Below are 72089 nucleotides of genomic sequence, written 5' to 3'. Positions count from 1 at the left end.
GTGCTATCCATTATGCACCAAGTGATGACATATCACGTAGTAATTTTATATCTATGCAAATCTCCTTCTATCTTTAGCCAATAATGCATATGTCATCTGCAAATAATATTGCATTAGAAGTACGTCCTCAAATATATTATTAAAATAAAATCGCAATAAAATTTTCAGACCAATTAACAGCAACTCATTATAATTCAATAAATATTAATATATTTAAATATTGATCATAACTAACAGCAAAAAATCTTAATAAAATAAAGTAATATATTAAAACATTTATTTGAAAACTCATGGTATATACATATATTTCAATATGATATAATAAAAACTAGTAAATCCACAACATAATCATACATAATTCACATATATATGAAAAAATTTTCAAAGTTACTTGCTACTCTTTAGCTTACAAATAATCACACAATGATTACTCTAAAATTCTCAAGAGTCTACAAAATATATTTATTAATATACATAACTCAAACTATTCCAAAACTACTCTAAAATTCTAAGACTACCATCTAAACTAAAATTACAACAATATATTAACTCTCACAAATCTAGCTATTTATAATAGATATAATATTATTTGGGAATAAAAAATTTTCATATAAGACTATTTAAATTTAATAACTTAAATAAATATATTTGTTACCTAAAATATAAATATTTTCTATTAAAATTTTAATTATTTATTATAGTCTCGTTTAAAATTTTTCCTCAGCCAAACAACTCCTTTGATTAAAATTCTCAATTTACAATTCTTCAAGCTTTCAAAAATTATTTCCAAAATACATCTTTAACCTATTCAATATTCAAACCGATTAAAATCTTAATAATACATTAAATAACCCAAACAAATTATTTAACTTAAATTTAATCTTGAAAAACATTCTATATGTCTTGAAAAATAAATTTTTTAACTAAAATCTTAATTTAAAATTCTTAAAACAATCATTGAACAAATATAAACTGATTTAAATTCCTTAATAATATATCTTTAAATTTCTAAGGTTATATATTATCAAAAATCAATACTTACTTCATATCCAAACCATAAAATTCTCTTTAAACATTATAATGATACTAACAATATAAAACTTTAAATATATAAAAAATATTCATGAAGAAAATTTGATAAAAAAAATATTTTTGTGTACTTAAATAATCTCCAAATATTATATTATCCTTCAAACACCACGCACCCTGTAACTCCAAGTCTCTTGCTCGCTCTCTCTTGCTCTGCTCATTCTCTTTCTCTCTCTCTTTCTATGCCTGTTCAGGGTATTTAACATAGCCGTATTTATTTCTCCCCTTTATTTTTCTTCAACCTACATCGCCCCCTATTTTTTTTTCCCCATCTACGTCCTCCTTCTTCAATTAATGCTCCTCCCATTTTTTCCACCCTCCTTAATTACACCACCCCCACCTTTCCACTATGGTAGAGGTCGGTGGTTTTTTTTTTTTTTTTTTAAACTTTTCAAAATAATAAAAAAATATTATTTTATTTATTTTTTTACTTTAATTTTTTTAGAATTACAGATTTTTTTTTAAGTAGTATGTTACAAAACTAAGCTTGTATTTCATAAGAATTGGAAGATTGCACCCATACATGCTCACATATACGAGGGCCAACTTTTACATCCGAGATTAACCACCTTCCACACTGGTGAGGGAGGTTGATAGAGCAAACTAGGTTAATTTTTTTTTTTTGAGTTTTTGTTGCTATAGATTTCAGTATTACTGAAAAAAGAACTGAAATTAATTGAGATTAAAGTATGGCAGTTTTTTTTTTTCAATTAAGGAATCAGTTAGTGAAATTAGAGTCCTTAAAAATGACAAGTTAATAATGTGACATTACTATTTGGTAACAATATAATTTTTCCGTGTGTGAAAAAAATAGCGATTTAACCAAAATTGACGGCAACTAAATAGACTAATTTCTTACTAAAATACTACATCCAGTCCTAATTATAAAATTTTATTTGTAATCTATAAACGAGATCTTATAATTAGAATCGGAGGCAGAAACTACAAAAACTTTAACCTAAGTTGACCATAAATCTAGAAATAAAAATGATTTTCCCTAAAAGAAAGTAGCATCTCACTAATTTTAAAAAATATTCTTAAATGTTTCATTTATTCAATTTAGGTTTTCATCTAAAAGAAAACCAAATTATATAAATTAAAATTTCATAAATATTCTCATAAAAAATAAAATATATTAATTGAACTGAACTTAAAAAAAAACCAAATAAAATGACAAATAATGAGGTCCCTTTACATTGTATAGCCATGGAGTCGATTAAAGAATTTGTTGGCACAAAGAAAAAAAGGATTAAAGAATTTACATAACTTGGGTTTTGAGATGCCATATTTCGAGGTGAATTATCAAACATCTTTCTTGTTTCGTCAGTCATTAAAGCAATTTCGTATATTAAGATGTAATCCTATAACAAAATTAACTTGTTTAGGCATCGTCGCCACCCTCCATATTAAAAATTAAGCCTCCAAAACTCTGGTTTCCATGAAAACATGTTTTCGTACCCTTGTGCATTTTATTAGGGAAGAACTTAGCATCATGACCTCTCTATTCTAGTGTCCATGCTTGTAAAATCTTCTCTAATCCTCCCTCCGTTATACTAAATAACTAATTTACAGAGATTAAAAAATTAATTAAATTATTTGTTTATAATAAATATGTTTATTTATTAAAATATCCCTTCCAATCATTATCATCAATATATATATTTATATCTTTCACCAAGCCATGCTCTTAAATGGCTTATTCATGACTATTCTCACAATTCTCTCTTCACAGGCCATCTAATGAATAAATGAAATAAAAAATTGATCTCTTTGGCTGCTCGTTAGCTGACTTGAATGCATTTGGTTCAAAACAGAACATTTTTTTTTTCTCTCCATATCAATCTCATTTCAAATTTTGTTCTATTCATGAGTTTGCTTCTTTTTTTTTTTTTTACACCAAAACCTTATAGAACAGACCCCTTTAATTTCATTTAAAACTTTTAAATGTTTGGACAAAAAGGGAAAGAGAAAAAAAATATATCACCTCTATAAAAAATAAAAATAAAAAAGTGATTGTTAAAAAATAATGAACATAATCTTTTTTTTCCTGCCAACAAAGATAATCTTCATTATATCAATAGCTATTTTTAAAAGTTTGTTTTAAAAATAAAATCTCATATAATCATTTTTTTTCCTAAAATCATATAAAATTTTAATTTTGAAAGGCTTATTAACAGAGGTGCATCACCCAAAAATACCCCAAGTTCCTAAACGCTCTCTTGATAACTTTCAAACGGCAAAAGAAAAAAGTTACTGAGATGAAGCAAGAAGCAAGATGGGAAAAAGGGAGCAGAGTGCAGCAACAAGAGGAACCGAGCATTCAACATGACAATGATGCAGAAGGCTAAATCATGAAGCACAAAAACATGAAAATGATTTAAGTTATGTAAAGCACATGTAGACTTTAGTAGCCTATTCAAAGCACAAAAGTATGAGTTATTTTATTTTCATTGAGAGGTTATTGTAGCTAGGTTTTTTTTTTCAAATACTTCATGTCATTGTATTCTATTTACTTATTTTTATAGTTCTCTTTTTTTTTTTCCTTTAAAATTTAAGTTGTATTTTTTAAGATTTTTTTTAATTATTTATCATAATAAAAAGTAAATCATGATCATTATCAACAATAAATTGTATTAATTTTTAATCTCCACGGGGGAAGTAAACTCTAGTTTGCATTAAAAATTAACTGATAAAAATCCTTCTCTAATATGTGTGGCTAATAAAGATAGTTTCAAAAAATTATAAATTTGAATGACGAAGCTAGTTGAAATCTTCTATTTATAACCAAAACAAACCATTTGACCAACTCATATATTTAAGGAGCAAAGGGAGTAATGAATTCATTTGAATTTTACAAAAAAAAAAAAAATCCTCCGTAATATGTTCTATATTTCATTCCTCAAGCTTATTCCTATTATAAATTAACTGATAAAGTTTGCAGATTATGCATATGATGTGGTTCTGCAAACATCAGTAACAATCTGAACACAAAGGAGAAAAAGCATCTACAGAAAAATCAAGTTTGAGATCCATCAATTCTTTGATCAGGAAGCGTATGTCAGTTCACCAAGGCCTGCATCTCTGGTAGCATCCTTTTTACAGTTCCAACTTTAGTGTTTGAAGTATTGGAACCAGAGATGAACTTGAAGACTTCCCATGGCCAACATATACGTCTCCATTTACGGCTACTTCGCTCCTTTTTCTCTGCTTCTTCTATGTGCCTGGTCAGTTCCTCAATGCGATGCCGGAGTTCGATGGCTCTGTTGTCCGCTAGCTGCAAGGATCTCTCCGCTGCTGCCTGTGCAGCAATTGCAGTGCTTGCAAGTTCTTCTTTTAGCCTTAATTTTCCATTTGATATGTCCAAGGCTGCCTTGGTTCTCTGTAGTTCTTGTTTCAGCGCATCCACCTTGTCGATTGACAAATGCAAGGAGTAATATGATATGGAATTAATTTGGCAGACAATACACCCTAATTATTCTTTTGGGAGTGGAACACACACTGATTACTGAGGAAAGAACATCACATTGAGAATGATCTTCCCAAATTTTACACTCTACTAGTTTAGAGATAAATAGTAGTAGTAGTAGTCGTCATCATCGTAATCATCCAATCATATTGTCCAGCTTAAGCTCTTGCTTCTTGAAATGAACTGACTTTGATTCTTGACATGTTCTTGATGGAACAATCAGAAGTTTGATTATTGTCAGCTTTCATTACCTCAAGTGAAAACAAATTTCTGCATATCTTGCATTGGACCAGTATGTTTTGTAGATGACTTAAAGCCTTTTGGAAAAGATCATAAATGATTTTCATAAACAGACCAATATTATGAAAAATTTATGATAAATCAACAGAACTAAAAACATGCCACTCCACTGGACGGACTCCATCAATAGGGAAGAGTAGAGAAACTCAATATCAACCGAAGTTCAGAATTCATATAGAAAGGGAAAGAAAAAACCTTTACCACTCTGTCACGCTCTTCAATCTCATTTTTTCCAGCTTCAACTTCCAACTCACATGCGTTCTTCCATCTGCCAACTTCTTCCTCAGTTTCCTTAATTTCCGTTAAAAGCTCCTCTACCTTTCAGACAAAAGTATAAAGCTAGTGAGAATGAGAGCTTTAATGGGGAATGATTATCCCATTTCTTGATCAAATATGTCATTACATTTTGAGCCAAAACCCCCTCTCTATCTTCTAACTCCTTAATGTAGAGTTTGTTTTCTGCAATTTCTTTGGCTTGTTTCTCTGTGAGACACTGGAGTCGCTCTGTGTCTGACCTGACGTAAGATTGATAATAAATAGTCCAAAACCCAAGAAATATGACATACCAACCAGCTGGAGCAGCATGGTATTTCTGAGACTAACGACAGACTAAGCTCATATATAAACACCAAATGTGTAGAATTTTTACTTCATGACGTCTATTATGATTCATATTGTTTTGAAATGGAAGCAGTTAAATATGTAATTTAAATAACATGATATATGAAAATAAAAAGGAAAAACAAATTTCATGTGGTAAACAAGGAACAATCAGAAAATGAATGAACCCTATGATCACAAGATTCCAACACTCCCTCTTAAGGCAGGCACAGCTTCTTGGAGCTAACATTGCCAAACTTCTTTATTGTTAAAATAGAGAGAAAAAATTGCTTGAATTTTGTTTAGTCCTATCAGAGTCAAGGAAGCTTTGGCTTGTTTTCATAACTCTCTTCGGTGCAATATACGGCATCATCAGCAAAAAACCATATCACTATGATGATTTAAAATGGTTAGGGTGGTAAAATACCTAGATTCCTCCAAAGATTTCCTCAATTGAGTGATTTCAAGACGTAGATTCTTCATTATCCTTTCAACTGTTGAAGCCTTGAAAAATAATCATAAATGTCAGAACAGGCAAAGCCTTTTGCAAGAACATAGTAAGCCATGAGTTACTACTATCATCTATTGCAAGTGGCAACCCCTGTTCTTGTAAACAAACAGAAATGCGCTGTATGAGAAAAGCAAGCTATATCCCTGCTCATAGGGAGGAACAATGATCTACAGAAAATTATGAGCTGCATGTCAAAGATAAAGGGGACAGAAATTTTGGTTCTTTTAAATGTCACAAGCTACAAATTGTGGTAAAGAATGTGACATCTTCATGTTCTTAAATAGCATTGATTCTAGTTCAATCTAGCAACAATACTTCTAATATTAAATACACTTTTAGTTCTGAAAATATTAAAATAATCTCAATTTATTCTTCCAAAGTGCCTGTCTATCAATTTCATTCTTCTATAATCTCCCCCTGTCAATTTACACCCTCTGCTTAGTATTAAATTGACTTGAACTGGCCTAACAGCATACTATACTACCACAAAATTGATAAGTGGCCATGTTTAGTGTCCAAGAAATCTAAAGTTGGAGAACTGTGCTCAACAAATTAATGGACTTATTGCTGAGTTTCTGAAAACTTAGCATGGCCATTTCATCATATAAGGACCGCATAAGTATTTTATTAAGCCAAGCCAACAACTCAGTTATATTCACGTCAGTTTGACACAACGGGGGATTAAACTAACAGGGAAAAAATTAATGGATGACTAAATTCAGATACTTACACTGTAGATGACCAAATTTAGAATTGCGAAATCATTCTCTATGCTATACATAAACTGAAGCCATAATTTAAGTATTGGTGTAACTAGTTCAATTGTTGGTTCTATTTTTGTTCCTTTTGTCCAAAGCTATAAGGAAAAGATCATACAATTAACTGTAGTGAAAGTGAAAAAAAGATGAAGGCTATATAAATAAGTCAATCACAGGGAAATAAAGATATCAGTAACTTACCAGACTAACGATCTCCTCTTCACACTCACTACTGTCAGACTTAGTCCCAGTGTTCATCCCAGTACTCTTAGTCCCCGTGTTAACCCCAGTATTCTCTGTAGTTGGCTCATTAGTATTAGCCCCCATCATGAATCCAAAACCAACTTTCTGCAATCCAAATGGTAATAGGGGTACCCTTCCCTTCAACTTCTTTTCAACTGATTCTTTTTCCAATATGGCGATCCTTAGCAACTTATTGACATCCCTATTCTCCTCTGTCAAACTGATCAGACTATTCTCCAGTTCTCTTTTCTCCTTCTTTTTTGAGTCTTTATACCTGTCAATCCTTGTTTCCACCCCAGTTGCAAGCCTTGACACCATCCTCACCTCTTCCAATAATGCCCTTGCCTCCTCTCCTGGTCCAGATTTCACACAAATACCCTCGTCTTCTTTAACAGAAATTTCGTCATTTTCTTCCTCTAAACCCTCTAATACTCTAGATAAACAATCCCTTGTTGAACTGAGAGATTCTAAACTCTCTACCATCAACGAATTTATGCCTTCCCTCTCACTCTCCAATTTCTGGACTCGCTCTTTGAAATCTTCCAATTCTTTCTTGAGCCCTTCTTTCTCTCCCATTTCCACATCAAGCTTCTTCGATAACTCCTCCTCCTTTTCTCTCAAATTTGTTTCAAGACAACTAACCTGATCCCGAAACGAGTCTCTTTCCCTGATAGTTTGCGCCATTTCTCGGCTTAAACGTGCGTTATGATCCGCGCACTCATCCATCCGCTGCTGGAGGAGAGCAAGATTTTCTTCGGCTTCTGCATGCTTTAATTGAAGGCTTCCATAAACATGACGAAGAGTCTCGAGGTCGGAACGAAGACCATTGCGGGAAATTTCAGCACTGTCTGCTGAAGAGCGAATGTTGATTGGGGAGGATCCTGGTGAAGAAGTGGTAGCAGAAGAGGGTTCTACCATGTTCCGTGGAACAACGGATGAATCAGGGTGTTCATAAACAGAGGGGGAGAGAGAAGTAGAGGATTTGAAAAGGAGGTGAGTTAATTTCAAACCTACCAGTCAAAGGGGAGGGAGCAACTAACGTACTCATAATGTGCAAAACAGGATCGCGTGTTAGTTTTTCGAAGTTTGGGGGGCTAAGAGCCTAGGACACGTAATTATTGGGGGCTTAGCCATATTGCATCTTGAGACTTTAAAATTTAAAATATGAATGTCACTGGAATCTTATTTTATTTTTTTTAATTAAGCTTTTGTAATTTTTTATTTATTCCTTATAATTCTTCCAATTTCAAGTATTCATCAATATAACCATAATGTGTTAATTTGCAAGAAATATAATGTTAGTTGGTTAGTGGCTGATAATGCGACTCCTACTTCGCATGTACATGAATTTGTCACATAAATCTAAATAAAACCAAAATCAAATTGATTATAAATTATATATAAATTTAAAGAGACTGTTATGAGCATAATAATTTTAGGATAAATTGTTATAAAATCTCAAGAAAAAAAATAATTATTAAAAGTTTTAATAACAATAGAGTAGTATGTATGACAAGTTTTAAATAAAAAATTAAACCTCAACTTCTTACTTGCTACTGAAATTTTTTGGTTGTTATTTTTTTCTTGGGATGTTATAATAATTCTCCCTAATTTTTTATGTTGACAATAAATAAACTTTATTATATCATGTTATTCTTAAAACCCTTTTTTCATTTTGCAATTTCTTAAAACTTAAATATCACCCATTACTTTTTTTTTTCTCCCAACAAAGCATAATCTTTATTAATAAAGGAAAGACTGTACATCAGTTTGAAAGGGAATGCATATCACCCATTACCTAATTAGCATCTACATCAGCCATAATCAATTGATTATGAGCATAGAAACTGATATCTCTAATTGAACAAATTATAAGGACTCAATTAAAAAGAATTTTCCAATAATAAATATTAACAGCATAAAATCTCATTTTTTTTATTTATCATATTTATTATTTTTCTCAAAATTCTTATAATCAGATGTATAAATTATGTTAACATTGAGCAATACTTCAATGTAAATTATTAAGAAAATATTTTAGAAACCCCCCATATAATTGTTTTTACAGACAACTATATTACCTACGTATCTTAATCGGAATAAATTAATGGCTAAATTATATAAAATTTTCTTAAATGTTAGGTATGTTATATATAACACTCAACATTTTAAAGTTCAAATTTAACCTCCCTATTATTATATTTTTTTACCATGAGTCCTTTACCATTAACTTATCATTGTCTTTTTAACAAAATTTGCCCCGATCATATTGATATAAGACACATGGCACCTATGTACACTACAAGAAAACATGATATTAGTGACATAATTTAGTAATAGAATCTAGTAACAGAAAATTTTTGTCACTAAATTAGTGAAAGATTAGTGACGAAATCTTATTCTGTTACCAAATTCTGTCACAAGTCTGTCACTAATTTTGTTTTAAATTATTAGTGACGGAAAAATTCCGTCACTAATTTCCGTCACCAATCCGTCACTAACTATCATTCTATGAAGGAAATTAGTGACGAAATTTTTCTGTCACTAATTTCTGTCATAATTCTGCCACTAATCCATCACACAAAAATATAATATAAATATATAGCAATTATTTTTTAAACTTGTTATTAAAATAAAAATATAATATATCATAATTTTTAAATAATATATTATATAAAAATTAAAAATAAAAATATTATAAAAGAAAATAAAAATAAAAATATATAATATACTTATTATTTTGTTAATATTTGAATAAAAATATAAATTATTAGAAATTTTTCACTAAAATATAAAAATTAAATTCAAAAAAATAATAATATATTAAATTATATAATATATATTAAATTATGTACATAATATTTATTATATATATTTGTATTTGTTATTAGAAATATTACATATATATTTATTTTTATAAAAGAATTTCACAGGTGCTTCTCAACTCAACTGGCAAAGGCTTTAGTAAACACGTAGGAGGTCTCAAGTTCGAACCAACACTTCTTCACAAATTGGTCAATTTGTGACGTGGCGATAATGTGGACAAGGTGATGACATGGCCGCTCATAATGATGGACATGTGGCAATGACATGGACAAGGCGATGATGTGGTAGCTCCTAATGATGGACACGTGGTGATGACGTGCACGCTATGATGATGTGGCTATATGGGAGAGAGGAAGAGTTGAGGTGGCATCCAATTATGGACACGTGGCGATGACATGAATGAAGAGATGATGTGGGAACATGGGAGAGAGAGGAGTTGGTCAGGTGGTAGCCATTGATAACGTGGTGGCTCATAGTGATAGACACATGGCGATGATGTGGTGTTTTAAATTTATAAAATAAAAAATTTAGTGATGAATTAGTGACGGAAATTTCCGTCACCAATTTGTGACAGAATTTTTGGTCACAAATCTATCATTATTTTGTGACAGAATTTTTATAGCATATCCGTCACTAATTAGCGACGGATTAGTGATGAAAATTTTCTGTCACTAATTTCCGTTGCTAATCTGTCAGTTAGTGATAGAATTTTTATCTCCCACTAAGCCGGGAAATTAAAAAATGATAATCAATCTGAAAATCTAGGAAGAGGGATAGGGATCAACAAGTTATTGAAAATTGAATTCTGTCACTAATTATTTAGTAACGGTGGAATTAGTGACGGAAAAAATTTCGTCTCTAATTTTGTCGCTAACTGAATTCTATCACTAATACGTTGCTAATCCGTTGCTAATTTTGATTAGTGACGGAAATTCCGTCACTAATTTGATTTTTTTTGTAATGGTAATGCAAGTCTAATGATTTTATAAAACCCCCTAAATCTTAGGCCAATCACATATAACCTCCTAACATTTCAATATCTAAATTTAACATCTTCATGGTTTTACTTTTTAACAAGAAACCTCCTACCATTACTCTTTTTTTTATCCAATGCCTATCAAAACAAGTTCATCACTTTCATATAATCAGACTTTTTGCAATCTTAGTGTTTAAAAACCGTAGTAAATTTATTAAGCCTTGACTATCACTTATCAATTAAAATAGCTTTTTTGTATGACCAAAAAATATATATATAAGAATGATCTTTAAAAATTTGCATTATTAAGAAACATAAAACTACCTTCAATCCTTAATATAATAGCTAGATGACTAAGTTGAGGATATTAAAAAAATTAGTTAAGTTGATTATTTGTCACAATTATATGTTACTTTTCCTAAAATATCATATTTAATTATGTGTATTAGATGACTAGAATTATCTCTTGATGAAAATTTCTTGCAATCAATAAGAATATTTTGGGATAAAATGGAAGACAGTGGATTGGAGTCTTATATTAAAGACTAAATTAAAACTAGTTTTTAGATTAAGTAGGAGAGGTAGTAATAAAAATTTTCAATTTTTGATTCAAGAAACATATGCATTGATATTAAAAGATAAATATGGACAAAAATTATTCTCTAATATTTAAACGTTCACATTGATTTTGATAAAAGGAAAAAAGGTTTACGTCGATAACAACATTTTTATGCTATCAATACTCAATTATTCCAAGAAAAACAATAAACACTTCACTATAAATAGTTTAAAAAAACATTGAATGACGCTAGATGGGGCACTTCATTCTTTTTTATGGTGAGGATAGTATTAGGAGGCTGGTTATCATGCATAAATAACAAAAGAAAGAGTTATTATACTATTTAGTATAAGTGTACATCAAATTATATTAAAATTTATAATTAAAGAAAAAACAAGTCTTTGTTCTTTTTGACTTGATGCAACACTTCTTTTTCTTCTTCTTCAATTCTATAATTAAAGAAAATACAAGTGTCTATACTATTTGATTTGATACAATTCTTCTTTCTTCCTCCTCCTCCTCTTCTATTATGAGGAGCCCTACAATCCTGGGCATTGTGACCCATTTTTTCGCAATTACCGCACTTCATGATCGCCCTCTTTTGAACTTATCTTTGTCTCTTTGATGTGTTTTCTTGCCTATCTAGAATTTCTTCCTTGCTTGGGTGCCGAACGCACTGTCTAACTGTTGGAGTATGCTGCTTGAAGATAAGTAAGGACTAGATTGCTAGGTGATAGGCTCTTTTGTTTCCTTTATCAAGTCACTGCTTATCGTTTGTAATCTAAAAAAAAAAAAAAAAGAATTTCTTCCTTGCTTTTTGGGCCTACCAAGTGGCCTATTATATTCTAGTAGTTGCAAGGGAACTACTGTAGACTATGGCCAGTGTTATTCACTTAGCATTAAATCATAAACTCTCTAGAAAGAATCTCTAGTATAATACATAGAAACATAATCTTCAAGCAGCCTTCTTATTTGATAAATTGCCGCAACAACATGTCCGCAAGGGATGGCAATTAAATCCCAAACCTTACATATAGATGTTATTGTCTTAAGATCTACCACCTCCCTTTTCCATGAACTCTCTGGATCAAATCTCCCATCACCTACTGTCATACCTTAAGTTTATACCAATTAACTTGCCTTGCGGAAGTATTTGGTATCACTTTTGAAGACTACAAGTTATGAAAAATCAAGTTTAAAAATTTTCTTTTTTGGATTACTATTCATTGTAACCCTAAAATGTAGCAAATTTTGAAAATTCATAACTAATTGTAAAAAAATTGTAATCGAGTGATTCCAAATTTATCGAAAGCTCTTTGGATAAAATTTTGAGAAAAAAATAGTTTTCTGGAATGATTGCTTTGAAATTCGAGCCCAATTTTCTTTGAAAAATTTACTGTTCATTTGGTCATTTTTGGATTTTGACCTTATCTTTGCCTAACTTTGAAAAGGCACAACTTTCTGCTCGGTTATCGGAATTGGGCAAACTACCTTGTATTTTAAAGAGAAAAATCAAATCTCTTTGCTTGCCAAATTTCATAACCTAACTCACTCGTTTACTCAAATGGTCATTGGTCAAACTTTAGTCCATTTTAGTTGACTTTTTACTATCATAACATACTCTCATTAGCTATACTAACTATTTCTAACATGCTTTGGACTATTCTAATCATGCTTGTATACTTCTAACCTTAATCATACTATTGGAAATTTAAAGCATGCTTATTATTATATTTTTCTAAAATAGAAAGGTTCAAGGTCATATAAAGTCATTATGACTTACCATCTCTTCAAGTAAGAGCCAACTCTCTTCCTTTGCCCTTGGATGTTGAAAGCCCTAGGGTTTGTTTAAATATTGGGGTAAGATTCTTGGTGAATTTTACTAACAATTGTATACATTATCAAGATCACACAATATATTGTAAATCAAGCCACGTGCATGCAGACTTTAACTTTATGTTCATGCTATGATCAGGACACATCATCATAAACATTCATGGCACTCAACATAGCATAAGCCAAGGCCTAAATTACATGGAGGCAACATCATATAATATAACATTCTCATTCACCTCATAGCATAACAAGTTAGTAAAACAGGTGGCCATAATCATACAAAGTAAAGTGATACTCTAATATAATGGATTGCAAAGCTACCTTGAATACTTTCCTTCCTCTTGAACTCTTTCCTCTTAACTAGATCTTTACCTTTTTGTTGTGTATAGCCTATTAGGTAACTAATGACACAATATTAAGTATTATTACAACTCCATAACTTAACATAACCTCATAAACCCCTTTTTCTTGATTTTTAGGGTTTATTTTTCTAGCTTTAATTCTTGAAATTTCTTGGGCCTTTCCTACATAATTTTTCATGTAGAATCCATTTATCATATTAGTTTTATGAAAATCCAATCCCTTCCCATTGAACTTGACTTGGTCGAACACTATGCATTTACGGTTTCAAAATTCTCATTTCAATTTTAATGCTTCCAACCTTACTTTCTTAGTACATACCTACACTAAATCATCATTTAAACTCATTGGCAGCATCGAATTGAATTGAAACAACTTCCCTCATGCATTTCTCAATTTGGCCGAACACTATATATAATCATAGGGAAAAGGATTTTCAACAAAACTAACATGTAATCACTTAATCCCTAACCTTTAACCATGCCTAATCTTAATCATACATAACCTAAACCCTTCCTATCCATTTTGATGAAATTTGGGCAGCACTTCCTCTCAGGAAAATGACTTTCCATCATCATCAAAATAGCATAAAACCAACATATAACTATTATAACTTGAAATAGAAGAGTTGTAGAAGCTTACCTTGCTTCCAAATGACTTCCTCTTACTAAAACTCTTCTCTTTCTCTCTCTAAATGAAATTTTGCAAGAGTTTCCCTACTTGAATGGCCTTGCATGAAATGAATATGTGGGGGGTATTTATAGGCTTCATATTTAATTCCACACATGCCCTTCTTGCATAAGACTTGATCTTGACCTTCCAATTTTTACCTCTTTCCAAATGTACAAATCCTAAGCTATGTGGTCTAATATGTTGACACTTGGATGGTGAGTCATTAGGACTTATGTCATCTCTTCTTATCCATTAAGATTAATTAGGCTTTAATCAAGGTTAACTCTCTTGATTCCTTGATTAACTTGGCTAATTACCCTTCTAGAAGCTTTTGATTTTTCAAAGATAGATAGTTGAATCCTAACCATCCAATGAACCATGTTTGCCATGTGTCAAGATCTTATGGAAGATGACTTAACCATAATCATCTTACTTAACCCTAATTAGATTTTAATCTAACTTGATTATTATTTTCTTTTTCTTTTCTTTTTCCTTTTCTTAGCCAATTTGGACATAACATGTGTCCTTAATATTCTATCAGAAATTTTACCACCCCGGTTATCCTGACAGTTCACTGAGTCTTAATATAATATTGGTTTATTTTATCTGATAGCTAAAAAATTCTAGTATCTTAGAATTCTTATATCAGATTACCATTAATTATATCTCGGTAAAGAAAACTTTTGTAATTAATTTCATAATTTTTATCCCCCTATAACTCTTTAAATTGTCGTTTCTGTAAAAAAAACAATCTACTGATATTAATTTATCTTTAAATTCAATTAAAGCAAACATCCTCATCATTTAGGGTTTGAAATAATTTTAAAAATCTCCATAATTCCTAAATAAATTTCCTTCAATTTTTCATAATTTTTTGAGATCTCTAGGTATTTTTAATAATTGATATTGACCAATTTTTTCTAATTTAACCAAAATATTAATAATTAAAAATAATTTTTTAATAAATTATTTTTAACTTGTATTTACTTCCTAGACCTCAAATACCATTCTACAGCATTAATTCTATTTTTCATGATTTATTAGAAATTTTTAGGATTTTTAGATACTAATTACGATAATGCCTTTTATAGACCAATCATTTCAAAAATGACAATTTGGTCCTTTTCCAGTTTTTACTTCAATTATTATGCTGTTTATCTATCTTTTCTCTCACCTGGCTTTGGTCAATCCTAATTCCTTCATTCACCATGTTAAAGATATCAGGGTGTGACATATTTCCTATTCTTGGATTAGAAATTTTTAGGATGTTACACCTACAATATAGCATATATAATTCCTAGAGTTATTCTTTGCTCTTTGAAGCTTATTAATGATTCTAGGACATATTTTATCCTCGGATTTCTCTATGTCCTCTCCCTTTGCAACCATCATTTCCATTAGCATCATTCTAATTATTTCACACATTGTGAATATTGACGTGTCCCTTGCAACCAATATAAAAGAGTGGAATGTCTCTGTAATGTTGTTTTTCACAATATCACACTTTGGTATTTGTTGAGAATGCATGCTTACTCCAAAGCTTAGGTCACACTTATCTAACCAATTAGTAGCATTAGGGTCGAGCTCCTTTAGATGTTTCATATAGTAGTTGAATTCTCACTTAGCTGTTTCCCTACATGCATTCCAGAGCCTATATTTCAGATTCTTTCCCATATATTTGAGCTTGAAATTGGTGTATAGATGTCTAACACATAACCATGCTTACATTCCATTACTTTGAGCACCTCTTGCAACCCCTGCAATTTAATCAAATACTAATTCAGTTCTTAATGTAAGGCCTAATTTGAAAGTAAGTATTAGTCATATATATATAAGACTTATTTCACATATTTATTAATTTTTTCCAAATTAACCCTATTGACATTCCCTCACAAAGTAACTAGGAGAGGGAGGGAGAGAATTAAGTAAGATGATTAGGGTGTTTTAGAAAATTTTTTATCATATTAACTAATTTAACTAACATTCTTAATCTATTCAAATTACTTAATTAGATCTTACATCAAAGACTAAAAGAGTATATAAATATTTAACAATAAATTATTATTATTATTTAAAATACAAAAAGACTATCTAACATCACGACTCACAGTTTTTCAATATTATTATTACTAAAAATATATTATTATGTTAAAATTAATCTAGAGTATTGAGTGTTACTAAAAAAGTATTTTAAATGCCGGATGCTACTTAACCAATTTTTAATATAAAATATATTTTATAATGTTTAATGCATGAAAAATTAATTGAGGATAGTGACTACTACTGAGAAAATACTTTAAAATAGAGAGGATGCTACTTAACCCATTTTTTAAATTGATAATTATTTTAGTTTTAATTTTTGCATATATTATACCATACTTAAAATGTTAATATGTGACGTTGTAGACATATGCGAGTGGGGTAGGCTTAGAGAATAGGGAAGAGCGGATTTGTAGCCTATGAAATAGGTGATAAGTAAAGTTGTCAAACTCACGAGTTTAAGTAAAGTCGTGGGGAGAATGTAAACTCAGATCGTAAACTCAAAAGAACTTATTTTTTTATTAAAAAATGACTATTCAAAATATATAATTAAATATTTCAAATTCAAAAAATATATAGCAATTTAGTTTAACTATATTTTAAATTTAAATCATCCAAATTAAATCCATTAGCATTCATAGTTCATCATACCCAACATAGAAATATGCATGAAATTATATTAATACGAGGTTACCAAATAAAATCAAATTCAAAAATGATAATTATAAATTTAATAAAGATCATTAAATGTTGGATTGCCATCATCTTCATTGTCTTCAAATTCTTTGCCTTCACCATTGTAATCTCCATTTGCCTCACCCATAACATCATTATCATTATAATTTTTCTTAATGTTATTAACATTCAAATCAGCATTTAGGTCAACATCAAATATTGGATTAGCAATATTCTCATTAATCTTATGATGTTGAGTAAACTTATCATCTTCTTCCTCCACACCCTTTTTGTCTATTCTTCCTTCAATAATCTATTCATTATGAGAATAAATATCATCAAAGTCATAATAAGAAGCTCTATTATCTTGCTTCCTTGTTAGCTTCAAATTGCACATGACAAATGCTAAGTTATTCATCTTCTTTTGATGCAATCGATTTCTACTTTTGGTATGAATCTAACAAAATAGAAAAAAATACTCATTATTATGCAAAACTTCAAGCAAAATTATATTGAAAATTTTACAAAAAAACTATATGTGCCTTACCATCTCAAAAGCACTCCAATTACATTCACATTCAGAAGAACTGCAACAAAAGCTAAGAATGCGAATTACAATTCTTTTAAGTTCTGGGCATTCATCTCCATAAGAATCTCACTATTCTGCCGGAGGTAGTTTTTTTTTCTCAATGCTTATGCAATTTCATGCCCAAACATACTTTTTTTATGATTATCGGGAAATTGATACTCAATTTTGTTGAGCTCATCTTTATCCTCTATCATTCTTGAGAAGCAATCATATAATCATTGTTTGATCATATAATTTGGTTTAAAATTAGTGTCATAATGAAAATGATGATTAAGATAGTATGCTGCTGCATGCAAAGGTCTGTGCAGCCATGCTTCCCACCTCTCATCAATTATATTCCATACACTACTACAAAAAAAAAACATTTAACGGCAGTTAAAATGAGCTTTTTCCGGCGGTTTTGAGAGCAACGTCTATGCCATCGACTTAAAATGTAGAGGATTTCACGGTAGTTTAAGAACTGCCGTAGTAAATGAATTTTCACGGCGGTTATTTATATAACAGCTGTGATTTTTTTTTTTTAGTCTACCTTTCACCTTATTGATCAGGGAACGGGAGAACAAAGCCTCAAAGGAAAGGGTCTGAAAATCAATTAACCAATACTCTCTCACTAGTTAAAAGCATCCTGATGGAGCAAACATAGATTCTTTCTCGCTGTAATAGCACCATTTAGGTTCACCTTCAGCCACAGATCGAAGCCACTGAGATTTAATAAAGATAAAATCAAAGACTCAAATCTGATAAAATCAAATACTCAAATATGATAAAATCAAATGCTCAGATCTAATAAAAATCAGATCTCTTCAAACCCAGATTAAACATCATATTTTTAACCAAAGAAAATAATCATATCAAACTACAAAAACTATGAAATCCACAAAAAGAATGAAGGTGAAAAACTCATAAATAAGAATGAAGAGGATGAGGCGATGGTGACGACAACAGCGATAGTGACAGTGATGGAAGAACATGATGGAGATGATAGAAGCAAAGGATAAATGTCGACAAAGGTAGGAGGAGGGAGAAAATTGAGTGAAAACGGTAATAGAGGACTATGAGCTCTAACTCTGAAAAGTGAAAACTATCATGCGATGGATTTTAAGATTCTGATAGACTTTTTACGGAGGTTATTTAAAAAATCATCGTTAAAAGTATTTTTTTACAGTGGTTATTTAAAAAACCATCGTAAAAAATACTTTTAACAGCGGTTATTTAAATAATCTAAATAATCACCTTTAAAAGTATGCTTATAATTACATAAATGCCATCTTCATATTTTTTATAGTGTTTTTTCTAATAATCGCTGTAAATTAGCATCGTAAAAGCTCTTTTTTGTAGTAGTGATATAAGCTCATAACTATGACAATCAATAAATAAAAAGGGTCATTCAACAAAACTGAAAAAGTAATCAAGATATAAAAAGCATAAAAATTACATTAATAAAATTAAACATAATTTAATTTAATACTTACTTCTTTTTAACATTATTAAAATTTTGTTTGATCCTTTCCTTTGCACTTTCCATTGCCTCATATATGAATCTCATAGCTGGCTTCTCTTCTGAATCCACTAAGCAAAGAATTTTAATAAGAGGAGCAGCAGCTTTTAGACATGTTACAATATTTTTCTACAAATTATTGTTAATAGCACTTTCTGCCACTTCCTTTCCATCTCGAGTGGATGGATATTTGATATTCTTCCACTCTTGAGAATTAAACAAATTTATCCGTGGTACTCTATGTGCATGAAGACGTGACAAAGTCAGATATGCAGTGGCAAATCGAGTTGCAGCAGGCCTAACTAAATCCTTTTCTTTTGTGTATTTTCTCAAAAGGTTAATGAGTATTGATCTTGTATAAATATATGTAGTGATTCTTCTACCCTTGCTAATGGTTTGTTTGTGCAACACAATTTTTTTTTCAAAGTCCTCGCACATTAAGTCAATACAATGGGCTACACACGGAGTCCAATACAAATGTTTCGTTTTTTCAATCAACTTTTGCCCAGTTGCTTTACAATTTGCAGGATTGTTAGTTACTATTTGAACCACATTTTGCTCTCCTACTTTATCCACAACTTCATCAAGCATCTCAAATACTTTGTCAGTAGTTTTAAAAATTTCAAAGTATCTAGCGAATACAAAAATATTGTCCTTTTCGGATTATTCACTAAAAAATTGCAAATTGAGCACCTTTTTTTGTCAATCCACCTATCAGACATCATGGAACAACCTGTTGTAGTCTATTCACTCTCAAAGAGATCAAGCATGATTTGTGTATTTTTTACTTCTAGGTTTAAGTATTTTTCGCTAATCTCATGATAAGAAGGAGGCTTAAATCCTTGATCAAATCTTCCTATGACTTCGCACATCTTTATAAACTCAAGATTTTTTAGACAATTAAAAGGAATGGCACCTGTATAAAAAAATCAAGCTACTTGTTGACAAGCTTCTTCCCTCATGTCTTTCTTAAACATTTGATAAATAGTTGATTGGGAGGTGCTTGCCCTTTTGCTATTATTTTTTGAATTTCTCAAGAAATTCATGAGCACTTTCTCTGACTCTTGAGATTCAACTTGTGCTTGAGTCTCTTGATCTTTTTCTTTACTAACATCAACCCATTGTTTTTTTCTTTTAGATGAAGCACATTTAGCTTCACAAATATGTTGTAGTATTGTAGTTTTCACTTCTTTAGGAACATTAACACAAGCCTCGACATCTATTTTAGTGTATGCTAGATGATGTTTGAACTGTAAATATCTCCATTGACAATTTTTTCACAATGGTTACACTTTACTTTTTTTTCTATTCTCATCAACATCCATCTTATGTTTCCATCCTATATTAGATCTATTACCCGAATAGTTTTTTCTTGCGGCAGTAAGTTTTTTCCCAGTATTTTCTCTTACAATTGAAGACATCTTCAATTTAATATATTACCTACTTAATAGTTAGTCAAAATAAATTATAAGATTAAAAAATAAACTATACATCAGATAATCATCAAAGTAACAATTAAGCAAAAAATTTTATGTAAAGTAAATAGCGAGTAAAGTGAAACCAAATTTATTTGTTTAATATGAGCTTATTTTTATTAAATATTAAATGAAACAATTAGAAAGAATTATTAAAATATAATAGTCCCAGAAATCCTATGCCTAGATGTTTGAGAGCAATAGAAGGATAGTACTATGAAAACATATAATATACTGAAAGTTGTTGAAAAGCAATAAAAAGTTGGAAAAAAAAAAAGATTCTTAACCTTACATCTTTTCACGCTACAGTAGTTAATAGGGAAAGAGAGAAGTTGGGTTCAACTTCACATGCTTTCAAAGTTTTACTTAGACAACTAGACCAAAAGATAAATAAATTGCTTGTCAAACATTCAAACACTCAACATTCTCTTGTTCTTTCTTTAGCCTTTAACTAACATAAAATATAATATTTTATTAAAAAAAATACATCACTTGAATAATTTTTACTCTCTCCTCAATCTCTTTTTCTCTTCTTCAAACTCTTTTTCCTCTCTTCTATCTCCTTCTTCTTCTTTCTTCTTTTGTCTCAGGTTTGGAGAAAAACAAGCAAGAGAGACGCAAAGCGAGTTGAGACAAAAAAATAAGAACTATTACAACTTACAGGTGCTATTTTTCTTGTTCTCCTCTTCTCCTTTCTTTCTCTTCTTCGAATGGTTACAACTAAAGAAGGAAAGCTTTGAACTTGAAAAAGATGTGGCGACACAAAGTCTATGGGCTCAAAATAGGGCATCCGAAAGTAATATTTATTTTCTCTTTTGACTTTATATTAGTTTTTCTTTTCAATCTTTTTTTTTTGAACGAGTTTTAGTATTTTACCACTCAAATCTTTGACTCACTTAACTCGGTTTTGAAATGGCAATTTTACCGAGTTTGACTGAGTTAGATCCCAGTTTAACCGAGTTTACACTCAATTTCAATGGCTAAAAACGTGAACTCAGTAAACTTAATGAGTGGACTTGTGAGTTTGACAACATTGGTGACAAGAGCAATTCGCCACCTTTTTTATTTAAAAATAGAAAATTTTGCTCCATATATATTTGATAGATTTAAAATAATAATATAATGCATTATTATATTTTAGGTAGCTCAAGAATTACTTAAAATAGATTGTATAATCATAATAGATAATAAATCAAATCCAATTTTGATGTGATCCACCCTTATTAAGAGTTTAATCCCAAATTTTGCCTCCGTGTGACTAATGGACTCCTTTTTCTTTGATTAGTGCACTAATTTCTCGTTTTGGAGATATCTGCTACAAAAACATATGCGTATTCTCCTGAGAAGTATTATTTTTCAAGCTTGTTGATTGAGCCAGCCCATTTAATCCCGATCACCTTCTGAAGTCTTTTTGCTAGCTCTCAAGTATAAATTTTCTATCACAAAGAGCCATTCTTTCATTACATGAAGCTGTGCCTCTTCGAATATGAAAATAAAAAGAGAAGTCAAATGGGTTGAATTCGAATATGAAAATAAAAAGAGAATTCAAATGGGTTGAATAAAAAGAAAATTAAAAGAGAAGTCGCATGGAACATAATCTTTCAATAGTGGTTACAAGTTTTGTAATTGTCATGGTCATTAACCACAACTTTGAAGTTTTTGAACTGGTAAACCTCAGCTTCTACTAAATTGTTGACATATCTATGTATCTATCTTTTTAAACGAAGCTTTAATCCTATCAACTTGGTTGCATGGAATAAGATGAAATGGGTATACTAAAAATATTACTTTTTCAATGAATAAAGCTTCTTTATTATTTACTAACATGTTTATTGGACAAAATCATACTAACTTTCCAAATATCAAAGGGTGAGGACTTAGATATTGTCCACTTCCTTAGTAGTCTAACCAACATCCTTGATCAATTCATGAGAGAAGTTCAACGTTTGTTTTGATGTTGCTAGCATGGTGTTAGAAAGCATTTGCAGTTAGTTAATATCATAAAAAGGCAATGACAATAAAAAAAAAAAACAAAAAATCAGTAGACAAAGATAAATACCTCGGGTTCGTAATATGCTGGATGAGAAAAAATTAATTGAGCGAAAAGTGAAATGTTAGCATCAAGGAAAAGGTTATTTATAAGATTATGATTTTTTTTATTCCTTCAAATGAGATTTGAATTAAAAATGCAAAATTTGAAGAGACAAATAAAACTTCAAAATTATTTATTTATTTCTCAATTTCAGCCTCCAATTAAAATTCTATTCAATTATGATACTCTCTACTTAATTCAATGTATTCAAATACCGATTAAGATATTATTCAAATTCAAAATCAATTATTAATTTTTTCATTTGAGTCTCCAACTGAGATCCCATTTAATAATGACGCTCTCCATTTAATTCAATATATTCAAATCCCAATTAAGATATTATTCAAATCTAAAAGTAATTAATAAACTTTTCATTTGAGCTTCCAATTGGAATCCATTTAATTATAATGCTCTTTATTTTATTCAATATATTCAAATTCCAATCAAGATACTATGCATATCTTATTAATTGAATATATTTAGATCCTATAATATCACACCCGATCTATCTTTAAACGAATCAGGTATTACAAGATTTTAAAAGTAGTAGTTAATAGTTGATCAATAGTTGACTAAAAGGAAAACGATACTGCAGGACTTGCTCTTCCAAAGAATGAGTTTCATGTTTGTTTAACATAACATCGCACTTACCAAGAATGATTTTGCCTGTAGTATTTTGGTAATGATTTTCTCTATATGTTGATAATATATTTTTTTTAATTGTGTATAACATTTTGCCCAAAAAGTCGCAAAGGGAGAAAGTGGGAAATGGACTTGCATTTTTCATAACAGAAGAATATTTTGTATTCAAGAATAATCCAAGCCATTTAATGACTCTTAAATGTACGGAAGACAGTGTTCTACAGGTAATACATATTGAACTACAAAACTAGATAGAATGCATGTCATTCAACAACAGAGGAATAAAAACCAAATATCTGAGAGAGATTGAAATATGAATACTGCTAATTAAGAGACGCTACTTAGATTGCCCTAGCTTTGACAATATCCAAGCTCATTTCACTAGGATCTGTAGCTTGCAGTTCAACCTGAATGCCATCGAGTTCCCTCTTGAATCTGTCCTTTGAACTTGCATACACCATTTTTTGCCTTACTTTGGATGTATCAGGAGACCTGTAGGCACATAACATGAAAATAAATTAAACCCTTATACTTTAATCAGTCCTAAATATAGGGCAATCTCAACCATATCACACGCATCTTAAAGATAAAAGTTGGTTATATCCTTAATTGACTCAACAAAATGCTAGTTACTTCTAAGTATGCCCTTGTTTATCAGAAGTAATTATTAGCAGAATTCCAACTTTCAAGAGCACTAATATTCTATAATTCTAGAAGAAACATAGGCTTTAATAATTAGCATCATTTTTTCCTGGTCTAAGACAAATTATATATGGAGGAAGTTATTTAAACATACCATGCAATGAAGAAAATCTTGCTTTTCTGGCAATTCTCTTCGGTGGTGAAATCAAAATCAAAGACAGCATATCGACACTCTGAAGGTGGAAGAGATGCTGTGAAGTCCTCATAGGTTTCTGTTGGGCCTCCAACTTTGTCTACCACCACTTCTTGGTTCTCAATCTTAAACACAATGAAACGGTGGTTTCTCTTGGCCTTTAGTTCTAAGAACTTGAGTTTGCATTCATCATCCACATTCATTCCAGATGCTGCGTTAGCCTAACAGTTTCATAAAAGAAACAAATATATACCAGGTTGATGAATGTGATGAGTACATGGATATTGAAGAACAAGATAATCATGTGAGCACACGATAAAATATTTTTTTTTTTTGGCGGAAAATTAACCTGCAAGTTGCTTAGTTTCACCTGATTTTTATTCAAATTTATAAAAAATTTCCTCTTTTTTTTTAATCATGTCCATGTAGCTTCACTTAATTTTTATTAAGATTACTGTAGTTTTTATTTATCAAGCTCTTATAATTTCACTTGATTTCTCAATAAGTCCTCGTAGTTTCACTTTCAGGTGACTATTGATTAAAGAAAACTAAAAAGAGCAGATTAAAAATCAATTGAAATTAAATAGATACTCGTAGATTAATGTTTTTATTATTAATCAAAATGAGGAAACAAATTGGGAAAATTGCCAAAAAAAAATCTTAAAAATTGAAAACTTGCATACAGAAACCCGTTTATAAAAATTGTTGTCATTTGCTTATCAATTTTTTTTTAAAATTTTGAAAGTCTTTTTTGGGGACTTTTCCCAAAATATTATTCTATTCACAAAGCTTCGAGTGTTGAGACATTGGTTAAAGTATATCAAAATTCCTTCTACAAGATTCAATCTTCATTATAATGGTATAACAAAGTATGTTTAAATACTCAATTTTGATGATAATGGCAATGTATGAATTATTATTGGAAATTAAACTGTAAAATAAACCTTCCTTACTCTATGTACAGTAATGAATTTAGATCAAATATGATCACAAACAGATCCTCCTAAAACTAGGCTAAAGAAAAAAATCATACGAACGTGTTTTCTTATAATAGAAAGAAATATACAGTAAATAACCTGGAAGTTACATTTTGTTCTAATTAATTAATGTATCTGCCATTTCCTTGAGTGCTTGGATTTTTTTTTTAAGAATTTCTTCTTACCCCACCTGATTGGAACAACAATAAGCCTTATTAGTTTTAGTCGGCTACATGAATCATACAATGCTAAGACCATTAATCAAAATTAATGAAAACTAGAGATGAAGCAGTAAGAACATACCATGATGTCGCCAATGATAGAGCCAAACGAGAAATGACGAGGAATCAATGAAATTCACAGAGAGAGAGGGAAGGAGGTGAGAGAAGGGAGACAGAAGGGTAGATCCTTATTTTGAGGGAGGTAATGGACGAGAACTGTGAGGAAGAGAGTTTTAGGGTTGAGAAAGTTTTCTAAACTTGGATGTCCCTAATGTTCTTAGGTCGCAAACGTATATAAAAGAAAAGTTTTATTAGTGGAAAAAAAAACATTAGGGGTGGATTAAATAAAATAGATCAAGCGAAAAACAAAAAGATTAGATAAAAAGACAATTATGACAAATACAAAGGTTTTTATTTAACTAATATTGAAAACCATATTTTTTTCATGCTTCTAAAGTTTAAAAAATAATTAAATTGGTGATTTTAGCATTTCCTAGTAGTTTAGAAGGAAAGCGTCGTCTCTCTTGTCAGTGCCATTAGTGATGCTTTTCCGGCGTCATTTGGACAATCTGCAATCACTTCTGCTCTGTTGTTGATCGTTCTTGGCCTTTTTTTCTTCACCTTCCTCCATCTCTCTACCTCCTCTTAGCAGGAGTTTGGCAACTACTCAAAAGCACTAAAGAAAGGTACTTTTACATAAGTTGAAATAAAACTCCTATCACATATCTATTTCAAAATCCATAAAATCACTTTCACAAAGCTAATCTGCTACTACTAGGAAAATGCCCTTTACACTGCCTAGTCTATATGGGTTATTGCGCCAATGGTGTAATAAATGAGGCGGTGGCATTTTTATAAATAATGATACAATATGTACACCGATTATTATCATGCCTCGTGTCACTATTACTTTTTACATCAAATGTTAACCCAACTGGTGTAAGGGTACTTAAATGACATCGGTATTTGTAAATAACTGGTGTTACAAATCTTCGCATCAGCCTATCTCTAGCCTTTTTGTTTCCTTGAAGTAATCTGAACTCAAATGGTCATCATGTCCTAATGTCATCTATTTAAAGGTAGAAGCCAACTGTCCTCCTTCTTCTCCTTCTCCAACATCTTTCTCTGCTACCTCCGACAGCCCCACAATGGTGAAATAGTAGAAAACCGTCCCAGCATGTCCTTTTCTTTTCCTCCTCCCCCTCCCCATCACCCTCCCCTGCCTTCTTACCTCCGCCTCCTTTTGACTGGTTACTTGCAAGAGTAGCGATGATTGAATGCGACCCCCACTGCATGGTGTCTCACTTCTATGCCCTCAACAAAAAGGTCAACCTCCTACTTGATGACACGCACATCGAGTATGATGACATGGACAATCCCTCGGATGCCTTCTCCTTGTTGTTTGATGAAAAAGCCTTATCCTCTTTCAACCACTAGTTTTTTTATTGTAAAAATGTAGTTTTTTTTTAAAAAATATTTTGTAAAGACAACCTTCATGCCCCTACCAATAAATATATATAAATGAATTTTGTGATGATCTACTCTTGTGATTGTTCTTTTTAACACGTTTTTCTCTTCTCGATCTTTAACAATAAACCCTAAAACTCATAAACATGTAACCTTTTTTTCTTTTTGCTGGTTTAAAGAAAGAGAAAAACAACTAGTTATTTTCTAGGACATTTACGCCTGGTGTTGTCAAATTCAATGTAACATTTCAAATTTACACCAGTTATCTTGTGTTCGACGTAAAATAATTTTCAACACCAGTTTTTATGTTAATTGGTGTCAACTTTTTGCTATAGCTATATAAATCAGGCCATCCTCCCTTCATGTTCACGGTCTTAGAATACGAAGAGGCGCGCTCTCAGAAAGTAATATGGAGATGGTATGGAGTGCTCAAGTCGTCTTCAGTCGCTTGCCATTACTATCACTGTCTGTTGCCTCTACCATTATATTATCATCGTAGGTAACATCATCACTATTTCATTTCTTCCCCAAGATATTTGCCTAAACCCTAATGGGTCCATTTGGATTGGCAGTAGAAAAAATAACTAATTTTCAATCCGGCTTTTAGAAAAGTAAGATTGAGTAAAAGTTAGATTGGGTTATTCAAACTCATCACCAAGGTAGTGGTGAACAGGATGAAGCTAATACTCCCTCAAGTCATAAGCCCAAACCAGTGTAGCTTTGTTCCTGGAAGACATAGCTCAGATAATATTATTGTAGCGCAGGAAGTAGTTCACTCTATGAGAAATATGCAAGGGAAGAAGGGATTTATGGCCATTAAAATTGATCTCGAAAAGGCATATGGCCGACTAAATTGGAACTTTGTGGAACAATGCCTCTGTGACCTACGCCTACCTACGCACCTGATAAGGGTAATTATGGCTTGTGTGACTACTACCAGCATGAACTTGCTATGGAATGGGGAGAGAACGGAAACGTTCATGCCAACAAGAGGAGTGTGTCAAGGGGACCCACTATCCCCATATATCTTTGTAATTTGCATGGAAAGATTGGCCCATATGATGCAGGAAAGGATACAGTTTGGCAAGTGGCGACCCATCAAGCTAAGTAAGAATGGCCCTCCAATATCCCATTTATTCTTTACTGACGATGTCATTATCTTTGCCGAGGCCGCGGGAGACCAGGTTGATGAGATTAAGAGATGCCTAGAGGGATTCTGCAGCAGCTCGGGCCTTAAGGTGAATGCAGCCAAAACAAGAGTTTATTTCTCTCGAAATGTGAACCATAACAGACGTGCATAGTTAAGTGACAGATTGGGATTCCAATTGGCTGCTGATATGGGCAAATACTTAGGAGTGCCCCTTCACAACAAAAGGGTGACGAAGGAGAGTTTCAGCCACGTGGTTGACCGAGTCCGAGGACGACTATCTCAATGGAAGGCGAACTCACTGTCCTTGGCGGGTAGAGCCATGTTAATAGCATCTGTCACGTCCACCATCCCTGGTTACTCTATGCAGACTTCCCATCTCCCGATTGGGACTTGCGATGATATTGATCGAAGCAATAAGAACTTTCTGTGGGGATCCTCCACGGAGCATCGTAAGATACACCTCGTGGCATGGGACAAAATTTGTAGACCAAAAGATCGAGGAGGGCTCAGCATTCGGCATCTTAAGAGCCACAACAAAGCCTACATGGCCAAGCTGGGTTGGAGCTTGATTCATAAGAGAGATGATCTTTGGGTCAAAGTGGTCTGTAGTAAATATCAATGTGGCAACGACCTCATCCCAGATATTGCTGGAAATCGAGCAGGGTCCAACACCTGGACAGGCATCAAAAGAAGTTGGGATGTGGTCAAAAATGGGACTGAGATAGATCAAAACAGCCAGACGGTAAAATGGAAGCACGACCGCAGTGGTATATTTACAACAAGGTCGGCATACAATGTAGTTACCCATGCGAATGAGCGCTAGGATCCCTGTTGGCAGAAGATTTGGAAGATTAAATCAGTCCAAAGATGCAAGGTGTTCATGTGGCTAGCTTACCAGGACAAACTCCTGACGAATGAAGTTAGAAAGCATCGAGGAATAGGAGAGGACGACACATGCACGGAATGTAATAGAGCCACAGAAAGCTTACTGCACATCCTACGAGACTGTGACCGCACGAAGGAGCTATGGATAGCTCTTCTTCAAGGCCAAGCGCAAGGGTCTAGGTTCTTCCATGGTAACTTGAGGGAATGGATCGCCGCCAACATACAAAAAGGAGACAGGGAGGTGGAAGAAGGATGGACTCAACTCTTCGCCACCATATGTTGGCTCCTATGGCGCCGACGAAATGAAAGGGTATTTGAGCAAAAGGAGGTGACGAATGAAACTGTGTACATGCAGGCGAGAACAATAGTAGCAACCCTACAGCGAACATAGAAGAGGCTGTCGGGGATTAACCTGAACGGAAATGGCACTATGAATGCTAAAGAAAGATGGGACCCCCCTAATATAGGGTGGACCAAACTTAACACTGACGGAGCCTTTAGTGGACAGGCCGGTATAGGGTGTGGAGGATTACTAAGGGACACAAAGGGAGAGTTCATATCAGGATTCATGCACCATGATCATCATGGAGATAGCGTCATAGCAGAGCTGTGGGCGCTACTGCTTGGGTTGAAAATGGCTTGGGACCAAGGCATGCGCAGACTTGTAGTAGAATCCGATGCAACCGAAGTGGTTACGCTAGTCTCATCTGAGATTGATCAACGTCACAGAGACTACAGTCTCGTTACAAAAATCAAGGGTGTGCTTTCTCGCGACTGGAGCGTGAGGATAGAGCACGTAGCCAGAACTGGCAAAACAAGCCTTGAACGTACCTCATGGGTTCCACTTCATTATGTCACCCTCGCGAGACTTGCAGGAAGTCATGGCAAAGGATAGGCAATATATGTAGTTGGACACTGGATAATTTTGTACCAGCGTTGGGTAGTTCGACTTCTATAAAAAAAAAAAGTTAGATTGGGTAGTCTCATTTGTGTTTGGATTGATTTTTTTTAAAAATTAGTTTGTAAAGTAAAGAAGTTATTTAGATTATGATTGAATAAGTAAGTTTAATTTTTAGAATGACCAAAATTGGTATAAATTTTAAATAATAAAAAATCATTAAAAGTATGAATTTACAAAATATAATAATTTTAAATTATTATAATAGGAAAAAGTTATATTGAATGAATAAAATATATTTAAATTAGAAATCATAATAATGTGAAATTTTTTAATCAAATAATATTATATAATTAATTGGATGATATATTCTTCATAATTTATGTAAATATAAAATAAAAATAATATTAAAAATTATAAAAATTATAAAAACTGTTAAAAATTATTTTTACTTAAGATAATATTAAAAATAAATAACTAAAAACTGATTTGGAAACATAAAAAATATATAAAGAAAAGAATAAAAACAATATAGACATAAAGGCAAAAATGTTTTTAATTCAAAAAAGTTGTTTTTACATGAGTCATAAGTAAATTTAGTTGCTTTTGCAATCGTGCTTAAAAAAGTAGTTTTTAACCTATAAGTTAGATTAGGCAAAAGCTGTAATAAAAAGTTTTCAAATTTACAAACTGAATTATCATATCTATAAGCTATTCCCCCCCCCAAATGCCTTACCAAATGGGATGAATTACCAATTTCTTTCTGTTTGAGATCAGCTTTGAATCTGTCCATTAAAAGTTGCAAGCTGTTTGAGGCTTAAGGCATGGTCATTGTATTTGGTTCATTAAACAAGATGAGAAACTCTACCAAGTATTTGGTCGTTCAAGTATGATCAAATTCGAGTTGCAGTATCTTGAATGACCAATTACTTATAAAAAATTCAGCTCATCCTCGTAAAAGGAACTGGCCTTCATTTTTTCCCCCATTAACCATTGATAACTTATCTTCCTTCGTCTTCTTTCTTCCTAGTGAGCTATTTTCTTAAACTCTAATACTAGTTAGTTGTTAACTACTAGACTTTGTGTTTTTACAATTTCTTTTGTTTGGTAAAAAAAATATTCAATTATTGAAAGAACTAACTTGCATAAGAAAATTAAACAGAAAAGTCCATTGCCTACACCATTGTACGAACCAATGTAACCCTTGAAAATATAACCAATGTAACCATTGAAAATATAAATAGACCTTTTTTATTTATATTTTCAATGGTTACATTAGTTTGTACAATAATTACCATTAAAATCATAATTTTCTAAACCAGTTTCCTAACCGGTGTAAAAAAAAGTATGGACTTTTAACACTACCTATTTTTTGTTATGAAATTAACCAACAATGAAAGTAAATTGGAGAAGAGAAGTAGACAAGAAAATAGGAGAATGATATTGTATTCCTTCACTTGCTTCACTTTCATCACAATACAATAGCATGGCTTATTTATAGGGATAGTCTTACATATAAGTTATATTTGTACTTAAATGATAGATAGTGGACAATAAACCACATGAATATGAGTGGGAGGAGTTACAAGATTAAAGGCATAGTGGAAAGGTAATGGAGTAGTGGAAGATTAATGCCTAGTGGAAGTAGTGGGAGTTGATGATGAAGTTGAGAGGAAGAGGAAGAAAAGGAGATGGACATCCACATGTTATAATATTCATAACACTCCCCTTGGATGTCCATTATATAAGATATGTGCCTCATTAAAAAATTTCAACTAGGAAAAACCCTGTGGGACAAAAACCTAGTAGAAGAAAAAGAGTACACATTTACTTATACACTATTTGATGCTGCCTCATTAAAAACCTTTCTAGGAAAACCCGGTGGGGAAAAAAACCATAGGCAAGGGAAAAAGAGTACAGCGTGTATTAACTTCCCCTCTTGATAACGTCAATTGATATCCCTGAGTCTGTGACATCCGATATCATGAACAAACTTTTCAAATATTGTAATAGGAAGTGACTTGATGAACAAATCTGCTAGATTTTTATTTGAACGAATTTGTTAGATATATATTTCACCATCTTTTGGATATTGTGAGATAAATACTCTATTTGAAATTACCAGTATGTGAATCAGAAAAGAATCTAGAATTCTATTCCAATGTCATTGGTGAAGAACTATATCTTACCAGTAAGTTAACAGCAAATGATATGTGGCGTCATGCATGATTGATAAGATATAATATGGTACTTCTGGACCAAGTAGTTTTTCATCACCTTCTCAAAATATATAAGGTTCTTTATTCACCTCTACAAATCTTACAACCATCAAAGTATATAATGGATGTGATTTATCCATATAAAAACACTTTAAGGCCTTTCTTGTATCAATTATTTGATACCAAAAAATCTTCATTTCTCAAGTATTCAATTTGCAATCCGAAACAAAACTTTGTTCTTCCCAAGTCCTTTATGTCAAATTCTTTCTTTAAGTAATCCATAGCTTTTGTAAGCTCTTCAGGAGTTCCAATAATATTTATATCATCAACATAAACAATTATAGCAAACTCATTCTCAGATCTTTTCATAAAAATGCATGGGTAAATTGGATCATTTTTATATCATTTCTTCAACTAATATTTACTTAGTCGGTTATACCACATATGCCCTGATCGCTTCAATTCTTATAGAACTTATTTAGCTTAATTAAGTATTGTTCTCAAGAACTTGACTTGTATGCTTCTGGCAAGTGAAATCCTTCAGGGAATTTCATATATTTTGATCCAGAACTATAAAATGATGATACATAGTGAAATTATTTTAATCTTCATAATATTTCATATACTGAAAGATTTTTTTTTTTCATATTTGCTCTTGGCATATTTTGGATCCTTCAAGGATTATCATGTAAAGTTTACTATTTAATGATCCTCATCAATGGGTCATCCAACAGGCACATTTCATACTACCAAACTATTCAAATATGTAAAATTATATCCACCACAAAGTAATATGTCTTATCATAATCATTTGTGAAAATCTATATTTTCACATAAACGTCCATATAATCTATAGAAACTTTATATCTCATGTGTTGGGACTACAGGCCCATTTTCATATATTGAAATGATATTTTCATCACGTCTTTTCCCTTTTCTTTTTCTTCTTGACCAAATTTATATGTACTTTGCATGATAGATCTATGTGTAAGATCCTCTTTTTATCACGTGATATTCTTATGAAAACCATTGTCGACAACTTTACCTTTTCGGTTCCATTTTTTCTTTTGTGACATAACTTGTTGAGATCTCTTTCTTCTTTTTCAGGTACCTGAACCTCTTCTAGGGTTTTCCAATTAATTATGTCCTGACACTCTTCTAGAGTACATGCCTCCTCAATACAATTTCTGAGTTGTATGTTCCTCTTTATTCAATATCTTTATATTGGAACCGATTAACCTCTCATGCTTCTAGCATGTCTTATTTTTATTTATACTAATTGGAGCATTTTCAGCTGAAATAAGAGATTTAAAAATTTTCATTCAGGTCAGTAAAATATTTTGTAGCATTTCATGAATGTAATTTTGATGAACTTCTGATCCATATTGATATATTTGAGGATCTATATTTGATAATAATAATGCATTCCATGCTTTCTCTTTTCCAACTACTCAATTTCTCCTCCTTCTGTTAAGAAAACTTTATCGAATAACAATCAACTAATAATGCAGTATAAGTCTCCTAAATCCATTTGTTTCTTTTAAGAACATTGTTTTGTTCCATTTAGAGACAAACAAGAAGGAGGTTCTTACCCAACATATGTCCCAACTTTCTTTTAATATCCATCTATGTGCATTGTGGTGGATTAGTAGGAATAAATATTGCACATTTTAATTTTTTTACATGAAAAATATCTGGCTCCTGAACAAAAGCCAATTTTATTGGGAGAATTTTGTTGCCTTGATGTCTATAAGTGCTGCAATATATTAAATCAAATATGCGAACACTAAAATGAAAAAATTTGTTCTATTCATAAATGATTGATAAGCAGGCTTTTCAACATTAAAAGCTTGATATATAAATTCACTAGCAACTTTAAAGTCAAGTTTTGGGAATCACATAGTCCGAAAATATTTATCTAAATAATCTTGCAAACTTCAGGTTGCAAATTAATATCAATCACACATCTTACCATTTTATATAGATGCATCTATCAAATATTGAATACTTGTATGGTTTATGTGCTTCTAAATGGGCCCATGTATATTTCCAGAAATGTAGTGATCCATTTGAACACAAAACATAACTAGTGATATTTTATAATCAATTTTCTTTAAGAACAAGCAGCACATATGAATTCTTAAAAATGTTGGCTATTTGGAAGAATCTTTTGGTTCTTCAATGGATATCAATACATAATCTTCAATAATTTGTTGCATCATATAGTTTAAGACAATCAAACAAGTCATGCCAACAATAAATCTAATTATATCAGTAAACTTTTGGTTTATTGTACCATGTTTCGTTACCAATAATAAACTTTTCAATATAATATATGATTGATGATATCCATTTATGAAAAATATATCCAATATCAACTCATACTTGTATTCTAACAGTTTTCTCTCTCAAGATTGAGTCATTCAAACATGATTCCTTTATTCATATATTTCATAAACAGTTATAAGCATATGATGGATGAAGGTCAATAACCTATCTTTTGCTTGGAAGCTCAAGTACTTCATAAAACAGCATTAGTTCTTCTAGAACTATATTAATACTATTGCATCTAGTTCTTCAAGAACTATATAATTTAAGAAGAATATGAAGAAAACTCTATTTCAATATATCATTAACATAATAACAAATAATTATGAGTATCACAAATTTAACTTGCAATACACATAAAGAACACACAAAAATGATGAAGAACATTTAAAAAAGAACTTTTAAAAATAAAGTACAAATAATACTTAACGTTCAAAACTTCTCAATATTGATCAATGTACTATAGATATTTAAAATGTTCAAAACTAATATTAAATCAGATCATATAAATAAGATATAAATAAACAAAATATAACTAGTAACTTTTGGGTCTATTTGATCTATTTAGTTTCATATCACACACTTATCAATATCACAATATCAAATTCTTATAACAATTTGTTTCTCACAAATCACAATAAATTTAAAGACCCATAAAAATGAAACATTATACATATAGCCTTCTAGGCATATACTTATATGTTTTCTATTTTTATATATACTTTGGGCATCTATCTTTCTTCACAACTTATTGTCTTCAGGCATTAAAATTAGCTTCGATATTTTCATAATATCACATGGTCTTTTTGATTCCACAACCATTTTTTCTTAACATTTTCTTTTCAATGAATTGATACATATTTGTCTATATGACTTCTGGTCATATTATAACAGTTGTTCATAATTTTATTATATTGATCATAGGGCTATTACTAATTTTGCTGTTATGATTCAATAGTCAAGCCCCAAGATTATTGTCCTTTTATTTATCAGTTCCACTGATACAATATGATCATACTCTTTATCACTCTTATAGATATATTCTTTGCTTTCAATGGCACACCATCAATTTTCTCAAATATTAGTCTTCCGGACTGTAACAAAATTTTTAGAACTACGAAGTTTTTTTATATTGTTTCATTTTTAAACCATCAATCTTCAAGACTTTGATATAGATTATCAAATTTTGATAATCTTGTCATGCTATCTGTTACTACCACAAGATGGTCTTTTATCAAATAATCATCAAAACGTGAGGTGGCTTCTGGCCATCTAATCACAAAATCAAGAGTACAATGGTTGTTAGCCATTCATTTATATGTTTAATATTTTACTTTCTAAGACAACAATTAACTAATATCGGAGATGATAATCATATATAGTAATATTATTGATGAAAATAAACCTCATAGCAAATCAAGAAGTATAAGAATAGTAGGATCATAACAATATAAGAAAAGTAAGAAATAAAAATAAAAATTTTCATATCTCAAGATGATAAATAAAATATTCGATTACCAATGAATCAATAAGATTAATATACAAAACTACCATTTCCTCTAAATAAATTAGAGAAATCTTACCAAATTGTTTGGATCAAACTATCTTCATTCAATGAACAAATCTTCAACGTGTATCAACTAGGAGCCATGAATTCTGATGGTAGAGTCTCGTGCTGATAACGTGTTATGAAATTAACCAACAATGAAAGTAAATTGGAGAAGAGAAGTAGACAAAAAATAAGATAATGATATTGTATTCCTTCACTTGCTTCACTTTTATCACAATACAATAGCATGGCTTATTTATAGGGATAGTTTTATATATAAGTTACATTTGCACTTAAATGATAGATAGTGGACAATAAACCACATGAATATGAGTGGGGGGAGTTACAAGATTAAAGGCATAGTGGAAAGGTAATGGAGTAGTGGAAGATTAATGGCTAGTGGAAGTAGTGGGAGTTAATGATGAAGTTGAGAGGAAGAGGAAGAGGAAGAAGAAGAGATGGACATCCACATGTTATAATATTCATAACATTTTTATGTTAGTTATTTTTCTGATGTCAAATGCCCATTCTAATCAGTATAAAAGATTTTTTTTCTAGTAATGCTCCGAAAATCCCCTTAGTCTCCCTTTTCCTCCCCCGGGGGGGTGACCTTTCTTCTTTTTCCTCTTTTTTCGCGGCCGTATTTCAACTCCACCACCTTTCCTTCTCCAGTTCACCTCTATTTTTCTGATTTCCACCTTCTCAATCATATTTTGCTGCCTCTGCTTCGTTTTCTAGCTTTATCTTTTTTCTGTGGTTTGTCTTGTCTCTGTTCGTTGTACCTTCCATTTTCTTTTTCCACCGACTTACTTCATCTTTCTTTCTTCTCCTCTGTCAATCACTTTCTTCTTTCTTCACTGCCTTCAGTTTCTTTATTTTTTTCTGCATGCTTCCTCAGTCAACTTCTTTATCTTCTTTCACTAACTTATTTTCTCTTTTCCCTAGTCCTTATGGCTGCGTCCTCTTCCTCTTTCCATTAGCAGGGTTGGACTAAGAGTAAGTAGCCTAACTTTTTGGTTTAACTAATTTTACTTTTTATTTATTTCTTCTTTTTTTTTTTTGGTGTTTTCTTTCAAGTGTTGTTAACATGTGCTCTTTCGAATTGGGTTGGTTTCTACAACCAACTCTTAACTTTTTCTTCTGCTGGTCATGCAATTGGTGCAATTTCCTCGTTAACAGCGTGTCTGCAATGTCAAGAAAAATTTCAATACCCTATATGTGGTATAAACGTCGTGAGGCTCTGGTCTCATGATGGCATTATTTCAAGGTTCGAAGTTCTCCTCCCTTCTATGAAGAACTCTTTCTTAGGATCTGCATGACGACAATATGATTGGTTCAAGTTGGGAGTGGTGCTTTAGCTCCAAATTGCTGACCTTTGTCAAGGTCAATTGGTTGGCCTATGGCTTGAGCTGGTTCTTCAGTTTGCTTCACTCTGCAGCTTGTGTGGCTACCCCTATCATCGAGATGATGAGAACTACTTAACTACTAAGGGAGCTTGTTTAGAGAAGGTGGGTTCAGTTCGTTCATTGAGTTTGAGAGTGAGGAATAAAGCAACTTATCATCCTTGCATGCTGAAGATCATCTTGTTCAAGTCTGGATTCAAGTTGGCAGGATGCAACGCACGAACTTTGTTTTTTGTTTTTACTATTGTGTTTGGGCTGTTTTTTCTGTTTGCTTTTCTATTCTTGAAATTTTTGTTCAAATTGTCCAATTTTAACAGGCCGGCATTTTTAATTTTGTACTCATTTTGTCTGTTGAATAAATTGTCTTTACCTAAAATAAATAATTAAATTGGTGAAAAATATTCATTTTTTACCAACAAACTGTTCATTGAGATGATAAGCGGCATCATCCTTATAAAGAGAACACAAGTTTGAATTTAAAAAAACACATTTGTTGGGAAAAACTTAATCTTAATACTTCGATAAAATTTAGTTTCAAGTCTAAAGTAACTTGTGAATACTGCGAGTTATTTAAAAAAAAATACTCATTCTTTTTTTTTTTTAACCTTGATTCCCAACCTATGAATTATATCACTTTTTATATGTCATATTTTATAACTAGTTCAGGCATATCTTTAATATAGACACTGGTCAACAACTATAAACATAGACACATATTTTTAATAGATATTTATGATCACTTTTCACATATATAATAATAGTCTTTGGGTTTTTAGGTGGATACATGAGAATATGTCAACTCTATTCGCATGCATGTAAAATTCAAGGAAATGCTTACAGAAATAATTAAATCAGATTTCTATAATTTATGCTGTTTGAATTGAGCCCTCGTTGTTTGATATTGTAATTTTAATTGACAAACATTATGAAATTTTATTTATAGAAGTGCACGGGCGTTAAATGAAATAAAAAAGTTTGATAAAATTCATCAAATCTTATAAATTAAAGTCAACGGATGTTATACTGAAGGATAAATTTATATAATTAATCAATTTATAAAAGCTCAATTCAAAAAAAATAAATTAGAAACCTTTTGTTTTAAAATACTACATTACTTTATTCAAAATTGAAATAAATTATATGGGCTTACAGATTAATTTTGAGCCTACATAATCACATTTTGAGCTTACATGCTGATTATATCTTGTTAAATCTACTTGTGCAAAAATTAGAAATTAGTTGGCAGATTTGACTTTTGAGTTTCCAAATATATTGTATTAAGTCATTCTAATTTCTTTTAAGTTTGTATTTAACATTTTTTAGTCTCTAGGTTGCATTAAATGCTTTTTAGGCCAAATTTGAATGGATCTCTTTAAAGTACTTTGAACCTCTCATTTTGTATGCAAACTTGATTTTGAGAAATGAAATGTTGTATTTTGCACTTCCTGACTTAAGAGTGGATTCTCTCTAGAATTCTTCATTAAACTAATAGACTTATTAAGGTTTGATCAACCTTGTGACGTCTTCCAATACTTCGCGTCCTTGTTCTTCTATGTTTAAGGGTACAAGTGGATCACCAGACTTTTATTTAGCTTTCTTGGTGTGAATATATTTCAAATTGATTATGGGTTCGTGAGATGTTTTCTTTATGTATTCGCATCAAAGTTCTCCTCTCTTATCTAAAGAAGAACTCTTTGGTAGTATCTGTATGACGACAATATGGCTAGTTCAGGTTGGGAGTGGTGCTTTAGCTCTAAAATGCTGACCTTTGTCAAGGTTAGTTGGCTGGCCCATGGCTTGAGTAGGATGCAATGCAGGAGCTTTGTTGTTTGTTTTTCTTTTTGCTACTATTGTTGTTTGGGTTGTATTTTATATCTGTTTTTCTATTCTTGTAATTTTTCTTCAAATTGTCCAATTTTAACAGGTATATATTTTTTTAATTTTGTACTCGTTTTGTCTGTTAGATAAATTGTCTTTATATAAAATAAATAATTGAATTGGTGAAAAATACTCATTTTTACCAACAAGCTATTCGTTGAGATAGTAAGCAACCTCATCCTTATAAGGAGAAGAACATAAAGTCAAATTCCAAAAAAAGGTATTTGTTGGAAGAGTTTTGACTTTAACGCTCCTAGCCTAATAGAAGTTAGTTTCAAACCCAAAGTGGCTTGTGAATACTCTAGGTTATACACAAAAAAAAAAAAACCTCATTCTTTTTCCTTTTGACCTTGATAAAAATACTCATTCCCAATCTATGAATTATATCACTTTATAAATGTCATATTTTATAACTAGTTCAGGCATATCTTTAATATAGACACTGGTCAACAAATATATTAAACATAGACACATATTTTGAATAGATATTTATGATCACTTTTCACATATATAATAATAGTCCTTGGGTCCTTGGGTGGATACATGAGAATGTCAATTCTCTTCGCATGCATGTAAAATTCAAGGAAACGTTTAAAGAAATAAGAATCCACATTTTATAGTTTACCTCAATTTCAAATCAGATTTCTATAATTTATGTTGTTTGAGTTGAGCCCTCGTTGTTTGATATTGTAATTTTAATTTACAAACATTATGAAATTTTATTTATAGAAGTGTGCGGGCGTTAAAATGAAATTAAAAAAAATGGATAAAATTCATCAAATCTTTTAAATTAAAGTCAACGGATGTTATACTGAAGGATAAATTTATATAATTAATCAATTTATAAAAGCTCAATTCAAACAATAAATTAGAAAATTTTTGTTTAAAAAACTACATTACTTGATTCAAAATTAAGATAAATTATATGGGCTTATAGATTAATTTTTCCTAAATGTGTTAACTTTTTTCTTCAATTTTTAAATAATGAAATTTATCATATAATTTGTTGAAGACGATTTAATAACTTAACTTTTTTTATTTAAAAGAAAGACAATTTCATCTACTCCTAATTACATGATGTATTCACATATTATACAATAATGTTGGCAAAAAAATATACAATAATTATTAACAAGTAAGCAAATAAAATATTTTAATGAGCAAAACAAATAAAGAAAATTAATTTTATGGTTACTTAACTTTTAAATTAATTATGATTCAATTCTTCAATTATATCTCGTTATGACTCAATTCATGAAAATTTTTTTTGACTCTGCTTAAACTTAGTCCTAATATTTTCTCATTTAATCAATTAATCCTTATCCTATATAACTCACGTTGAATCATCACATAACCATCCTCAACATTTCTCTCCAACGACCTGATTGAGCAAAAATTTTCCAACCACGTTGACCTTATTTGGAAGTCGGGAAATGAATAAAGATTATGGACTGAGGAGTCCCAATAATTTATAATTAAAGGATCGAATCATAACTACATTAAAAATTAAATGACCAAAAGATTAATTTTTCCAAACAAATATTATATTTTGTAAAAATTAAATTAGGGACCGGAGGCAGTATTAAGTAACAATTACTAGTAAATAAATCATATTTCAAATTGTATAACTCAATTTTTGGAGTTACCTTCAGAGAATTGCGTAATTTAGCCAAATCCCGATTCCATGTTTGGAAGCCACACAAACATGATCGAAACCACGTTTTGATCCTCCGAAATGTAACGAGACATGTTATATATAGTGTCATTCGGAACCTCTCCTCTTCCCTTCCTATTCTCTTTTTTCTCTTCCTTTTTCTAACTATTAGATTAACATATTTCAACAGTTCAGATTTTAATTTTTTTATAAACTACTTATAAAAAAATTTTAAAAACATTTACTGCATTTGCAAACTGTTAGAATTAAATTTTAATATAATTTGTAATTTATTATTTATTTATTTTTATAATTTAATATTTTAATAATAGTTTTAAAAAATTTAAAATCTGAACCTTTAAAATATTAATCGAATGGCTAAAAAAAAAACAGAGAGAAGAGGACGGGAAGGAAAGACGAGAGATTCCTGATATACAGTGAGCGTACACCTCTCATGACCTTCTCGCGTGTCTCCTTTGATGCAGCATGGCGCAAGGGTCATTAACGGAAACCACAAAGAAAATATCTTGCATACCACCTCATCCTCACTCTTCTTCCTTTTTTTTTCCGCCAACCATCTCATCCTTGCTCCAGCCAAGAAAATTGCAGCCGCTCAGTTAAGTTAAAATAATGACACATAGACAACAGGGTAGGGTCCATTGAAAAGGCACAATCTCGTCCTCATGAAAAGGCACAATCTCTCAAAACATAACAAGCTAAAATTCAATTTTTGGTCAAAAAAAAATATTCACATTTAGTGCCAATAACATCTTAAGATATCCCTAATTAAATGATACCTATGCTTGTTAAAAAGAAATGAGTAGGAGAATTTTATTTAATTTAGTATAATTTTAGTGGTCAGAACATGGAACATGTATGAGATGGCACTCTCAATTGTTTCTAAGAATTTCTCGTCTAAGGGTGTGTTTGGAATCACATCTGGACCTTCAAACTAACTTCTCTACTGATAAAAAGAGCTTTTTTGATTTGAGATGTGTTTGAAATCACATTTTTACAATCTGACTTCTGTCACTGAAACGGATTTATATAAGAAACTTAAAAAAGTTACTTTTATCTAATCTGACTTCTGTAAAAATTAGATTGAAAAAAAAAGTTACTTCTCCACCGTTAATCCAAATACACCCTAACTCAGTGGTCCTCCTTTTAATTCGGACCTTATCACCACTACCCCTTCCTTTTCACTTCCATGTCGTGCCTGTAGTTGACGTGCCTCCTTCAGGCGACTCTGAGCCATCGCGCCGCCATAGAGGGCATTATATGTGCCAAACTGAGTTTATTATGAGTCACGGACCTGAGCTCCAATACCATGAAGACGCTCGTGATTCTATCCATGTCGAAATCACATGGAAGCCGAAGCAATATACGCCCCCCTTGTAGCCCTAATTAATCCACCAAACCCTCTCTATATGGGATAATGACAAGGATCATCACCATCATCATCAATCTAAACTTATCCAAATTCCATATTGTTAGGGCTTGCAGTGGCCAGAGACACCATCCAATTAATAGGATTCCTTTTTTTGTTTTTTGTTTTGGTTTGCTAAAGGTATTTTCAAGGTAAACACATTTATTAGTCACAAGATTCAGTAAAATGTGCTATTATAGTAGAGGAAGGGAGGGCAAGTGACTAATTGACATTTCATAATTTTGGGTCCTAACACGTCATTAATCTCCTTATACCATGCCAAATTTTCAACTCGTCAGGAGGAGGAAAAGTTCCAAATGAGACAAATATCTAGCAGGATTTCAAAATCAAAAGAAAAAAATGAAAAGTGGGGGAGGGGGGAAGGTAATAAAATAAAAAAAATTGAAGTATCTGATTTCAATAATTAAGAAAAACTTTAAACCATGATATATAGAATAATGTGGAAGCATAGATATAAATGCTTCTATGTAGGTTATCACAGTTGCCTGACACAAAAATAGGAAGCACCCAAGATTGGTACCTCTCCCCCCCCCCAAAAAAAAAAGGAGGCCGGGGTGGACCAAATGACTATAGTTTTTTATTAGGAAAATTAATCTTTTGGTTCTTAAACTTTTAACTCAATTATGACTCAGTCTTTTAACTTCTAACTCGGTTGAAACTCATTCTCTAATTTTTTTCCTATTTAATAAATTAATCCATGTCATATACAACTCACGTCGAGTCATCACCCAATCACCCTGTACGTGCTAACATGGCTTCCAAATAAGCTCGGCATTCACCAGTCACAACCCTCCCCTACTTCATTCTCATTTTCCTTCTGCGAATCATTCGTAAGGCCAAGGTGTAATTTACAGTATATATGCAGTATAAAATTACACACACCCACGCAAATCAATCAAAATCAAAATGGAAGAAGTTGTGCTTGAATTGAAGGAACAGATTTTTCTTTTCTTTGGTTCCTCACCAATAAAAAGATAGAACTGTGTTTGTACAGTTTAGCATGTTCTTTTTATTTGCATGAGCTTCAGCTTCGCTTTTCCCCTGGCTTTCATTGTTATTGTATCGGTTCTTGGTGGGATACTTAGATTTTGTGAAGAATAACATTATCTTATTATAAATCTTTTTCCGTGTCATGTTAAACCCACCACATCTACTGTCTATATAGCCTCTCCATTCATAAATTTAATTACACCCCCCACCCACACTTTAATTTTGATTAATTTTTCACCGCATATGTACTGTAAACAATACATTCGCCTTATGGATAATTTTGAGAAGAAAGAAAATGAGGAGTAGGAAACAAGGGAGGATCGCGGCTTATGAACGCAAAACTTACTTGAAAGCCATCTCAGCATGTACAGGGCCATTGGGTGATGACTCAAGGCCACTTGTTTATGACATGAATTAATTTATTATAGCAACAAAATTAGAGACCGAGTTTCAACCGAGTTAGAAGTTAAGGGACTAAGTCATAGCCGAGGTAAAAATTCAGGGACCAAAAGATTAATTTTTCCTTCTTTTTTTTTTAAAGTAAATCATGAAACTAGATAACTAAGGCCACAAAAAAAGATCATTTAAAAAAGCCATTAATGTTCAATATACTATTATTTCCAATTATAAGCGACTCCCAACTAGCTCTTATATTTAAAATCAAAAAGAACATAACTACAGATCCTGCAGCAAGTATCATGAACCTGCCATAAAGTTTCAAATTATTTTTCTTAGGATGTGTCAAACAGTATCACGAGGATCCTTCATTGTTCGGCACATCACAGCTTGGTTCAGAGTTGGGCTTTGTCAGGGTTTGTGCCTAAGAAACCTCGCACATGCTGCACCATGAAGATACCCAGCCATGAGCAAACCCTCAAAACGAAGGCAACTTCTTGAGGGTCCACCATCAACTCGAGCTATATGTTTCTTTGCTCGCAGTATTGTGTTTGTCTATGGTTTTGTATGTCTACTTTCCAGTTCGTATCATGCTAATAAAGTTGAAGTCCCAACATCAATAGTTGCTGATACCCTATGCATTCTTGGAGTTTCTTCAACAAGTCATGGGAATATCTAAATGGGCATCTTGTGTTAAATGACTAATTTCTTCATCAAGCCGCATCCTATTGCTTGAAGAATCTGTCTTGCAGAGTTCGCAAGCCTTGTTTTGGAAGCTTTGAACCTTGTTTTATCGTTGCTATGTTGGTGTGTGTTCTAATGTTTTGTCATATATCCTAGTATTAATTTTTTTCCCAAAAAAAAAACAAAAAATTCTGCTTCTTTGGAGGAGTAACAAAGACATCCGGTATTGCACAGATAGTTCAGAAAATTTGTCAGTTTAAAGGACTATCCAATCATTTCAACAAGAAAAGCCACAAGGTGTAATGGTTTTCTCGGAACAACTTGTCTTGAAGAACTTAACATCTTTATGGATGTTTATATTGAAGCAGAAGGCTCATGCACAAACATGCATGACCCCCACCTTTTAAAAAAAAATGTACTCCGGAGATTACATTTCAGCACCTTCAAAATTGGGAAGTTCAAAACCAGGATACAGTATTGCAGAACAAAACTTACCTACTTTTGGTGCAGGTACAGTTGTTCTAATTTCTCCAAACTACAAAAGGAGCATACATTGGCCTGACAAATGGAGCAGGATATGGTTGGATGTTACTCGGCAGGAAGTCTGATGACAGGAAATGGATGCATTGAAATGATTTTAGTAGCTAATAAACACGCGAATGAGAATGGAAACAAAACAAAATAAGCCAAAAAGGAAAAAGAAACAGAGAGAGAAGAAGAAGAAATAATCAGCTCTTCTTTCAAGTACTTACGTGTAAAGTTCGATGCATAGGTTTGCACAGCAGGAGCTACCTATAATGCATTTTGTAAGATAAATATCAGTATCGGGAAATCAGAAATATTGTTATGAAGCGACTGATGAATCAAACGAGACATGATTTTAAAAAGCCACCAAAAACTCCCCAAAATCCAGAAGCAAAAATATTAGAATTCTGTCATTAAAATAATATATAACACCTTTGGATAGGTGCTTCGGGGCTTTTCACTGCATTTCTTCCTTACATAATCATCCAACATAATTATGCCATTAGCACATTTTGCTCCTGCAATGTCAATGAAACAATTTTGAATCATAAGAACACAAATAAATATATGAGGAAAATGCCTCAATAATAGAAGCACTACTAGACAAGAAACAAAATGAGAATTTTCAAATTTTGACAGTTTCAAATATAACAAAAGGACTATTATTTTCTTTTAAAAAATTAAACAATATTAGGAGAGAGAGTATAAATTGCAAGAGAAAACGTAGCACAAATTTGTTCATATCAGCACAAATCTTTGCTCCATATATCCTTTATTTATACTGATAGGGATACAAATAGGATTTCCTAACAGAACTAACACATTACCAACTATAAATTCTAATTATCTAACAATGTAACAGCTGCCTATTCCTTATTTTAGCAAACACTTTCTCTAAGAGCTATGCAAGTGGAAGAGTTTCATAATTAACAGGCTGTAATACAACAATAGAAAAGATCAGAGAATAAAGAATACAGTTACAGATTCACTATAAAGCAAAAGAAGAACAATGTAGTTTCATGCTTATTCACTTTGTCAGTAAGATCTTTTCGATTATTGAGAGAAGAAAATTGAATCAGAAACTCAGTTGTCCAACTTATAATCAACAAGTTGATTATCAATCAGCCTACCCAAGAAGGATACTAATTGAAAGGGGTGCCTTCTATATAAAGGAAAACTAATTTAACCCAGGAGATCCACAAGGATTCCCCATTTGGTGGATCCCTTCACCACCTTTGCACATATAAAAGGCATGATGTGTGATGTCTAGAATGCCATGGCTCAGTGGAAGGTAACAAAGAACAAGTATCATGCTCTCACCATATAGGTTCACCAAAACCACTTCTAATCCCACAGTGATGAGAAAAGATAGACAAATGAATTTTAACACCAAATTATCCAGATCTCAACAATTTATTGTAACACGGTGTTCATAGACTGATTTATAATGGGATATCCAAGATTAGCCTCCAACTTTGCCTGAAACCCACAGACAATCCCCATAAGGAAGTAATTATCAGGATAAAGATAATACCATCAGACTTGAGAGACGCAACGAGGTTTATACTTTGAATGGCAAAGGATGAGGAAGTAGACAAGTCAGATTTGTGCCGCCAATAGAAAGAGTCGTTGAGGTAGTCTGCAATGTTATCACAGATCTCAGATCCGGAATTGAGGTCACTTTTTTGGACAATAAATTAGGAGAGGACAGACCTCTCAAAAGCTAGCAACTTGTTTTTCATTACTCTTTGTATTTTGGATCCTGTTTTCCTTTGGGGATTGTATTGGGGGCTGACACTGACTGAGATTAGCCACTTAACGCAAATTTTAGAAACTTCCACGGTGTTACCTTTCAAATGATGAACACAGGGCACAAGTTTCCTCATCCGCTGCTTTCCTTTTGGTATTACATGTGTATGCAGGAATTTACCAAGGGCCTTACAATCAGTATCATAATTATAGCGGTTGAGGAACAGTTAATACAAAATGGAGGGATGTATATACAGCCTTAATCGTGATGTAAGGGAACTAAGAAAATTTGGGAATCCAAAACGAGATGCGGTCACAATGGAGGGGTGACCGTTGAAGAAGAAAGAAACACCGGTCAGGCAAGCAGGAAAAAATAGGGACATGCAAACTCACAAGTCATTGACCACGCAAACAATCAAAGCCAGAAATTTTGGTCCAAGTTGAACTATTATTGGTTCCCTTAAAGTCTGCCTCTGGAGAGTTTCTCCAGGGAGCCTTGAAATGTGAAGCCAAGAAAGAGATCAGGCTGACATTTGCAGTATGTACATCAAACAGTTGGATGAGTCGATGGTGCTAGCTCATTGTGTAAAAGAAATGAAAACAGTGGTGGAGAAATCAAGAGAGAATGAACTCAACAGGGCTTTGCTATCCCTGCCTGAGGGAAATTTTTCAGCTGAATCTCTCACTAGCAAGACATGAATTCTCATAATAGAAAAAATGCAGAAATAAAAGAACCCTCACAGCACCGACACAGCTTCCTTTGTGCAGCATGAAAGATATTCATGTGATTGTTTGATGCTAAGACTGCCAAAAGAAGAGAGCTAGTGTTCATGCTTCAAGCGTGAAAAGTGTCAGCTCAACCACAAACAAAAGAAAGTAGTCACCAATGATGATATGGGCATGGGAAAACCGAAAACAACACAACTTCCTCTCTCCTAATAACAAAAATTAAAGTCCTAGTTTTACTGGCGATTCAAGGATAAAAGAATATGTTATGTTATAAATATAAGAAAAAGTTGGTTAGTTTACAGCCGTTAATATTTGTTCTGTTAATATTTTGTTCGCTAGACTACCCATTAGGCTTGTAGGAGCCTAGCGTATAAATAGGAGACATCCCAATCATTTGTACTTGTTATGTGTTTTCTATTCAGTGAATGAAATTCAATTTCGATTTCTCTATTCCCTCTCAATCCTCTTTGTTCTTCTCTCCTCTTCTCTCTCTTTCCTCTTCTTCTCCATCACAAGTGGTATCTAGAGCCAGGTTCTTCGTCTACCCACTGCAATTCCAAACCTCCATGCCTAAGACACCATAGATGGTTAACACCAAAGCCATGGACGAATGCATGCAACTCATCAAAGGTCAACTGGGCTCTGTCGTGATGTTGCAAGAAATCATGCATGGCGTCACGAATCAGCTTCAACTTTTGGCTCAACATGTTGAAGATATTCAAGCGATCATGACGACCCCTAATGACAATCACGAACAGCCCATAATCCTGAATTAGAATCAAGAACGAAGAAACCATGAGGTGGCGTGACCTTAGCAGATGCAATTTACACCCATGGAATTCCCGAAATTTACCAAGCAAGACATATAGTGTGGATCCTAAGGTGCGAGCACTATTTTGAGCAAGACAAAACCCCAAAAGATGCGAAAGTCAATATGGAGAGTCTTCATCTTGATGAGGAGGCATTTCGTTGGCACCTTTCTCACGAGCATAGATGGCATGAAATCTTGCCAAGATGGGAGGATTACATTGCCAAACTTAAGGATTGCTTCAAACCTACATATGAATCTCCCATGGGCGACTTGCTTCGCTTGCGACAACTAGGGATTTTATACAAGTTCAACACTGAATTCAACCTCTGCTCTTCAAGATGCATGCTTATCACTACGTAGAGAAGAAATCTCCAAGCTTGTTAGAATGTTTCAGCCCCGCACCCTACGAGAGGCTAAAAGCTTAGCCCAAAAGAGGAAATCACTAATGACAGAATTAAAGAAAAGAAATTAGTGGATAGGGGAGCGAAGTATGCGACACCTTTGTCCTCTGCATCGTTTATCACTCTGGCCACCTCAACCCCCTACAAGAATGTGTTGACTAATGGCAATAATTAGAAAAAAGATAAACTCACAATCACTAGACCCAGGAATGCCAACGAGGCTTCCAAGATCTTCAATAAAAACTCCAACATTCTCTAAGCTAAAGAATAGGCAGATCATAAGGCAAAGAATTTATGCTTCTACTGTCATGAAAAATTCTCTAAAGATCTTAAATGCCCCCAAAGACAAAAGATGCAGCTATATTTTATTGATCTTGAAGAAGTGATTAAAACCATGAAGAGACAAAACCTGAGGAAAAAGAGGACTCCACACCACTCATATCTCTTCATGCAATCAATGGAGTTGACAACACTAAAGCAATGAGAATCCAAGGTTTTGTGGGCAAGAGAAGTATTCAAGTCTTAATTGATAATGGGAGTCCCCATGATTTCCTAGATCTTGATCTTGCTTTAAAATTGGGTTGGACGGAAAGTAGTACTGATTATTCTTTTGTTCAGGTTGTAGGAGGAAGGAAATTGAACGTACATGGAATTTGGCATGCTTTAGTTGGCGTATGGAAGGCATGGACTTCATGTGTGACTTGAAAATCATAGAGGTACACACCTATAACATAATTTTGGGCTTATAGTGGCTCAAGACTATCAAAAGTGCTCTTTGGGAATATGAAACACTTGCCGTGCACTTTTGGTATAATGGACAGCTTTGAAAATCACAAGCTACCCCTCCTAACTCAATGATGATAGTGCCACAAAAGAAGATTGGGTGTAAGAAGGATCAAGAGCAGCAAATGTTTTTGATTCACTTGCTGCAACCTCAGAAGCAAAAGTTGCAACAGTGTTTTTCAGTCCAAGAAGTGGCAGAGGAGATCCCTAATGAGGTGCAGCAAGCTCTAGAAGACTTTCCTAACATTTTTGAAGAGCCAAAGGGGCTTCCCCCTTTGCAAGATGAGAGAAATAGTGGAAAAGAGAGGAGTACTTCATCTTCAAGAACATATTCCAGCAATCAAGCACTCTGTCCTTTCTAAGATTTTTCCTGACTTTGTTCCACTACAAGGAATACCCTCTAAACTTCAGGATCACTCCATGTAAATAGGAGCATCTGTCCAAGGTTTCTGCCCTAGCCAAGAAAGGACCCTACTCTTCAGAACAAACCAGCCAAAAGAATGAAAGATGGTGCAACCATTGCAACAAGAAAGGGCACACCAGAGACATATGCTGGAAATTGCATGGAAAGGCCCCAAACCAAAAGAACAACCAACCAGAAAGGGTTCCCATGTAGAAAGCAAAGAAGAAGTGAGAGACAGCCTAAGCAAAGAAGAGCGGCAACTCCTACTCCGAATGCTTGAAAAACAGACCAACACACCCAATGTGAATTTGGTGAAGTCAAGTAACTCTAAAATCGCCCTTAATTCTATGGAAACTAGTGATGATGTTTGGACTGTTGACTCAGGCACCGCTGACCATATGACTAGTAACAAAAGTTTATTTAAAACTCTCAAGTATTGTCATGAACTCATATGCATTTTAATTTCTCTTAGCAAACTCCTGCGTGTGGCATTGGGACAATTGAGTTATCTAATCAATTAATAATTCATAATTTTTTTTTTCTTTTGGTGAAATAATGTGTTATTTTTTTAACACAAAAGCTGTACGTTATTCCACTGTAGAAGACGATACATATGGGAGAGTGCAACGAAATCGCATATAATCTCTCGCAATAAATACAGCAAAATAAATCAGAAGCAAATTTGGAAACATTCTTATTTGAAATCCCTAAATAAAAGGCTGAATATAATCCTAATAAAGAGAGCATAAACAACATAATAGAATTAGGATTGTCTAAGGATTAGACCCAAATGAGAATGAGCCCGCTTTCAAGAATATGATATGTGTGCCTGAACTCACATGCATTTTGATTTCTGTTAGCAAACTAACTAAAAAACAGAAATGTCTAGTCTATTTTATGATGATCGATGTGTAATTCAGGATTTGATCTTGGGGAGGAAACTTGGCACAGCTAAGGAGTAGGTTGGGCTCTACTATTTCAAGGGAATGAGAAGATAGCATGAAAGCTATGATTAGCTCCAACTCTCCAAATAAAGATATTTTATTGTAGCATCAAAGATTAGGCCAACCCAAGTTTTAACCATACGAAGCATCTGTTACCCAATTTATTGAATAAAAACTCTACTCCTTTTCATTATGATATATGCCAATTTGCAAAACAAACAAAAGCTACTTATCAACTTCACCTTTTACTCTAATTCATAGTGATATTTAGGACCAGCCAAAACTAAAACCCCTTCCAACACTAGATGGTTTGTACTTTCATTGATGACCACACAAGGTTAACATGAGTTTACTTACCAAGAGAAATAAGAAGTTTTTGAAACCTTTAAAAAATTTCATAGATTTTGTTAAGAATCAATTTCAGACCTCTATTAAAGTTCTTAGAAGCGATAATGCATGTGAACACATGAGTTAATCTTTCAGAGAACTCCTTGAGCATCAGGGAATTCACCATCAAACTTCATGTGTTTACAATTCCCAACAAAACCAGGCGGCTGAAAGAAACAATAGACACTTGCTAGAAGTGACTCAAGCCATCATGATGGAAAGAAATGTTCCAAGCTTATTCTACGGAGATGCCTTCTAAAACTCTCAATTACATCTCACCTATCCAAAGACATCTTGAAACCTATCAACTCAAAAAGGCTATAACTGCTATTGTCCCATAACCAAGAAACTTCACATCTCCAACAATGTAGCTTTCTATGAAGGCGACGCCTCATACCCTAAATTACTCATTTAGGGGAAGGGTTATGGAGCCGAAAAATGGCTAATTCAGACTCCTAACAGCAATATATCTGAAAACAGTCTTGAAACCACACATACTGGACCTGAAATACCTGAAAACACACCAGAAACTACACCTACCAGAACTGAAAAAACACACACCAGACCTGAAATACCAGAAACTACACATACCAGGCCGGAAAACTCATCAGACAGATCCAAAAACTCTTCAAACAAACATGAAATGACTGAACCTGACCCAACCAACACTGAACACATTCACCAGCGGGAAAACAATGCTGAAATTAACTCGGGGGGAACTGATCAATCAAGTGCCAGAAATAATATGGAGCAAAATGTGGAGGAGTGTCTCCTTCCATATGTATCAACCAGTTTCAGTGGAATAAAGTTATCACAATAGCACTGCACAATTACAGACTAGATAACTTGACAAAGCCATCCCTCTTAAACAAGTTCCAGGCAAGCAAATCCAGATCCAGGGAAGCGTATTTTGTTACAGCTTCTAAACTCTAATCATTACAAGAAGATATTAACTTCAGAGGATTATTCAAAATCAGTACTGATCCACCAAAATAAATAACAAAATACATTAGAACTCACATTGGCTCACAACACCATTTGCCAACATTGTTAAGAATGGATCGTGTTGGCAATTGATAAATAATTGTAATTGTGATAACAGGTAGTTAGTTGGGTAGTTAGGATAATTAATTGATCAGCGTCTATAAAGGGGAATAAGGGGTCAACGTCATTGGCGTGTGTAAGGATTGTATGGAATAAGAATTGAATTTCGTTTCTCATGTTCTCTCTTCTCCTTTGTACCCCCACCCAAAAAAAAGTAAAAGAAAAAAAAAAACAAAAAACAAAAAACAAAACAAAACAAATCTCTGATTCTCTTCCTTTCGCTCCCCCCCTCTTTCCCATCTAAATCATATATGATCTTAAGCACAGACTATCTAGCAAATCTTAACCACACCTGACACCTACAGCTGACACAACAAAAAAACTAAATTAAAAACAATCAGTCAATAGCATAACATTTTGATAAGTTTTCACATTAACAAATAAGCATAAAACTTCCAATATACCTGGAGATATTGGACATCTCCCAAGTGGGTGCCCAACTGTACCACAAAAAAAGCAAATTTCCTCGTAACTCTTGCGATGTCTCCGCCCTCGACATTTCTGGTCTCTTTGACAAATTTGTCCACACTCCAAACATCTCTAGAAAGATTAAGTCACAATTTAAGAGCAGTAGGCTGATTCTACTTATATCAATCTTAAAGAACAAAAGTCCATTCTTTAGACACGATAAAAGAATTCTAACTACTCCGATGCCAGAACTTAAAATTCATTGATGACTGAAAATAAATCCACGAACATTTTTGTATTTTAATACCTCATAATGTTCATAGTCTTTTAAGGGCCATTTGGGGACATAGGGTCCAGGCTCTGCTTCACTACTGTGTGCTCCTCTACTTCTTAAGTTGTACTCGTCAATCAACATTGACCGAACAGAAGACTCATGGTTTTCATTCGTCACCTGTCTCTTTCTCTTTTTCTGATTCCGTTTTTCTGGTGTTTTCGGCTTCGCTTTATGACATCGTTGAGAATGTTTTTCATTGGGCCTATTTGATTTGACCCCTTCACCTTTTAGCTCACCCTTATTTTTCTTCTTCTTCTTTTTGTTCTTCTTCTTCTTCTTCTGCTCTGCTTGTTTCAGTGGTGCTGGCTTTGATTCCTGGAGCAGTAGAGGATCAGAATCTTTGTGGGGTAATGGGTCTAACTTAGGGAATAACTCAGGGTTCTCAGTATCCATGTCTTTTATTCCTGCCCCTTTAAATTTAAGGGGTGTTGAGTCTGGTTTAGTGCAAAGTTGATTGGTTTCTTTCTCTTCAGCAAATGGCTCTGGTTCAGGCAGCAGTACAGAGGGCGGGTCCTTTGGGGGAAACGGGTCCAAATTAGGACATAAACCAATGTGCCCGGAATTCACATGATTTGTTTCAGTCCCTTCACTCTTGGGCAAGCTTTTCCTCTTCTTCTTCTTCCTCTTAGTCTTCTTTGGAGCTGCTGAGTCTGGTTCAGTGCAAAGCAGATTGGTTTCGTTCTTTTCAGCAAATGATTCTGGTTCAGGAAGCAGTACAGTGTCCGAGTCCTTTGGGGGTAATGGGTCCAAATTAAGGCATAACTCAAGGTGCCCGGAATCCACGTGATAAGTTTCAGTCCCTTCACTCTTGGACAAGCTTTTCCTCTTCCTCTTCTTCTTCCTCTTTGTAATCGTTGGGGTTGCTGACTCTGGTTCGGTGCAAAGTTGATTAGTTTCATTCTTTTCTGCAACTGGATCTGGTTCCGGAAGCAGTACAGCGTCCGTGTTCTTTGGAGGTAATGGATCCAAATTAGGGCATAACTTAAGGTGCCCGGGATCCACGTGACTTGTCTCAGTTGCATCACTTTTGGACAAGTTCTTCCTCTTCCCCTTCCTCTTCGTCTTCCTTGGGGTTGCTGACTCTGGTTCAGTGCAAAGTTGCTTAGTTTCGATCTTTTCTGCAACTGGCTCTGGTTCAGGTAGCAGTACAGGGCCTGAGTCTTTTGGGGGTAATGGGTCCAAATGAGGGATTAACTCACAGTGCTTGGGGGGCACGTCGTTTGTTTCTGCCCCTTCAGTGGTGGGCAAGCTTTTCTTCCTCCTCTTCTTTTTCCTTGGGGTTGCCGACTCTGGTTCAGTGCAAAATTGATTAGTTTCGTTCCTTTCTGCAACGGGCTCTGGTTCAGGTAGCAGTGCAGGGTCTGAGTCTTTTTGGGGTAATGGGTCCAAATTAGGGATTAACTCACAGTCATAGCGCACGTCGTTTGTTTCTGCCCCTTCAGTCGTGGACAATCTTTTCCCCTTCTTCCTCTTCTTCTTCCTTGGGGTTGTTGAGTCTGGTTCAGCGGAAAGTCCACTGGTTTCGTTCTTCAAAACAACTGGCCCAGGTTCAGGTAGCAGTACTTGGTTTGAGTCTTTGGAGGATAATGGGTCTAATTTAGGGCATAACTCGTGGTGCTTAGAATCCAAGTCGTTCACTCTTTTCGTTATCGTCTCCTTCGAGGATATTGAATCTGGTTCATTGCAAAATTGATGGGGTTCATTCTTTTGCTCGCCTTCAATTTTCTTGACCATTTTCTGCTCCTCCCTTTTAGTTTCTGGGTCTTCCGGAACTGTTGACTCCATTTCAGGATAGAGTCGCTGAGGCCTCTGGGCATTGACTTCGGTGGGTTGCGGCTCTGCCCCTTGATGATTAGGGGACCCGCCAAGGTGCTCCTTTCTAGGACTTTTCTGGCTCCGGCGAGCCATCTTGCAGTGTCCAAAGGCGATCGATAGAGGCTCAGTTTTTCTGCAAGTGAAGCATTCTCGGCGGCGGCCAATGGAGGGCTAGAACCAGACCCATTGATTTCCAATAAGCTTTTATCAATGGCTTTTTATAAGAAAGATGAGATTACCTAAAACCCCAGACGTAATGGTAAAACCCCACACTGCTTGAGGACTCCTTCAGGTTCTCGCCGGCGGCCAACGATTAGGTTTTGGAGAGCCCTTTTTTTTATTTTTTGAAAGCCACCTGTGAAGGTTTTGGAGAGTTCACGTCCAGCGGAGACTAGATTATTAGCTCTAATCTGTTTTATGATTGGGTAGGTATAAATTTAGAAACAAAATCTATCATAAGAAGCACTGCAACATAAAATTTAATTGGGTGCAAAAATAAGATAAAATTGTCAAAAAAAGATATCTGACACCACACCAATAACATCCATTAGTGAGGCCAGTGAAGTTAGTTTTAAAATGCAATTTTAACAACGAGGCTTGTATCAACGGACATTAGATACCATAAAGTTTACTTAGAGGAAAAAATATACATGACCTGACAGAAAAATAATAAAATTCATCACCTCCCATAAACATTTGTTAATTTTATTTTTCTGTGTCTTACCAAATGCCACATTTTCTCTTCATCAATTTGTCACTTTCAAGTCCATCCATCTTTCTCCCATCATAGTCAACACACTCTTTCTTTATCATGTTGTTTTCCCAGCCTCTGAATCCTTTTATCCAAGATGAAGTATTTCCCTTCTAGGATACAAGATTTATTACTTGCACCCAAGTAGTATCTCTTATTTTTAATATAAAATGTAGTTAACTAATTTAAAAAAAAAAAAAATTAAATAAATTACTTTAAAATATTATATTTATTATTTTCTTTGATAAACTAATAAATAATCTAATGATACATATTAATATCTTAAGGATATCATATAATGTATACTATAATTAAGTAATTGTTTTATTTCTTTAATTTTTTTTCTCAATTTAGTCCATTATACTAAAGAGATAAGGAATAAAGTTAACTAACATTTATGGGAGTTGATAAATTTTATTATTTTCTTCCTTTAAAAAATTCATGTACATTTTTGCATTCAACTAAATTTCATAGTGCCCATTACCCCTTGGTGTAAACTTTCATTGTTAGAAATGCATATTTTTCAATATAATATATCTAAAAATTAAACAAAAAATGTTTTCAATTTCATTAAAAAATACAAATGAATTTTTTTTTAATTTTTGGTTCTTTCTTTCAATGGCTATTACCAAGAATAAAAATTAATATATTAATTATTTTATTAAGAATAACTAAATTGCAATATTTAGTTTAACAATGATCAACAACGATAATTCTTGGGAAAATGACCAAAAATACTCATTGAAATTGAAAAAGACAAAAAGGTCAACCAAATAAATGAAATGAAGTCTGGATTTGCAAGTTTTGATGGAATGACTAAAACACCCCTCAAGTGAGAAAAATAAGCAACTGAAGGTTTTCATTGTACACCAATGCACTGAAGAGCTGGAAAAAAGAAGCTTAGAGTAACACTTGAGAGCTGTAAAAAGGAAACTATAAGTAACTTCTCTTTCAAAATGCTATTATTTTACTCCTCTAACTATAACCATTATGCAAAGATGATTCATTTCAGTAGGTTTTACTTGTAGGCAAATGGGTTTGTAATAAGAGTGGGAATTAACATGCAACACTACATAAGTGAGTAAAGGTTGATTGTGGGGTTTGGCTTCTTAATTTTTTTGGCTTTTGGATGGTCAAATGGGGATGGGTTTGTTGATGAAGAGGGTTTCGATTGAGAATTCGATAGGAATGAGAGATTGACAAATCAAAAATGAAAAAATGATAACAAGTGATTACATGATCATGATGTTTGAGGGCAAACAATAAGCATAAAGTGGTTAGTACTGTTTAAATCATTAGTTGAAGTGTGAAATTCTATATTGAAGTTGTCAATGGAGGAAGTGTGTGTGTGTGTTGGGTGTTTCGTAAGATGATGGAAATTAATTATTAGGGAACTAAAATGGAAACTAATTGTCAAAATCATTAAGCATAGGTTTAGTTTTACTTTGAATATATGTAATGTGGTTGCTGTCATAAACCTACTAATTTTTGGTAAATATTATCACTTTAGTGGTTAATTCCATTACACATATAGTAAATTATGAAAGTTACTGGTAACACGTTTATTATGATGTACTTCTTCAGGTGTACTTATATTCTAATTTGATGAAACATTTTGCCTCTTGTTTTATTCCTATAAGAGGGATTTGGTGGGAATTAACCAGGTCAATAGTATGAAAATAGGATGCAAAACTTATTATAAAAATAGTTAATTTCATTTCACAAGTTGTTATTAATATTATATATTTAGTAAAATTGTGTGCAAATGGATTAAAAATCATCTTTTTCAGTTCATTTATTGGCATTCCTCTTTCTCATTTCCCTTCTTTTAAAGCCTGCATGTAGAGTCATATATGGGATGTGAATGACTATTTAGGAAGAAGAAAGTGAGTGACATTATTTGGGCCCCTATTCCATAACAAAATAATCTATGAGTGGTTTAAGTTCTTATTATTATGTGTGAATGCTACTATGATTTTGACTCATGTACATTGTCGGTATGTTTCTATGTACAGGCGAGACTGTGGCATTCACTTATTAATATGGTTGAGCAAATGGGAGCCTGATGTTATAGTTGACTATATTGAAAAACATGTTGCTGACTTATGACAAAATTTCATATGGTAGTTACTTAATCATAATTTTAATTCAAGGTGTGAAGAAGCATTGAGCTTGCTTTTATCAAAACAACCCACCACAACAACTAAAAAACAATGTCTGTCCTAGTAGTAAGTGCTAGGCAGATTACATAGCACTTGTAAAGAAAAATGCATTACACAGCTATTATTATGATATTTGACTTACAGTTGTAGATGGAATTTGTTTACAAAGACATATTTAATCAATATTATTGCCTAGTTATTGACAACAGGGGATAATTGTGTTTACTCTTGGTTGTGATTATAATGAAACAAGTCTATGACAACATTTACAAAATGATTGACAATTTTCAAAATAAATTTAATAATTTTTATAATATATTTTGCAACATGTTTTTAGCCATTTACAGACTTAGCAAAACTTGGGGAGATTGTGTTGAACAAAGTTACTATAAATGTAATTTGATTAACAACTTGCGAAATAAAAGTAACTAATTACACAGCATTTTCTACAAACTATTTATTTGCACCTTGTCTCTAACCATTTGCAGACAATTTTACTAAATATGTAACAAGACTAATAACTTGCGAAATGAAAGTGACCATCCCAGTAACATTTTTTGCAATGTATTTTTAGACATTTGACCATTTTTATACTATTGACCTAGTCAATTTCCACAAAATTTAATCTCTTAATGTTTTGAGAAATTAGTATACAAGCACGGCTAAAGTAAATCATAATAAATTTATCAATATTGACATTCATGATTCACAGTACTTGTAACGAATTGACCACTAAAGTGATAGTATTTACCAAAATCCAGCAAGCATGTGACAGCAATTATATTATATATATTCAAATGACAAGTTAATATTAAGATTAAACCAGTACTTAATTATTTTTGTTATTCAAGCCACAAAACATATCATATTCACTATACATCATTTATAAAAGGAATAGCTTGTCCACCAACCCTTCTACCAAAAACATTAAGAAGGGGTCAAAAATCCCTTTGGAGATGTTGACCCAGTTTTAAATGTCATCAAAGCTTGCTAACCTGCAGCAAAAAAGCATAAATCAAAATTTTATTTTCCCAATAATCAATTTTTATCATCTTACGAAACACCCAACACACACTTCCTCTATTGATAACTTCAATATAAGGTTTCACAATTTGACTAATGATTTTAACGACACTGACCACCTTATACTTACTAGTTGCCCTCAAACATCACACCACTAATCACTTACCCTTTTTTTCATTTTCGATATGTCAATCTGTCATCCCTATCAAATTCTTAATCTAAACTATCTTTATCAACAAACCCATCCTTGTCTCAGCATGCAAAAACCAAAAAGATTAAAAACCTAAACCCTACCCTCAATCTTTACTTACTTACATAATATCACACGTTAATTCCCTCTCTTACTACAAATGTACTGACCTATGAGCAAAACCCATTAGCTGAACAATCTTTACATAATGATGATAGTTGAAGGAGTAAGGTGATGGCATTTTGAAAGAAAAATTACTTACACTTTCCTCTTTCCATCTTTCAAGTGTTGCTTCAAGCTTCTTGTTTTCAGCTTTTCAATTTTTGACGTATTGCTAACTCGCTTTAATGTGTTAATGTGTGAAAACTTCAGCTACTTCTTTTTCTCACTTCAAGGATGTTTTTGTCATTCCACCAAAACTTGCAAATCAGATTAATACCTCGTACCCATTTGGTCATTCACTTATTTGGATGATCTTTTTGTCTTTTTAAATTTCAGTAAGTATTTTTTGTTTATTTTCCCATAATTTTTTAATGGATCTCATAGTTTTTACACATTTTTATTATTTTTCATCCCTATATTTTAGTTAATCCAAAAGTTGGTCCCTATAATTTCATAAATATTTGGATCATAATTTAAAACTTTGTTGATATGGCATTAAGTATACTAATATAGACTCCTAAGTACGACCAATGTAACTTTGATATGAGGATTAAAATAAAAACTTATTATAAGCACACCAACTTTATACCCTTTGCCAAGAACTCCTGCTACCGTGGCCGTCTTTCACAAACTAAGCTCATATGTTTCCTTTACACTGTAAACTAATAAAACACACCCATGCTAGACTTATCATGCAACCTATTTTGGTTCTTTGGTCAATATCTTACTTGTTTCACGATGTACATACGCTGCTAAGTTACCTTATATGCTACTATTTCTTTATTTAATGTTAAATTGTCCTTTCATAAGGAAAAAAGTATAGAAATTTAGATTAACAACTTAAACACAAAGAATAAAGAAATTTCTCTAAGTAAAAAAAATTAACTTTAAATGGAGAAATCAATTTTGAACAATAAAATAACTTTGGTTTAGTTCTTTGATACTATATCTTGTGGTAATATAAGGTAGAATTGGATGGTTTAGAGCTACAAAATAGTATGTGTGGTTGTGGAGGGGTTATCAAGGATGAGATGGGTAGATAGTTTTGTGGTTTCAATTATAAACTTGTTTTTGTATCCCCAGTCATTTGGAATCATTAATGCTCTTAATTTGTGTTGGACTAAGGGGTATGGGAGCATTGTGTATTCTAATTGTGCAGAAGCACTTGAAATGTGCATTAAGGGATGTGATAACAATAACCCGTTTAGAGGTATTGATGATGATATTAAGAGAATCATTCACAGGAATTGACAGGTTATACTGAGACATAGTCAAAGAGAGCACCTAACTATAGCTAACTACTTAGCAAAATCCTTTCAGAGCATGATGAGTCATTTTTGCATCTTTGATTAATCTCCATTTCAACTGTATGGGTGGATCTTGATGAGGAAGAGTAAACTTTTGTAATGTTGTTTTATTTTCAATAATATTGAAAAAAAGAAAAGAAAATTGTAGCATTTGGGATAATCTAGTAGGTGATTTTGCATTGCCTTTTTTGAGCTTGTTAAGATCACATTTATCCCATGAAAACGGCCTTTTGGAGTAAAAATATTAGTTTAAACCTAAAAAAAATCATATTTGGAATAATTTTTACAGATAAGGTGCAAATTTGTCCTGAAAGAATATGACTAAGAGCTATAGGTGTCTTGAAGTTTTTGAGGTCTCAATATCTCCCTAAAAATTTAAATTTCATAGCAATCTCACCCTAATCAAATGGTCTCCTAACAGTCAGTGTTAAGTGAACATACTAGCAAGGAGACTTGCACGATAGCATGTAGTTTGATGATACGTGGGTGGACTTAGGAAAAAATAGAAAATTTCGTCAGCTTTCTAAGACGTTTGGCTTTTATTTGCAGTAAAATGAACAGAATCAAGAACACAAAGAGAGGTAGAAAGAATAGGGGACTCTTCTTTGTTGTTTTTCAGAGCAGGAAAGTTCTTTACCACTAATGATAAGATGAAAGAATAAGAGAAGGCATAAAGCAAGACCCACCAAGAAAAATAAGAGTAGAAACTTAAGAAATGCTTTATTTTTGTGTGTGAGGGAAAAATGGGTTCAAAGCAGACCTTATTTCCTTTATCATTTGGTGTAAAGAGAAACCAAGAAAATGTGAGGAGGAAGAAGGATAAGGAAGAGCAAAAAAGACTTAAGTAATGATCAATGATGTTTTATTTATAAAAAAAAAAAAGTGGTTTTTCTGGTTGGGTGGCATTGAAAGGGATGCAAACAAGATGAGTGATATTAGAAGGGAACTAGTGTTGTAACATAGCAGTTTGGAGATTTGGATTGAGCTATTCGAGATTTCATACCAGGAAGTGATGAAGTGCTAGAACGACAAGTCGTCTACTATGGTAATTAAGGTTCATCATCAAGCAAATGAAGATGCCTCTATTGAGCTTGGTGACTTGAGGGTCAAGTAGAGGGTTGGTGATGCCTTTATAGCCCAAGTTGAAGCCCAGGATCCCACCACGTACTACAATATTTTCAAGTCTCTGGGGAAGATTTCCTTTATGTGAAGTCAACGTCATTAGCTATGACTATGTTGTCACTATCATGGAGACTCAAGTTGCTGAAAGTCTAGGTGCTTAGCAATCATAAAAGTGTTTTTAAAAAGCATTTTTCCCCAAATCAAGGAAAACTCCTTTATATATTTACTTTGTATATCGTAAAATTACTTTTAAAACTATGATTTCGATTTCACCCAAACACCTAGTAGCTGTTGAAGTACTCTGCTCTTGAATCAATAATATGATGCTAGAAGAAGCTAATTCTTGCCCATTTTCTCCTATCAATGAAACTTTTAAGTCGATCAACCTTGATAAACGAACAAATAATGCTATTTTATATTTTTTCCCTTGGTCAATATTCTATAAAAAAATGAGATTCATTACTTTAAAGTTAAAATAGTATAATCATAAAAAATATAACAATATATAATTAAAAGTTAAAATTTTTCATTCATACCATGCCTCAAAAACTAGGATTAGAGAGACCAATATCCTAAGGGCATTCTTTGATAGAATGACAAAGGACATGCAATTTCACAACCTTATTACGAGGAAAGGCAAAAATAAGTTCAGTAATCACGTGTATATTTAATTCATCTCTCCAATAATTGTCCATAAAAAAATACTTGAAGGGCTGTATCCCCAACTTCAAAACCTTAACACATTAATGTAAATTCATGTTTAATTATCCTAATATTAGAAAAGAATCTCAAAGAGAGAATCGAAGTTTTAATTACCTCTATATTGTTTACAAATTCTGCAAATAACCCTTTAAACCCAGTATGAATAATTTCCTATAAAACAAATAGTTTATTGTTAGTATGATCATAAGAACCAAAAACAAAGCCTTTAAATTATTCCAATACATATTCACCTCAAAAAATATACCAAAAAAATATTCAGGAATAGGCCTCCTAGGTTAAACATTGGCATATAGGGCCTGTTTGGAACAGCTTATAAGTAGCTTTTCAATCGTGATTTACAGAATACGAGACAAGTATGTGAGAGGAGTTTTGTCTCAACTTACGTAAAACGTGATTATAAGAGATTTTCACCGCTATCCCAAATAGGGTCATAGTGTTGCATTCAAGGCATTACATTGAGAAGAAAGAGCTAATAGCATGAGCAAAAAGCCACAAATTTTGTATGTAAACATGTTTATGTATTACTTAAACACTAGTGTTTCCATTTCTTTCAACTTATGCTTACAAACATTTATAACCATTGCCTAGAGCACTACAAAACAAATTTAGCAGTGACAAAAAGTCGTCGCCAAGTGGTAGCTATAATGACTATCATTGATACTTATTAGCAGCGACAAATGACTCACCGCTAAAAGTATAGTTAATTATGGCTGAAAATTTAATTGTCGCTAAAACTATACTTTTAACGAATACTTCTTATGTTGCTGCTGAAAACAACATTACCACCAAAAAAGACAACCAACTTTAATTATTTTATGAGATGACAATGTCATCATTACCCAAGACTTGATCCCCTAACCTTTTCCTTGTCATATGAAATGCTTTGCCATCTAAGCTAGAATGACTTTGCAAATTAAAAGTATGAAATTATCGTTAAATATTGCACACACATGTATGTATATATATATTATTCATAGTATAATATTTATATACATATATATATATGAGTCCTGAATTTTAGATTAGTTGTAAATAACTCTTATGATATTTCAAAGTTTAAATTTAACTTGCTTGACGTTTTAATTTTTAACATTGAGCTCCCTGCTGTTAATTTTTCTAGTAAGTTACTAACTTAAACTGTCATATTATATTGATGAGGATGACACGACATTCTACATGGCATTAGTATAAGTTAATAATTTTATGATAATTATGCATATTTTTTACATAGATTTAAAATGTCATTTTATCCTTAAAAAAACAAAACAAACCCTAATCCCTTCACGTCTCCTCACAATAGGCTAACGCGACTTTCAATAATTCTGAAGGAAACCCTTATTCATCCCTTTCCTCTCGCAATTCCTTTTCCAGAGACAGAAGATACTAGAGGCTCCCATAGTAATAATACTTGGAAATAGCAAACCGTATCCAACAAAATGGAAAATTTCACACATTCAGATATCAAGCTGCAAGATTATATAGATCGTTAGAGAGAACAAGAATGGTCGTCGAAACCGTCATAGACATCTTCAACTCTCCACCTCAACGTTTATGGGTGTGTTTGGCATCATGTTTGAGAGCCTAAACCGACTTCTCAACCGGTAAAAGCTGGCCTGTATGAAATGGTGATGTTTGGCTCAATGATTTGGCAATCTGACTTGTTTGCCTCAAATGAGCTTTTTCCATAAGTTGCATCATCTTACTTTTGACATACATATCTCCTCTCTGAAAAAACAAGAAAGAACAGAGCCAGCGGCAAATGATTTATGCACACACACACATATCCATTAAATATATTCAATTAAGTATTTCAGTATTTTTTTTCAATTTCTTCATAATAATAAATTAATTTCTTTATTTCTAATAATTTTATTTTTAATATTTTCTTTATAATTGTCAAATTATATACATTTAATATTAAATATATATTACTTAATAAAATTTATGTCCTTTTAATCATTTTGCATCTAAACTAACTTTTTTATTAATCATCTAAACAACTTTCAATTTCTTAAACTGATTTTTTTACAAAAGCCAATCCAAACATAAATCACAATTTACCATTTGACTTTTCAGATTGAAAAAAATTACTTCTACCACCGCTAATCCAAACGCACCCTAATTTGGTCAAATTTATTTTCCTCTCCATTTTTGTTTTTCTTCTTTCTCTCTAATTTCTCACAGACTGAAATGAGGCAAACCTCGCATTACCGGTCTAATTAAAACTCTCAGTGGGATACACCATGTTTACACTACAATTTGCGCACATCACCGTCGAGTTTCCACCCTCTCTTCTCTCATCATCTTATTAATCCAACAGTGTTTGCACAGCCAATTTAAAATCCTCAAGGAAATTTGCTTTTCCCATCCACGGCGTGAGGGTTTTTCAAAAGTTGAAAGGTGGCAAGGAGACCACGCAATGCGTAAGAGGGTTTTTTTAAAAAAAAAAAGATAAAATGACATTTAAGCCCTTATGTAAAAATGATATAATTATTATGAAATGATTAAATCAGATAAGATGTCATTGTGAGGTATCTTATGTTGATTTGCCGTGGCAAATTTTGTTAAAAAGATAACGGCAAGTTAATGGCAATATGTTCACAATAAAAAATAAAAGTTTAGGGGTTAAATGTAAACTTTGAAATATTAGGAAAGTTATATGCAACTATCCTAAAATTCAGGAGGTTTTGTATAATTCAGCCATATGAATGTAAATGTATATAATTTTAATATATAGATATATAATGTATATGTATATATTATAATATGCGTGTGTTTTAAAGTATAAAAGAGGATATTAAAATATATATTCATATTATATTTATAATATTCTTTTTGAATAAATTAAAATATGAATATAATTAAAATAATATTATTTATTTGATATATTTTAATATTATTTTATTGATTATTAATATCTATTTAATATATTAATAAATTGTTTGACAAATTAATATTTATAATATTATAGATTAGATTATATGTACTTTTCCTCACCTCAAAATTTACTTTTATTATAAATCAATTATATACTTTTAAAAGCTTATACATAATCCTTTTATCATGAAATGATACATTTAATGTTTTGAGGTGTTAAATACTATATTTTAAAAAATTATATTTGTTGATTAAAAAACTAATTGTAAAAAATCACCTTTTTAGTGACCAATAATAAAGTTACAGCTGAAGTTCAGCCTTTTTTTTCTGCAACTTCTAAAAATCATTTTTTTTCGAGTTAAGGTGTGCCCAGCACCCCGAACTATTTTCTCAGGTGTATCCAGTGTCCTAAAGTAATTTTCGGTGCATCTAGTGTCCCAAACTAATTAAAACGGTGCATCCAGTGTCCCAAACTAATTAAAACGGTGCATCCATATCCCGAGCTAACAGAAAAGTTAAGTTTGACCGTTAGTTGACTGAAAAATCTGACGTGGCATACACGTAAGCATCTGATGTGTATTATTTTGACGAGTTAAGGTGCGCCCAGCACCCTGAACTATTTTTCCAAGTGCACACAGTGTCCTAAAGTAATTTTTGGTGTATCCAGTGTCCCAAACTAATTAAAACGGTGCATCCACATCCCAGGCTAACAGAAAAGTCTCGTAAGACCGTTACCTTGCTGATTCAGCTGAAGGCTGATCGAAAAATCCTACATGACGGACACGCAGGCATCTGATGTGTATTATTTTGACTAAAAATTCAATTTATTTCCTCCTCTTCTAACATTTATCTTCTGCCAGTTTTTAAACTTAAAAAAAAGAAAGACCACTGATCCACCCTCTTAAATCCTAGTACATGTACCACCCATTCAATCCCATCTTTAACATTTTATCCCATTTCTTCCACCACTCCGATTTGAAACCACAACCGCTGTCACACCACACTTCCATCTTCATCTCTGTTGACTCCTCATCCGACTCACATTTGCTTTTCTCCTCGTAGAACACAGTAAACTTTCCCTTGGTCACTCCATCGACATCGTCATCGCCTTCTGAGAAAACACCCGTCGCCACTGGACTCATCTCAGGAGCTTTAGTCAAAATAATACACATCAGACGCTTGCGTGTTCGCCATGTAAGATTTTTTGGTCAGCCTTTAGCTGAATCAGCAAGGCAACGGTCTTACGAGACTTTTCTGTTAGCTTGGGATGTGGGCACACCGTTTTAATTAGTTTGGGATACTGGATGCACCAAAAATTACTTTAGGACACTGGACGCACCTGGAAAAATAGTTCAGGGTGCTGGGCACACCTTAACTCGTCAAAATAATACACATTAGACGCCTACGTGTCTACCATGTCAGATTTTTTAGTCAACTAACGATCAAACTTAACTTTTCTGTTAGCCCGAGATATGGATGCACCGTTTTAATTAGTTTGAGACACTGGATGCACAAAAAATTACTTTAGGACACTGAGTACACCTGGAAAAATAGTTCGGAGTGTTGGGTGCACCTTAACCCCTTTTTTTTCACAGCAACTTCTAAAACTCACACTTTCAGTGAAAACTTTTTACGATCGCTGCTGAAAGTCAAATTTTTAACAATGATTTTAATTGTTGCCGCTAAAAATTGTCGTTAAAAGTTAGCTTTTCTGGTAGTGAAGCTAAATATAAACTCATTGTCCCTAAGAAACAAATTATCCAATACATCACTTTCATGCATTGCTAAGTGATATTGTCATACATGTTCTCTAGGGGTGGAAATAGGCCAGGCGGCCTGTCAAGCGCCTGTGGCCTGGCCTATTTAAGTATCAGAATAGGCTCAAGCCTGTAAAAAAGCCTGTTTACTTTATCAAGCCGAGCTCAGGCCTGATAGTAAATCTGTTAAGCCTGTCAGGCGGCTTGGGCTTGTTATCTTTTTTTTTTAAGGTTAAAATTGTAAATTGACAGGAGGGAATTTGCTATTCTGATTGGTTAATTGAGAAAACTCCACCCACATAAATGTGTTACCTAAAGCCTATTGCATGCTTCATTTCATTTCCATTCTCTATAATAAAAATAATTGATATATGTATAATGACACATATTTGAACAAAGAAAGAAAACATAAATGCATTAAAAAATAAAATAAAAAGCATCATTCATTTATTTGATCCATGCTTTTCATATTAATCTTATATAGAATATATATATATATATAGAATTGACCTATTATGTTTTAGACCGTATATATGTGTGCTCAATCTAATTCTTATTATAGTAGTTGCTTAATTAATTTAAATAAATAAATAAATTACAATAAATGTAACATTTTTTTTAAAACAACCATGTGTAACAACAGGATCAAATATCATTTTGTTAGTAAATTAGTTTGAATAAATGATAAATTTAAAATATAAAAAGGATTAAAGATGTTTCATATTTTAAACTAGATCTAGTCATCAACTAATTTTTATACTAGAGATGGGATGAAGTGGTATTTTTATATCAAAGTGAAATTATGTTTTCTAATAATTTTTCATATTAGATTTTTTTTTTGGGCCCAAGAGGACATGTTTTACAAATTGTGTTAATTTGATAATTTCATATTTTTTGTTTGTATTTTAGATAAATTAGGTTGAATTATTGTATTTTTGAATTATTTATGTATGTTTAAAATTTGTTAAAAAAACAGGCCTCTTAACAGGCTATAAACCAGGCTCAGGCCAACAGGCCTCACCACAGGTCAGGCCTGTTAAAGGCGAGGCCTGGCCTGTTTCCACCCCTAGTGTTCTCCAACTATTTCAGGCAAATATATCCAACAAGCTTTTGTATGTTGATATTTTAGGCAATAGGACTCTAGGTCTAATTTTAATATTGACAAAACATTTTAAAAAAATTTTTTAGTTGTAATACCTTGAATAGCCAAATAGGTCCCAAATAGGTGGCAAGAAAAACGGGGAATCAAATGTGAAGCTTATAATACTATGCACGCAAATGAAAAAAACAACACCGAAAGACTTTAATACGATTTCACTATTACAATACCCAAAAATAACTCATCGTATAAGTGTCTCAAGTGATGAAATATGCATCAATATTAAATACTGCTTTTTATTTTTAATATAAGACCTAATTGAATAATTTAAAAGATTAAAAAAATTAAATAAATTGCTTTAAATTATTATATTTATTGTTTTTCTTAAAACTAATTTGCTCGACTTATAAAACAATAAATAATTTAATAATACATATAAATATTTTAGAAAGATCATGTAACATATATTATATTAAGTAATTATCTAATTTTTGTAATTTTCTCAAATTAATCAACTAAGTCTTATATTAAAGATAAAAGGCAGTATATAAGATCATGCATCATACCCTATGCATGTATATATAATGTAATAATAGTATATGTATATTGCATTTTTAACCAGATATGAAAGGTATTTTAGTACTCATTGGACTTGTCTATTTTACTCCTTTATTCGGTACATTTTGGGGGACCAATAATTTCTATATATGTATCTTAAAAAGGTTAATATAATTTTTTGTTCTTCAAATTTATTCTCATTTTGATTTTGACCCCTCAAATTTCAAATGATGAGTTTTTGATCCATCAAGTTTCTTTTATTTATAATATAGTCCTTATAATTTAATAAAAACCTAAACTATTTTGTTTTTTGAGAAACTAAAACCTATAATTTAAAATTTAAAAAACTAAAACTAAAATAAGAATTAAATTTTAGGGACCAGATATTATATATTAAACTCTCGCATTCACGCAAGTATAAGAGGAGTACAGCAACCTCATCGTACCTTTCCTTTCATTGTTGAAAGGCCACATATTCTCGACCATTAATTATTCTCTCCCTCCTTGTCAGGCACGCACAATCGTATACTGATCTTTTCGTATTACATTCCATCTCAGTTCAACTCAGGCTCATCATTATTATTTACTCTTCTTGTTCTATCTACAGACACCCTCAACATATTTTGCATAAATAAAAAGAATTTTAAATTATATTAACCCTACATTAAAATAAGGGAAAATGACAAGAAAATACCACCTGAATTTTAAAAAAACAAATAAGGCACCTGAATAAGCAAAATGACAAATAGAGCACTGGGTACTAATTTGGAATATAGATTTTTGGCCAAAAGACCGAAATGCCCTTATTATGTTTGAAACCTGAGGAGATGGAGAAAAGGCGAAAATTGGCTCCACTCGGCGAAAACAACACCCCCAGTCGACGAAACAGGCAACCCCCCACTCAGCAAAAGCAACCCCCTACTCGGCAAAGCAACCCCCCCACTAAGTGAAACAGGAACTGGAACTACCTCCTCCAGTCGGCGAAAGCAACCCGCCAACCCGACAAGAGCAACCCGCTGAAATAGAAAGTGCCCCCCTCGGCGAAACCAAATCGAAGCTCTTCTAGTAACCAAAAAGGGTTCTTCGAAATCACATTGCCGCCGTCGCTTTCGAAACTAAACAGGTAGGGAACTTGAATATTGTTGTTCATAGAGCATTCTCGATGGGTCCCCCAAGCTTAAAATGTAATTATGCAGTGATGCTCTTTGTGGTTCCGTCTTTGTTGTTCCCATAGAAGTTGCTGTAGGACGAAAAAAGTTGTTTCCATGTTATTGCTCATGTGTTTGGTTGTGTACACATTTGGAAATGATTGTGATTGATAGTGTTTAATCCATTTTGGGTGGCCTTTAATTGGAACAAAGGATTGCTTTTGTTGTGGGGATTGTTTTATTTTGATTTGAAGGAAAGGAACAAAATGAAAAGGATAGTTTTGTTGGTGTTATTTGACTTTGCTAAAAAGAGTATAGCTTTCTATGTGGAGAAGGTGAGATTTTAAGGAAGTTGAATTTAGTAAAATTTTGTCTGCATGCACAGCAATGATAAAGTTACTTTCATTTTCATTGAATGGTTTAGGCTGAAAAGTTTGTCCTTGTGTGGGTAAAATTTGCAAAGGTTATCCTGTTGTAGTAATTTAGAAAGCAGTAATTCTATTAGCTGAGTAGTAAATTTGATGAGGTAAGTAGTAAATAGTACTAGTGGGTTTCGTATTGAAATAACAACTATTGGTCTAAGAACGACTAAATTTGTCTTGACAATAACTACATTTGTTAACTGATATGTTAATGAAATTTACAACATTAATTAGAGTAATTGACTACATTCGCTAATGGAAAACAATAGATTTGGTATGGGAATGACAGCATGTTGTGATGCAAATTCAATTGAGTGGACAATGATATTGAGGTGATATGTTAATGAAATTTACTACATTTATTAGTGGAATTTACTACATTAGTCAATGAAAGTGACCAAATTTGTTATGGGAATAACAACATTGTCGTGATGCAAATTCATTTGACTGTGCAATGGTTTTATAGGTGATATGTTATTGAAATTTACTACATTTGTTAGTGGACTTGACTACACTTGTTAATTGATTGGATAATGGTATTTTGGTGATATGTTAATAAAATTTACTATATTTGTTAGTGTAATTGACTACATTTGTTAATGGAATTGACGACATTATTGTGAAAGAAATATATTATTATGAATGACTAACAAGTGGTGTTATTGTAGCAGGGAAAATGGAATTACAAGTACAAGTAGAAGGAGAAGGAGAGGGAAGTGGACAAGTGAAGAATGGGTACATGTTGTTTCTCCATGAATTTAAGGCGGGCAAAGAGTTTAGGAATAGGAGAGAAGAAGTTAGGGAGGCAATAAAGGAATGGAGGGAGCTGCCACCGGAGGAGAGGAAGAAGTATAATGATAAAGTGAACAAACCAAAGAAGCAAGGGATGAAGAAGAAGCAGATAAAAAAAGTTGCTTTTAGCACCCATTGCTCAGTTCGGCAATACAAGTCATTGGTGGAATTTATAAATAGCAATGACAGATTGAAAGCCAAGGTACAAAGTTTGGGATTCGCAAGTTTGCTTGACATGGGATGTGAGAGACTCCCTTGTGACCTCATAGTACGCATGCTTCGAGCATATGATCCTCCTACTCATCAATTTACAATAAAGGGGAAGATCAAGGAAATTGATGCAGAAGATGTTGCGGAGTTGTTGGATGTACCCCACACAGGGGAAAAAGGTAAGAACGGATGTGGATGATGATAATGAAACATATAAGAGGTTGAAGAATGAATATGGTAAAGTCTCTTTTACCAAGATACTCAAAGACATTAAATCTGGGGAGAATGTAAAGAATTTTGAGTTCTTGTTCATGCTGTACACACTTGGGAGTTTTCTAGCTCCTACCTCACAAACAACAGTGAGTGACAAGCTAGTAAGGGTGATGTGTTGTACTATGAATGGATTTTACCGATTTGATTGGGCTACATACATTGTGAACAACTTGTGGAAAGAGATGGAAGATTATGTTGAAGTGTATAAAAACGTAGGGGAAGACAATGATGAAGGGAGTTGCAACGTCGGAGGATGCATCTACCTCTTATTGGTATGTATTTATTACCATTGTTTTTTTGTTGTATGTTTGAATCGAGTGATGATAAAGTTAATAATTTGATGTTGTAGTTATATCTTGCTGAGCGCTTCCCATTATCTAAATCTGTTAGAGATGGGTCAATAAATGCTATTTAATTCTGGACTGATGAGAGGATAAAGGAGATGACAAAGAAAGAAAGGCGGAGCAACAAAGGCCTATTGTATAAGGAGAAGGGCTCTAAAGTTAGGGTTGGAGATGAGGAGAGAACAAGGAGAAGTGTCGCTGACTTACACCCGGTGTGTGCTTTGCTTGGTAATTTCAATGTGCATTAACAAGATAAAGTGTTTGATCTTTTTTAATAATGTGATGTAGGAGTTGCAGAGCTTACATCAAAAGTTGATGACTGTAATTGATTTAAGCTACAAGAGACTTGTCAGTGCAGTAGAGGACGAGCTACATAAGGTGCACATAACGATAGAGGAAAATCGTACTGTGGGAGATGAGGGCCCTAGTGAAGTTGGAGATGAATATAAGGGAGAAGATGAAGCTAATGATGGTGATGATGATAATGAGGGAGGTGATGATGAAAATGAGGGCGGTGATGATGATGGACAGGACTCAGGTCACGTACCTCATCATGGAGATGACTCGGACGAGGCCGACATGATTAAT

At 32.8% G+C, this 72089-nt stretch overlaps 3 protein-coding genes across 5 annotated transcripts; all 3 read right to left on the bottom strand.

The window, feature by feature from the left end:
* Positions 1-3903: 3903 nt before the first annotated feature.
* Positions 3904-7956, bottom strand: LOC114761057 (uncharacterized protein At3g49055). 2 transcript variants are annotated; one of them, XM_028950371.1, is made up of 5 exons: positions 6926-7956; positions 5883-5959; positions 5259-5370; positions 5051-5173; positions 3904-4495 (listed from the first exon to the last, which is right to left on the bottom strand). In XM_028950371.1, exons 1-5 carry the CDS (start codon positions 7883-7885, stop codon positions 4148-4150), a joined length of 1620 nt encoding a protein of 539 aa, XP_028806204.1. In that variant the 5' UTR covers positions 7886-7956; the 3' UTR covers positions 3904-4147. The 2 variants fall into 2 exon arrangements, with proteins under 2 accessions (XP_028806204.1, XP_028806205.1); XM_028950372.1 differs by having other exon boundaries at positions 5057-5173.
* A 15592-nt stretch (positions 7957-23548) lies between these two features.
* On the bottom strand, positions 23549-26855 carry LOC114761059 (actin-depolymerizing factor 7-like). Its single transcript, XM_028950373.1, has 3 exons — positions 26831-26855; positions 24004-24253; positions 23549-23699 (listed from the first exon to the last, which is right to left on the bottom strand). The coding sequence occupies exons 1-3, from the start codon at positions 26853-26855 to the stop codon at positions 23549-23551; spliced, it is 426 nt and encodes a 141-aa protein (XP_028806206.1).
* A 15657-nt stretch (positions 26856-42512) lies between these two features.
* Positions 42513-54818, bottom strand: LOC114761053 (proteoglycan 4). 2 transcript variants are annotated; one of them, XM_028950364.1, is made up of 6 exons: positions 52740-54818; positions 52429-52564; positions 45146-45231; positions 44941-44980; positions 44684-44792; positions 42513-42935 (listed from the first exon to the last, which is right to left on the bottom strand). In XM_028950364.1, exons 1-5 carry the CDS (start codon positions 54672-54674, stop codon positions 44710-44712), a joined length of 2280 nt encoding a protein of 759 aa, XP_028806197.1. In that variant the 5' UTR covers positions 54675-54818; the 3' UTR covers positions 42513-42935; positions 44684-44709. The 2 variants fall into 2 exon arrangements, with proteins under 2 accessions (XP_028806197.1, XP_028806196.1); XM_028950363.1 differs by lacking the exon at positions 42513-42935 and having other exon boundaries at positions 44387-44792; positions 52740-54817.
* Between the last annotated feature and the right edge of the window lie 17271 nt (positions 54819-72089).

This window comes from Neltuma alba, unplaced genomic scaffold (assembly GCF_004799145.2).
Source record: "Neltuma alba isolate B1F8T4 unplaced genomic scaffold, ASM479914v2 tig00011067_pilon, whole genome shotgun sequence".
NCBI classification, from domain to species: Eukaryota; Viridiplantae; Streptophyta; class Magnoliopsida; order Fabales; family Fabaceae; genus Neltuma; species Neltuma alba.
This window is presented reverse-complemented; position numbering and strand designations above follow the sequence as displayed.

Coding starts and splice junctions, on each gene's coding strand:
- LOC114761059 (XM_028950373.1), bottom strand. CDS start 26,855: ATGTTTATGAGTTTTAGGGTTTATT. Junction 24,254..26,830: donor TATGAGTTTTAGGGTTTATT/GTTAAAGATCGA, acceptor AGGCTAACGCAG/CATCTGGAATGAATGTGGAT. Junction 23,700..24,003: donor AAGATTTTCTTCATTGCATG/GTATGTTTAAAT, acceptor ATGTGCCTACAG/GTCTCCTGATACATCCAAAG.
- LOC114761053 (XM_028950364.1), bottom strand. CDS start 54,674: ATGGCTCGCCGGAGCCAGAAAAGTCCTAGAAAGGAGCACCTTGGCGGG. Junction 44,981..45,145: donor CCCGAAGCACCTATCCAAAG/GTGTTATATATT, acceptor AATGCATTATAG/GTAGCTCCTGCTGTGCAAAC. Junction 44,793..44,940: donor CTATGCATCGAACTTTACAC/GTAAGTACTTGA, acceptor TCCTGTCATCAG/ACTTCCTGCCGAGTAACATC.
- LOC114761057 (XM_028950371.1), bottom strand. CDS start 7,885: ATGGTAGAACCCTCTTCTGCTACCACTTCTTCACCAGGATCCTCCCCA. Junction 5,960..6,925: donor AAGAGGAGATCGTTAGTCTG/GTAAGTTACTGA, acceptor TTATTTTTCAAG/GCTTCAACAGTTGAAAGGAT. Junction 5,371..5,882: donor AAATCTTTGGAGGAATCTAG/GTATTTTACCAC, acceptor ATCTTACGTCAG/GTCAGACACAGAGCGACTCC.